Here is a 61687-nt window from a genome sequence, read left to right on the forward strand (position 1 = left end):
TAAGATTTCCGGACCTTTATATGTATTTCTGTTTAATGTAAACATATTTTCATGATGAATGTGCAGTGTGTTTCGGGTGAGAGGTGATCAATTATTGTTGGAGTGGCCTTGTTCGGTGCTCATTTGTTCTTTGCTGCTGCAAGTGTCGGCGGCGGAACGGATGGGTGTAGGACATGGCCACTCTAGTATCGGTTGCCTTTTGCTTGAAACGCCCTGTAGGCCTATACTTTGTACAAAATTATGCTATGTGTGTATGATATGTTATGTCATTTATATCATTGTTAAAATGTTTATGCAAATATATGCCCTATCGGAGGGAAATAAAAAAAAGCTTTATAAAAAAAAAAATCTTAATTTGATATGGAACTTGAAAAGCCCATGTGTATCACCCCCCCCCCGGAAACATTAGGTCTACCACTAGCCACTGGCTAACCCTTTGATGTTACGTAGTAGCTTCCTGTTCGAGATGTGACCAGGATATCACGTTATATTTTGCCATTTAGCAAAAAGGGATTTTCCCCGCAATTGATAGGAATTGTATATTTGTATTGGAAAGAGTGCCGTGTATTCTTGCAAATTATCTCCCTAATAAAATGCCAAGAATCGGAACAAACTGGTCGTATTTTGAAGCCCGGTTTAACTTGGGCCATGGTCTAACTCTGTGCTATAATTATAGACAGCCAAGAATACCATAAGTTTGTTCATTTTGTTTATTTTCAATCAGTGGCGTAACTACGAGGGGGGGGGGGGGCAACGGGGATACGTTCCCCCCCCCCCCCTCGGCTGGCAAAAAACGGGTTGAATAAGGGGGGAAAGAGGGAGAAAGAAAGAGATACGTAGTGGGGAAGAAGAATTTATTGTATATTATCTTATATTATTTATTATTGCATAATTTATTTTTCATTACTTTATGACATATAATTTGCTAAGGGCTTATGTGTTCATCACTCCTGGTGCTCGCATTGTCTGTTTAGTGACATAAATTATCATGTTCAAGGCGATAAAATGGTACTAAAACAGCCCGTTTTCAAGTCAATAAACACCATATTTCCTAACACTTCGAGCTTAATATTTTATGTATAGTGGCATATGCTTTTTTATGACCACGTAAAGTTATTGCATCCTTTTTAGGTATGAATATAAAACATTTCCAGTCCGTGCTTACGTTTGCAGCAGTGGATTGCTGAGATACGTATGCTCATTATGTATTTTCTAAATAAAAGAGTCCTTAAAATGTCAAATTTTCGGGTCTGAAATTCTGAATATCAAACATTTTCAGCTCGCGCTTCGCTCTCGCATCATAGTGGGTAACTGAAATACGTATGGTCTTCATGAATTCCTAAAATTAAAATGTTAAGCTCGCTTCAGGCTCTTAGTGAGATGCGTATCATGTTAATGGCTACAAAAAGTGCTTCATGTGTTTATGTGTATTTCTATAAAAAAAAAATACGCACGCGATTGATACTAGCATTAGATGACTATGGGGAGATATGTATGCTCTTCATGAATTCCGAAAAAAATCCTTAAAATGTTCGTTTGTGGTCAATATACAGTGCGTCCCACAAAAAACGAAACCGAGATTTATCGATAATTTATCATAACTTAATCACAAATACAATAGACAAATGACCTACCATTGTAAAGCTTAGAATATCCTCTTTCATCTGAAAATACTTAGATTATTTCTCATTCACGCATGAGTGAGCAGAAACAATTTGAAGAGGGTATACCAAAAATTCATTTGGCGGGCTGTATCTGGGTTTAAAAAAGAAAACCATATTTTAAAAAAGTTAAATATCTGCTTTTTAATTTGATACCTCAATTTTAGAAAATGGTCAAAAAATAACAAAGTTCTGGTTATTTGAAATAAGGCTTGAATTTCATTAATTTCATAAAATTAAGAGGTTTTACAGGCTAGCGTTCAAACTCACTCGACACTCAGTTTTGTTGACGATCAGCTTTTGTTAACCGTGCGATAGCTTCTGTGGGAAACTGGTGAAAACACGTTTATTTAATAAAATCATGGAAATACAAGCATTGTTTCGAGGGACCATAACTTTCTTACTTCTTGACCATTTTTTGTGATTAAGGTATCAAATAAAAGAGCAGATATTGAACTTTTTAGGCATGTGATTTTCTTTTTGAAATTCAGATACCCCCCGCCAAATGAGTTTTTGGTAACCTTTCTTCAAATTGTTTTTGCTCACTCATGCGTGAATGAGGAATAATCTAAGTAATATAAGATGAAAGAAGAGATTCTAAGCTTTACATTGATAGGTCATTTGTCTATTGTATTTATGATTAAGTTATGATAAATCATCGCAAAATCTCGGTTTCGTTTTTTGTGGGACTATACCAAAAAAAAAATCAGCTCACACTTCAAATATTTCTATCTCCTGTGACTTTGTAGTTATATATATTAAGCACATGTACAGTTTTATGATTATATATCGGGTGCCCCCCATGCCTCTGCTTTTAGGGGCACCCTAATCAGTTATTACAAATTTATATTCAAATAATTCGTGTTTGTATAGTGATTTTTAATTGATTGACTAGAAATGAATTGAAATTGAATTGAAAAAGAGTGTAATTTGCTGACCTTCGAGTCTATTCCTGTGTTGGTTGGACCAGTGAAACCCCAGGGCTGAACCCCAGTCATGGCACACTATGCTTACCTGAAAAAATTCATAATTTTATATAGGTGAACTACTCTCGCTTTATTCTTTTTATTGCCAACAATTGGTGTCATAAACTTTTTCGCAGACGAGTGCTAAAACTTGACCTCATGTTCATTAGTCATAATAGTTTTGGTATATATGTACATATTTTAAATCAAATCATCACAATTAGCAATCATAGTAATTAATTTCCCCGTCACATTTTCTACAGAGAATCTAATACCCTTTTTACACAGGATTTTCTTAGCCCCGGACTATCGCTAACCCCGTACTATCCTTAACCCCGTACTATTTTTTCCCCTTTTTACACATGCCACATTGTTATTGCTAACCCCGGATAAGGAATGCTTGCTTTTCACACACGAAACTCGCTAACCCCGGACTAGTGGTTTTTGTCAATCATTCGTAGTACAAGTACTTCACTCGTACCTTTTTACACACTAGCGATCTTAACCCCGTACTATCGCTCTTAGCACCGCAATTGCTGGGATAACCATGTTTTTTTGCAGGGCCAAATAAGATCCCGTACTAAAGGTGGAGTTAGCCCACTTTGCAAAAATGCTGTGTAAAAAGAAAGTGGGCTAAGCTTAACCCCGTACTATAGGTGGGGCTAAATGGCAATTTAGCCCCACCTATAGTACGGGGTTAAGGAAATTTTAGCGTGTGTAAAAAGGGTATCTAACATCGGCTAGTCGGCTTAAGTGCTAGTGTAGTATCTATAGCAGAAAATATAAAAATAAGAGTTGCATTTCTATTCCATTATAATGCATTTCAGCGTGCAAAGTGTTAACATCGGAAAGGGAACGAAGTCCATGTACATGATGTACGATTAACATTTCGTACTTCCTTCTTTTAAGGAAACTCGTTGCTCGTTTAAATGTCAGTGCAAACACATTCAGTCATTTTCTACTTCAACTGTAATGATCAGAGGAAATTAGATAAATAGTCAAACAAAGATAGTTGTATAAATTTGAAAAAAAAAAAAAAAAAAAAAAAAACATTTGTAATACTAAAGGCGCATGAGGGCGGTGCCAGTGGAGGGGACGGGGATACAAGACAACCTAACGAAAACACATTTTTTTCTCTTTTAATAGCAATGACATACTGTCCCCACAGTCTCCTGCGTTTTTAAAATTTATGAAGACAAAACTGTCCCTCCCCCACCCCTATTTTCTTAAAACCATAGCAGGGTGCTAAATCTTCCCCTTTAAAAAGTCGCATGAAGTACCTTTTCTGGTAGGTTGACAGAATCAAACCAAGCAGATAGATAACGGTAGTGATCAACAAAGCGGTAGGAATGGTTGGCGAGCTTGTTGGAGCGTCCCTGACCAATAAGATCTGGAGCAAGACATCGAGCGACGGGTTCCACGCGAGGTATAATATTCCTCCACAGGTACGAAGACGTCGGGTTACCATGAAGGAATATAACTGCGTGTTTACTGCCGCTGGTTTTTACGGCATCCGAGTCGTAATACGACATCTTCTCACCCAAGACCTCGGCTGTCTGACATTTTCCCCACCACTCGTCGGCCGTTACAAGCGGTGGTACGGTGGACTGAGACCGTGATGAGACAACTCTGGCAACTTTCTGTACTCTAGTAGCCACATTCTTGTATCCAAACACGGTTTGCAGACGACTAACTGCACAACGGACCGCCATCTTGCCGATCAAGAGAAGGAATATTTCTTTCACTGGACCAAGGGTATTGGGACCTTTAGACCTTTCTAATGTGTTCGGTTTTCATACGAGTATAATCATGGGACGTGTACTCATGGACCTGGGAAGCGGGGGTGCTGAAGCACCACCCCCAGAAATTTTCCCGGGGGTGCTGCGTGTATTATTTTCTATAGGCAGCACCCCCACGAAATCAGGTTCCCCCTGTATTTTTTTCAATATGCTATAATGTACATGATTATCACATCCGACAATCGCAAAACATTTACTTAGTCTTTCACATATTCCAATAACATCCCTCCTACAACGCGACTCAATCAAGGCATAGTTTACACACTACTCGATAGCAGGGAGGGACTTTATGGGATATGGGTGTGGTTGGACTTGAAACTTCCAGGTTTTATGTCGAATCAAGTGTGTGTGCGCCCGACCGCCCGTGTTTTGTATAAACAATTCTAATTCAGACAATAGAAATCAAATTTCCCAGTCTTTTTCGCCCTGCCCCATGGCCCTGGGAAGCGGGGGTGCTGGAGGTGAAGAACCCCCAAAATTCGGGGGTGCTGCATGTGTTATTTTTCATAGGCAGCACCCCCTGGAAAGCTAGTGGTAGGTGTGATAAAAGACAGAAATGTAATAAAAATGAACGACGTTTTGTAGATCCCCCCTTCAGAATTTTCTGACACAGTACTTAAAATTGTGTTTAAATTCACCCTTTTTCAGATCGGAATATCACGCATGTTTATTTAGATACGCAGCTTGTTTGGGGGTACTACGGGCAGAAAATAATACATTTTATCAAAATAAAATAAATTTTATGAAAATCTGATAACAAATAGTTAAGTAATTTAATTCTAAGGTTTAGCAATATTTTATGAAAATGGTGATATGCATGTCGTCATGAATATTTAATAGGTGGGTTGACATGGGCGAAAATCTGTCTCCAAAGGTAGGGGGAACCAGGGCCTGAAAAATTTGACAAGCAAAAAAAAAAAGGTTATCACCCTAAATGTAAGGTCACTTTTGCTTTTGCTCACTCATGCGTGAATGAGAAATAATCTAAGTAATTTAAGATGAAAGAGGAGATTCTAAGCTTTACAATGGTAGGCCATTTGTCTATTTTATTTGTGATTAAGTTATGATAAATCATCGATAAATCTCGGTTTCGTATATTTATGGGACGCACTGTATATATATATATATATATATATATATATATATATATATATATATATATATACGCCGGCGTTCAAAGCTGGGGGCCCGGGTTCGATTCCCGGCAGAGACATTTTTTCGGCATCACCAATTTTTCCAAAGGGTAGATAGCTCGGGGGAACCTTGATTTAAGCTACGCCTACCATTGTTCTCTTCATCCATTTCTTTACAATATTTAAATAAAAGAGTTGCCAAAGCTGTTGTACATGTATAACTTTACACATTTGTATACTTTCTCCCATACGTGTACTGTATCAAAGCAATAGCTTTGATCCAGCTGAAGCATGGCGGCTTGTCATTGTTCGAAACCCACCTTCACCCGACAAAGGAAATTATAATTGGTATAGTGTCGAAAATATGTCTATCTGACGGTCAATCGGATCGGGGTCGCCCTAGCCGCTAACTCGTCTCTGTAGTCTAGTGGTTAAGGCACCGGCGTTCAAAGATGGGGGCCCGCGGGTTCGATTCCCGGCAGAGACATTTTTTTCGGCATCACCAATTATATATATATATATATATATATATATGTATATGTATATATATATGTGAGTGTGTGTGTGTGTGTAATTATGGAAAACTCAATTGTGCCCCCCCCCCCACCTTTTAGGAGAGATTTCAGCACCCCCACTGAAAAAATCGTTCCCAGGTCCCTGCGTTTACTAGTATGTTGTCATATCAATACTTGAAGAGTTTTGTTGTAAAATGGGTTAGGTCCACTTTGGACCATTCCGAGGAGAACCATGTTTTTTATTCCCTCTTATTGCAATAATCTTATGAGAAACTAATTGTTATGATGTACTACCCTATCATGTGAACATAAAATTGGGTATAAAAAGAAATCTACCTGTCTTCAATTCTTTTTTTAATGGAAATTTCAACTTTTCTTTGGTATTATCTTATAGAGCTACTAAAAAAACTATACATTGAGACCAAAAAAAAAACAAATTTGATGAAAAATGGACCGAACCCCTTTTGCAAGTGAGCTCTTCATTTACATCTAAAATTCATGTATAATAAAACGATATGTAGTAGTTAAGGTGATCAGAAAAATGGCAATGATATAATATATGACATGAGTATATTTCAATGACAGTACGATAGGGAGAGAACGCATGGGGGCAACTTCCAAATGAGAAATAATATTTTCAATTGTATTTTTCAATTTGTACAAAACGGGGAGTGTAAACATAGAGAGAGGGGGCTACCGGAAAAGGGTGTTTATGTTTAGGTGAGAGGGTGGATGGGGTATAACATTGAATAATTCTATCTCAATTACCCATTCTAGTTAGGGAGGGAACTGCTAATCAAACATCATAATTCGTTTAAAGCATACTTCCAAAACAATTTTCTGCCAGTGGCGGCACCTGGGGAGAAGGGTTGGGAGCATCCCCCCTAAAAAAAAAAAATACTGTAAAAGTATAACAAATGAGTCTATGAGACCACACCAAATTGCCCCCACTTGCTCCAATCCCCTATTTTTATAATCATGGTGCCACCGTGTGCACCAGCAGTTTTCTGCTAAGCGAAACATGCAAAGGCCAAAGGGCAAGAAATGGATGTGGGTGCATGGGAGGGGGCAGCAGTGCCTTCACCCCCTGGATTGCATGCTGACGGCAGCTTTATTACGTTTTTGTACACAGTTTTGGGGGAAAAAGTTGAGGTTTGAATCCCCAGCCCCACCCCTTGTTCAGTAGCCCTAACAGTAACCCCTGTACTAGAGCCCGGGTACTAGTCAAGAGTCTCATCCATCCCATCCCCAGGCCACACCCCTCACCTTCCGGACAGACGCTCTATTTTTGCCTTTAATTTTAAGCTCCAAGATACCTTACAATTTGGACATTGACCTGCATGTAAACAACGAAGTCCGATGCGATGGGGAATTGATCAATTGTTGATTTCGGGGACAGTGCTTGGCTAGACGTATACCCTGGATATCCAGATAAAGACGTGATAGTATATTGCTAAATCATGCTTGGAAAAATGGCGTTCCGTTCTATAGGAAGACTGCAGACCGTCGTTGGCCATTTCAAACTTGGGCAGCAGACGTCGACTAGCGGACAGCTCGTTGCAAGGCCCGCCGCAGCTATGCCGTCGCGCAACCAGTCAACAATACCCCTCGTTACAGCAGATGAGTGGTGGGGAAAGTGCAAGAAAGTCGACGTTTTAGGGGAAAAGATGTCATATTATGATTCGGATCCCCAAAATAGCAACAGCAAGCATGCAGTAGTCTTCCTTCATGGCAACCCGACGTCTTCATATTTGTGGAGAAATGTTATACCTCGCGTGGAACCCATCGCTCGATGTCTTGCTCCAGATCTTATTGGTCAGGGACGTTCGAACAAGCTCGCCAACCATTCCTACCGTTTTGTCGATCACTACCGTTATCTATCTGCTTGGTTTGATTCTGTCAACCTACCAGAAAAGGTATAGAAATGAAAAAAAGCTGCCAGCTGTGATAAGAGATTTGTTATAAATAATAATAAAGACTCCTCATAAAGTCCCTACCATGAATTATAAATCAATTTCATTCACTTGATTCAAGTATATTTTTGCTGTATAACTTAAGAATAGCTTAGATCATATGCAATCACAAACAAAATATGTAGGAATTATATTGGAATTAATACAAGTCGAGGTAAATACTGGTAAACGATAACTTTATGTGACACCTCTCCTCGTATCCAGATGATGATGATGATTCTATATAATAAGAAGCAAAATGGATACATTTAGTAAAGAAATTCCATTTGTCATTTTTTGGGACAGGTTAGCATAGTATGTCATGACTGGGGCTCTGGACTAGGATTCCATTGGTGTAACGAGCACAGAGAAAGAGTTGAAGGTAAGTAAGTTGATCAGTAAAGGGGAGTTCACTTTTAAAATAATTTCATTTAAAAAATTGAGAAAAATATTGAAGGGTGACAAAAATCCAAAGTCATGAATTTGTAAATTTTTTGTAGAATTTTTATTTTCTTTATAAAATCTATTTGGGGACAGATACATTGGACATAACTTTGTACCCTTTGTATATTCATTCATGTTCCATTGATACAATGAATTTGTATGACATGACATATGGAAGCTACTCTCACATGACCTCACAAATCAAAAACTTTAAAAGTTCTGATAGATGCTGGCTCTTATTCTTTGATATATCTTCATTAACACTTCAATATTTTTCTCGAATTTTCTGCTTTTATCAGAACCAACTTAGCTTATTGTGAGGGTGAATTTCCCCTTCAAAATCACTCTGACTGAGAATGACCTTGCTAAGACAAAATCTGAAGTTTCAAAATCTTTGGCCAAGGATGAGTATTGCAGCCCTAAATTTTTGTTTATTGTGATTTTTCTAAATAAGGAAACAAATAATAATTTTGCCATTGTCATCCTTAAGTGCAACAATTTTTTTTTTTTTTTGGGGGGGGTCATACCAAAAGTGATGCTGAGAATTATTGAAATTCAAACCAAAATAATTAAATGGATTTGAATATGTTGGAAAAGGGAATGAAAGTATTTTCTTTCCACCAGGTAGATGTAAACTTTCCTTGATGGAATTTCTCATTTTTAATATATCTAAACTTATTCTGTATATCAACTCTAGATTCTGTTGACATTGTTCATTTACATTGTAAGCATTTCATTGTTTATGGCAATTTTTTTTTCATGATTTTTCTTTGTAGGTCTAGTCCATATGGAGAGTGTGGTGGGCCCTGTCCCGGGATGGGATCTATTCCCAGATATCGCCCGCGACTTCTTCCAGACTCTGCGCTCAGAGGCTGGTGACGACTTGGTGCTGCAAAAGAACTACTTTGTGGAGCTTCTCCTACCCAGGGCTATCATGCGCGAGCTACGTCCCGAGGAGATGGACGCATACCGCGAGCCGTTCAAGAACCCTGGTGAAGATCGGCGCCCCACCCTCACCTGGCCACGACAGATCCCAATCATGGGCGATGGCCCGGATGATGTGATTGAGATTGCTAAAGCGTACAACTCCTGGCTCAGGGAGTCTGCCGATTTGCCCAAGCTCTACATCAGCGCAGTTCCAGGATTCTTTAGCGAAGGGATCAAGAAGGGAACTGCTAAATGGCCAAACCAAAAGACTGTTGAAGCTGAGGGTTTGCATTTTCTTCAAGAGGATTCACCTATCCAGATCGGTGATCATGTCAAAGATTTCTTGTCTAGTATTTACAAGTGAAAGTCCATTCTTGGAAGTTCTAAATTTCTAAAACTATCTTCAAAATATTAATTGCCTGTATTCTGACTTTGCTTTATGATATAAACTTTCATACAATTATGGATCATTCATGTACCACGAGAAATTGGATATTATTTATTCATTTACTGTTTCAAAATTAGAACTTTTATTTCAATGATTCAATCATCTTGATTTGTTTCAGAGTACCTTCAAGTCCATGTGTATAAACTTGGAGACTGATAGGAATTTATTATCTTCTATAATTAGCATATGGTTTACCTTCCTTTGAAAGCCAAGCACTGCAGATACAAGAAACCTGTACATGGTCAGCTTTGCATGACTACATACATTTTTGTATTCATTTTTGCAGCTGATAATCTTTGTCTGTAATTAGAGGATTTCAAAGCAGATTTTCTTTCATAAAATATATGTAATTGTGAATGTGAGTCTTATTGTTCACCTATTAGGATTCTAACACAAAAGACTTTAGAAATATTTTTTTTCCAATATCACCTTGTTAGAATATAAAATCATTTGAGTATATCTTTTATGAATGTGCAGATTATTGTTTGCCCATTCACCATTCCTTTTAATAGCAAAGTTTGGAAAGTCAGAACAGAGAAAGATGTGAATTAGGTTGTAAATCCCACTCTCGGGGCAAGGTGACCAATACTTCCAGAAACACTTTCCAGTTGAAAAAAAAAGTATACAAGCTGACAAAATCCTAAATGAGAGGGGATATAATTATATATTCACTCTCTCTGTTGTTTATATGCATGCGCTATTTGTAATTTGGGGAAGAAATTAAATTACTTCTTTTTTTTCTTTGTAAAAACAAACTTGACTGGATACAAGCAGGATATTGTCTTGTGTTCCATTTTTCAAATGATTTAAATCAGAAACATTTTGTTCTGAAAAAAAAAAACATTTTAACTTGTATCTATTTTGTCCTATTCTATTATTTTGTATAGAAAATATGGATCTATTGAATCAGATTGCCATTAAAATGCTTTTTAAATAAATGTGATTATGTAAATGTGATAATTATGATTAACCTGTGCTTTTTCTTTCCTGTATTGCTTTATTTCTTTTAAGATCAATGATATGGTAACCCCCCCCTTTTTTTTATAGAAAGCCCATCAGCCTTTATCAAAGAAATACAAAACCCCAATTAGCCTAGGATTCCATGTTGTGTAATTTACAACAGTTAATTGATTTAATATTGTACAGTTAGTTTAGAAATAAATAGGTTATTAGCTCTCAGCACTTGACCTTTACCCTTGGAAAATAAACACTTAAAATTTGTATTGAGTTGGTACGCTAAAGATTACTTATCTTTTAATTCGTGTTAGACACAGGAAAAGATTGTATTTTGAAATATATCATGAGATAATTATTCAAAACCGAGAGTATTTGCCAGTGAAGTTGGTGTCCGTTATTGATTTGTATACATGTACCTTCTTGCTTCTAAGCTATTTTATTCTTACTTAATACTTTCCCCACATCTCAAGTGCATAGGGGCATGCAATCTGTGTAATGCACTATAAAAGAATAAAGGCTTATGATTTATTACTGTTTTTATTATCACCATCATCATCATTATAAAATGCACGATTAGATACCTGCACATTAATATAAATGTCAATTAAAAATAATCAAAATAATAACTGATTATTCATAGGTGTTTTGCCATCTACTCGGTATACCCCCAAGATAAGATCAAGGTATGAAAAAAATGAAAATGCATGAATTTTTTGTGCTTATTGTAACGTCAGCATATAATCTTTATTTTGGCACGCTCCAAGCCTTTCATTCAAGCCAACAAACAAGACTCTAGCAACAAGAGGATCAGAATAAATTGAAAAAAACAAAATAAGCCTTAAGTTGAAGATTTCATCATAGTCGGATGTTTTGTACAAGATCAATGAAAGGGGCATCAAGGTCAGTCAACATGGCATCCAAGAGACCATGGTCTTCATTGGATCAAAACTGGACTTCCCATAACTTGTGGTATGATATGGAAGAGTCAATTTGTTAGCAGTTTGGGGATTCCAATTCAATGTTTATTTCTAATTTCAACAACATATTTCATGAAAAAAAATACTCTTGCATTCAAAATGGCATATATCATACAGAAATAGCAGGGCAATTCCATAAAATATGTTATCCTACCCCCTATATCTAGGACCTTAATGAAATTTTCTGTGTCTGATTTCTTGTTCTTTTGACAATCTGTAATGTTCTCAAAGGACTATGACTTGGTCAGTTTATGAAGTGAAGTAAGACTTGAGAAAGATGGGGGTTGGATGTACAAAAAGGTTGATCATTTTATGGAATTGCTCAGCATGGATATAGAATATCAACATTGATACACATCTATACATTGTTTTACAGAAAACACATGTTCTTGAATAGGTACAATAATAAACAGTCTTTCACAAGTTGCTAAGTCACTTTGCAAGTTTTTTCTATCACTATCTCTCTTTTAATCTCTTTTCTTCCCTTATTTTCTACTTCTTTAATATCTATCACTCCATTTTTTCCTCCCTTCCATACCATCTCTTTTTCTCTTCAACTCTCCATTCCTAATCCTTCTTCACTATGTCAATTCAGGGGAGCATTTCACAAAACAAAGTGATTTTCACTTACTTTGTTATAAGCTACTAAAATACTTGCATCTGATTGGCTCAGTTTTTGTACTCAAATGAATTTCATAAGAGACTCTTGATCATATCCAAACAAGTAAAACATTTTGAAAAAAGCCAGGAAGACACTTATTCAAAATATTTAGTATTCATAGTTTAATTCTTTCATTTTCAATAGAATCACATAATCAAGTTGAAATAAATAGAAATACCTACTCTACATTTACATGTACATTGCTCCCAGCAATCAGAAATACAAGATGATAACATTTTTTTCTTTCCAAAATACATGTAGAGGAAAGCTTATTACAAAGACATTTGATGTCATTTACAAAATAAAGACGATACACGTCTAATGTAATACAATTCTCATAACAAATTTGGTATACCTTATCACTGAATTACATGTAGTTATATTCCAGGTACTGTAGATATCTTCATTATCACTTTTTTTAAACTGTCAGTGTTGTTGAATAAAAGAAATGGGAAATCACCCTTTCACCCCACCCATCTAATTTGTGGGTGATCCTAGACTAAATCTCCCAGCAAAAACTTTCCTGAACTATGGCAAGAAAAATAAACTCTGCTTAGGAATAATTTGCATATTAGATATGATTCATTATGAAAACGCATTGGGTGGTAACAGCAGACGTTTACTTGACCTTCAGTTGTCAACTCATTCTTTAATGACAAATTATTACATCCCTGCAGCAAAAAGTAGTCCAATAGATCGATTACCATGCCTTCATACCTCAAAAAGTCATATTCGCTTTAGAGAATAAAGAACAAAAATATTATGATACTCACCAGACATTGCGATACTCAACAAACATTGCAACATCCAAATCATGCGCTTCATACCCCCCCCCCTCCCTTCACTGATGAGGTCACAAATGAACAAGAAAAGAAATCAGTCTGAGACTGCATGTTACTTGAATGATTGACATGAAAAATAAAATTAAAGGATTATACGACAAATGCACCAACAATGTTCAGTAACATGATATGCCTATTTTTTCCCGAGATGGCACAGGCCACAAGTGAGAACAGGAAACACAAACAAAAATATTACACTTAACAAGGAATCCCAAGTGCAGGACCCAGGTTCTAAGGACCAAGGTCCGAAGTCCCCTTGGATAGGAGAGAATCACAGCGAATAGAGCGTGTTGAAGATAATCACCAGAGATGCCAACCTGTTCAAGAACATTTCAGTATTTTAAAGGCTGAAAATCAGTATTTTGGTAAGAAAATCATTATTTTCACAGAAATACCATAGGACAACACATAAACTGAAACTTTAGAAATCAGTAATCTGCATGAAACCACCTGAGTATTCTTTCTCATTTTTCAGTAATAATTACTGAAAACCAGTAATACATGTCAGCTCTGAATCACCTGTGTCTTTATTACACAACACACAAGAGCTTCAGTTTTTCTCTGGCCTGTCCTCATTTGAAACACCGGTAATGCAGTCTGTATTACTCCTGCTTGTCTGGTCTCTTGTCCACAAAGAACTATTGGAAACATAAAGACGAGAAAAAAAAACAAATTATTTCAGACGTACTGTACAATGACAGAGCGTATAAAAATACCACCTGTCCATGTACACCACCAATTCGGTTTCCTTTGAATAATATTCCCCATTGAAACGTATTGTACAACGCCTACTTGGCTTGTTGTACGCGAGCAAATGGGAGGCTGAATGTCAAACATTTGTACCGTTGCAAACACGGCGTACCATCCAAAATGTATCGTTGCACGGTTTAGGAGATGACGTCACAATACGATTTAACCATTGCGCTCAGTAAAAATGAAGGTGCAATACGCATATAGCCTGCTGGCTAAATGCGCAATGCTGCCCAAGGTCATGTGCGCTTGTGGGATTTTGCTTTCTGCTTTCAATATTTTTGCTCCCTTTTCATAGATTACTGGAGGGAAAAACTCTTGTTTTGTTCATATTTTCGCTAGATTCCGAGGCGTTGTACAACACAAATAGCGAATATTCTTATTTGTGCAATGGTGCGAGATTTCGCATTCGGGGAAAGAAAGAAAGACTCTAGAATAGAGCATCTTTCTTTCACCTCATGCGAAATCTCGCACCATCGCACTCATGCCTATTCGCTATTTGTATACTATCAAACAAGCTTTTGTGAACACCTGTATTCTTGATAAAAGCTATGGATGTCTATGGGAAGAATACAAAATTCTCTTCACACTGTTGATAGATGCAAACTAAGGCAGGACCAAAGCATAATAACTCTAATTTTTCAATGTAGGAAAATGAACAGAATATAATATATGATTGTTGCCAATTTGAGGAGCAAAAGCAGATTGATTATTCCCTTGTGGAAGCTGTACGGAATAAAACTCCTCCTAACCCTGTTGATAGAGGCATAGGCAGGACTAGAGCATGATTACTTTTTCAAATAGAAAAAATAAAATTGTTGCCCATTAGAGGATTAAAATACAGAACGATTTTGACGTACCTCATGAAATCTGTTTAGGCCCTACCTCTATGGGTAGAATAAAAATCTCCTTAGGCCTACCCTGTTGCTAGGATTAAAGTTTAATACTCTCCTTTTTCATTGTAGGTTAATCAATAAAAATGCATCTCTGTTGTTAATTTGAGGATCAAGAAATAGGAATTCCCCTCACCCTGTTGATGGAGGCAAATGCAGGACCGAAGCGAGGGGCGATCTGTAGCCTCTGTGAGATCCATCCAGGGAGCTTGGACTGGATGGAGGGTCTGGTATAGCGATGGTCTAAGAGCAGGATGGTGGCATAGTCTCCCTTGTGGCGTATAGCTCGACCTGGAATAGGGATGGGTGATGGTGGCAGTGATTAGGTCTTGCTTTTGCTACAGGGTTCCCAGCTCAAGTTTTCGAGAAAACAAAATTCCCTGATTTTTCCCTGCTGAAGTTTAAAAATTCCCTGATAATTATCTAAACCCATTCCCAGTTTTGCATGTTTACTATTAAGTTGTTGCAGTGAATTACATGTATTTTCAGTATTTACATGTAAAACTAATTAGTACCACCATAACCAGTTATTCAATGGATGTTGTTTTGATATTCAACAAATATAACAGAGTCTGACTGACTCCCTAATTTTTCCCTTATTTGAGGCATTTTCCCCTGATTTGAGGTATTTTTTATTGAATTCCTTGATTTAAACCCATTCCCAGTTTTGCATGTTTACTATTAAGTTGTTGCAGTGAATTACATGTATTTTCAGTATTTACATGTAAAACTAATTGGTACCACCATAACCAGTTATTCAATGGATGTTGTTTTGATATTCAACAAATATAACAGAGTCTGACTGACTCGCTAATTTTTCCCTTATTTGAGGCATTTTCCCCTGATTTGAGGTATTTTTTATTGAATTCCTTGATTTTTCCCTGACTCGAAAAAAGTAAAATAATTTTCCCTGATTTCCCTGATGGGCTGGGAACCCTGTGCTATTGGTATGATAGAGACTTCCATATGTACACACTTTGGTTCATGGTCATGATAAATCTACAATTTTTTTTTCCTTTTGTAGTTGTCCATTTGAATAGCCTACATGTATGTTTTTGAATGTCAAGGTTGTTTTTTTTCTTATTGACACATTAATATTTCTGTACTGCTCCGTGTTGTTTAAAGTATGGGAGTTTGATTTTTATATTAACTATCTAAATTTTCAATCCCCTTTTAAAAATATTTGTTGATATTGCTGTAAGGAGTATTTATTTTTATCTACTTTCTTGCTTAAATGTTCAAATATCCTGTGGGCAGTTCGAAATATTATCACCACTCCTGCCTGAAAGCTCCCCCCCCCCCTATAGACCTATTGCTCAAAGCATCAAGCGGAAGCCCCGCCCCTGGGCCTTGTTAAGGTTAACTTAAAGTCACTTCTTCATAAACCTGTACTATACCCACCTATGGACTGGTTGACAGCTTTCATACAGAGGTTATCATAGTGGACCTGTCCAGCACTCCGACCATTGATTTGAGGCTGTAAAAAGTATTTAAAAATAAATAATATAAGAATTTAAAGTTATGTAAGCTTTTCCATGCAGGTAGCTCTTGTGATATCTGAACTGCAATGTTATCACAACCGATAATCTGTGCTGGTAAGAACCATAAATCACACTTTACTAACCAGCATTAAATAAAGTATCGCAACCACCAATCCACTAGTGCCGATTATTTCCAAATGGTATGAAAATAATTTTTCAAATGTTCACGTTCTGAAAACCAGGGGGCTTTTGTCCCCCTTAATCCCTGCGGAAAGGTGTTTGGCTCTAAAATTTCCACCCCCTAAAACTAACGAACAGGTTTAAATGGCATGTTTCGTTTCCCCAATATAGGAATATTCCTATTTAGAAACAGTTTGCAGGGTGGGTTTTTAACATAAAATTGCAATTCTAGCAGTTGGGAACACTAAAATCCATGATTTCTGAATACCTTTTCAATGTTCTCAAGTTTCAAACACCCATATGTCTGAATCCAGAATTTACATGTACAATGTAGAAGAATGACTCTAAATCTTACCATATTTGCATTGAGGTAGTCCATTTTCTCTTTCAGTTCTGGGGACTTGATGTTAGCATAAGGAAGACCCACCATCACGATGCATCTGAAAAAGTTGAAGAGATTATTTAATGTGTGCAAATCACAACAAAGCTGAATTTTCATCACAATTACCGTGTTGTGCTGTATGAATTTGATTTGCTTTGTAGCAGTGTCCATGCAGTCTTTGCTTTTTTCAGTAATCACTTAGTTCTAGATGACCAATGACGACATCTCTTTCGATTGTGCTTGAATTTGATATTATAAATTATCTTGGATTAAATCTTTAAACAAGTAAGTGACAGAACTAGCCAATCTCACCTTCCTAGATTGTCAGAGAAATTAATGCCCTCGCTCATCTTTCCACCGACCACACAGAATAACATTGCTCCGTTCAGGCCTGATAGTGTACATCCACTACAAGCTTTCTGTAGTATAAATATAAGGGAGAAACGAATACATGTAAATGGAGAGAAAAGAATAAAGGGCATGGACAAAAAAAGAGAGAGATATGTGGACAGAATTGAGAGCAGACAAGGAAAATAAATTAGGAAGAATGAGACAAAAAAATAAACAATATACGGCATTTATGAGGCGCTGATTATCTAGTTGCCTATAATGGCGCACTATATATTATCCTGGCTATAGCTCCTGCTGCTCAAGGCGCTTGGTGCATTCAAGGAATCAATCCTGCCGGGCACCCATCCACCTCACCTGGGTTGAGTGCAACATAATGTGGGTAAATTTCTTGCTGAAGGAAAACACACCATGGCTGGGATTCGAAGCCATGTCCCTCTGATTGGAAGATGAGATTCGTAACCACTAGACCACGACGCCCCCACAAATAATCAAATGATCAAGCAACTAAATAATCAAACAGATTAAAGTAAACAAGTGGAATGCCTCTGGCGGTCTCACCTGCATCACGCGATTCAATATAGCAGCAGTGCTGACTTTGAAAACTACTATAAAATAATTATTCACAAAAAACACCATTCATATGATACAATACTACATGTACGTTCGTTGACATTTGACCTTGATCATGTGACCTAAAACTTGTCAGTGATACTTGACTACCCCTATATCCACATTTTATACACTATATCTCCAAACTTTGAAAGTTATAACAGCAATCTAATAATACCCTCTAAAATGGCCAAAGTTCAATGACGTTTGACCTTGGTCACGTGACCCGAAATTCGCACAAGATGTTCAGTGATACTTGGTTACTCTTATGTCCACATTTTATGAACTAGACCAATACACTTACAGAGATATTATGGTAATTAAACAAATACCCCCCACATGGCCAAAGTTCATTGACCTTAAATGACCTTTGACCTTGGTCATGTGACCTGAAATTCGGACGGGATGTTCAAAGATACTTGATTACTCTTATGTCCAAGTTTCATGAATCAGATCCATAAACTTTCAAAGTTATGATGGTAATTCAACAGATACCCCCATTATGGCCAAAGTTCATTTACCTTTGACCTTGGTCATGTGATGTGAAACTCAAGCATGATGTTCAGTTATACTTGATTAACCTTATGTCCAAGTTTCATGAACTAGGTCCATATATTTTCTAAGTTATGATGACATTTCAAAAACTTAACCTTAGGTTAAGATTTTGATGTTGATCCCCCCATCATGGTCTAAGTTCATTGACCCTAAATGACCTTTGAAATTGGTCATGTGACCTGAAACTCAGGCAGGATGTTCAGTAATACTTGATTAACCTTATGGCCAAGTTTCATGAACTAGGTCCATATACTTTCTAAGTTATGCTGTCATTTCAAAAACTTAATCTTCGGTTAAGATTTGGTGTTGACGCCGACGTCGTAAAAGCCACGCCAATAGTCTCACTCTGCTATGCAGGTGAGACAAAAAGAAAGAAAGGGAGAGAGAAGGCACCCTCCCCCCCAAAAAAATAAATCAGATTGGTCACTCAAATAATTAAACAGGTTTTCAAGCGATTCATAAATCATCCAAGTTCACCTTTCAACATGGTAGAAACATTGCAGCTATAAAAATGTATGTGTATGGAGGGTGACACAACATACATGTGTATGCTCCAGACAATTGCACCGGGCTTTATTTCGTCTAAGATATACAGTTAGGGTTGCAATAGGGATTTGGAGTGGTGCCCAATCACAAGTCATGAATGTGAGTCATGGGACCTTCAACAAGAAGCACAACAATTGATTGTGCTGTTGATATGAGCACTTGGCTGTACAAAATCACGAGATCAAATGCGACAGTTTGTGTAATAGGGCCCTGGTTGTACCTCGATGGTTGCAGAGTACTGTCCCAGGACCTGGTCCACCTGATTAGCCTTCCTTGGTTCCCTGAAGATCTTCTTACGATGGCCTAGCCTGGTGAGGACACCCTGGGATTCCCAGTACTGGTAGATCTGCTTCTCGTAGTCATAGGAAGGGAAGAAACAGACCACGCCCCCTGGTGTGATGTTGGAGATGTTGACCAGGACACGCCCTACTTCATCCATCTGGTGGGTGAGAGAGAGAGACGGGGAGAGGAGAGAGCATAATAGAGAGGAGAATGATAGATTAAGGCTCCGTCACATCGACAGGGTCTCAGGACCCTGGGAATTATTTTTTTCACTAGGGGTGCTGATGTAATTTTGAAAAAAAAAAGGGTTTCATTATTCACTAATAAATGAACATCAGTTTGGTAACATTTTTCAATTTTAGCACACCTTCCATTTGCTGCCTATGGAGAATAATACACACAGCACCCCCGCTTCCCAAGGCCATGCAGGGTCTAAGCTTTGCGTATGACTTGCTAAACACAGGTCATCCACATTGAAAGTATCTTGCACGTATCTCGCACGCGGTTGCCTCCAGGAGTGCATGCAAGTCTGATTTGCCCCGCAGAAAAGTTTTGAACATGCTCAAAACACTTGCGGGTGAGCTGCAGCTGCAGGTGACTGCTCATTACTCATCAGCATGGCTTGCAAGGAAAGACGAGACAGGGTCTAAGCATGTGTTTCTTTGTTAATAATAGAACTGGCAGTTCCTCTCAACTGGGATTTGCATTACAGTTTAATTTGACCCAATAAATCGCAATTCCATCAAAAAATAATATGAATGAATAATAATACTGAGAATGATTCTTTTGTGAGAGAATAAAGGCCCTTTTTGAGCTTAGTTCTATCCACACAGAACAGTAGTTCAAAGCACTTACATTGTTGTATAAACTTTTTGATTACCATGATTCAATTTCAATTTCAATTCATTTGCTCATATAAATCCATACAAAAATACTACTTATACAAAGTATATTCACAAAATAGAAAAACAATAACAACAAATACAAATAAACACTGGATTGAATATGAGAGGGACAGCAAGAAAGGAACAAGCCTTATGATTAACTGACCCTATAACATAATTATACAAAGACTTCAATTACAACGATAAAAAAAAATCACTAAACTACACGTACAACGTAAAGGGGGGATGTGATCACACAAATACATAGGGGCATTTTCACCACAGATGGACACAGAGACAAATTTTTTTTCCGACTCTGGCAGCCATTTTTTATTTCAAAATGGCTGCCAAAGTATGGATACAAATTAGTGTTGAAAATAGTATATTGATACATATTTTGTTTTGACAGATTTTTAAAGAACAGGTTTGATCATGATGTTTTTGCCTGTGATTTAGCTTGCTATTATAACACTTTTTAAAATCCCACAGAAAGAAACACCAGTAATTCATTCATCTGATAAAAAACATTGATGAAGTACATGTATGTGATATGGTATGTAATGTCAGTTACCGAAAACATGAACTTTTTTTTCTCATTTCCTGGAAAAGAGGATATATAATATGAAACTTGGTAGATTTCCTCTCTAGGTAACACCCCTCCCTTCAACACCAAAATTAAAGATTACCAATTAACAATGAAGCCATAGGGTACCATTAAATATATGTAATGTCAGTTACCAAGTGGAAAATGTAATGTCAGTTACCAAGATGTAATGTCAGTTACTATGATAAAACGTTGGTTACCAATATTGAAATGCAAATATGTGGTAAATTTTATGGTGAAGAAATATTGTATACTTGTTATTTAAGTCTTTCACTTTAAAAGTCACACCAGAAGGAGCTTGCTATTGACTTTTAAAAGGTATAGTTCACAAGGAATACTATGTGAAATTATGAAGGAAGTTGCATTCCCATCGTGCAAAAAAATAACCATGAAATTGTTTTGTACATGCACTTACCAAGTACCTAATTGTTTGTATCAGACAATTTTTTGTTTGGTTTTCGGGGGGGGGGGGGGTAGGGGGTACTTTCCCCAACCTATTGCCTAAATCTGGAAAAAAAATTAAGCTTAACATTGTGATGAAGGGGATTTCCAGGGTCCCTTTTTTAGTTTCTAGGATTCTTTTGAGCATTGCCTCGCTAAAAGTAAATTCCTGGTTTTTATACCTGTTAGTAGTGTGGATGTGTGATACAATTTTGTTTTTGGTTTACAAGTATACATGTAGATGAAAAGTGAAATTTGACAGCTCTGATCAATGTTGCATGGATCTACTAAAACTTTTTTTTTTTCTTCAAATTTACAAATAGTTCAGTTTCAGTTTAGAAGCTGGAGTTTATTTTTTGTTGACAGCTTATAAAAGAAATTAGCAAAGAAAATGATTAAACAAATTATGAAGAGAATTGAAATCCGACAGATATGAACAAGCATTGCTTGCACTGACCAGAATAGAAATCAATAAAACTACATGGCTGCATGAGATTCGGGGGAGGGGTACATGTAGCCTAGGGGAGGAGACCCTTATTCATTTTGCCTTTTTTGAGGGGAGGGGGAGGTTGGAGAAGGAAAAGGTTTAAAAAGTCAATATAAAACTGATGAATATATGTAAATGGGTGTATAATCAGAAAAATCCATGTGTACAGTCAATGCAATCTTAAATTACTATAGGAATACATGTAGCTGATATGACCCCACCCCCCCCCCCCCCCAAGTAAGTAAAACATACATTTCTTATCTTTGGATAATTAAAAATGTGAAGTATTATGAAACTTTTATGATTTTAAAAAGCCTTACATATAAGTACCAAGAAAATTATGCCTTTGAAAATCATATAGCACTGGTAAATGTTAATGTGTATTGTCAGTTACCGACAAGTAATGATAAAAATGTTCAAATCAAAGAAAGGAATTAAGAAAAAGAAAAAGTTTTTTCATTGAAATGTTCCTAAAAACGCGGGTATACTTCCACATCAAGCTCACTTTCATGTGAAGCCCTGCACAGAAGATACAATGCAATGATTCCACACATTTGACTTCCATGTGTTATCTCTATGGCAAATTAAGTGTAATGTCAGTTACCGTAATGTCAGTTACCAGCATGGTTGTGGAAAAATTATCATAGTCCCCAAAAGACAAAAACGAATTGTTTAATATTTTGACACATCTTAACCTAGTAACGGAGGTATATTTACATATTCAAATTATTACTCTATCTACTCAGGGACATGAGATATTTCAATTTTAATGAACACCCTGAAATTGCATGTCCTTTTGCGTAATGTCAGTTACCGACACATTTTTGCTTGCTGATGCGTAAAAAAATGTGGTTACATAGGAAAACTTAGTATCAGAGTATACAGCAAGGTTCACTTTATTAACTCTATCAAAAGCAAACTCCCATCATTTGTTGTTTTAGAGATACACACAATGAAAGGTGTGAAAACATTGTGCCGTGTAATGTCAGTTACCGTGAAAATGCCCCTAGGGGTATTGTCTTCGCAGATTCGCACAATTGTACATTAGTCATTTGTATTCCAGCTCATAGCAAGCTGCAAATGCGTGCACTCTTGTTTACGCTGTTTAATATCTCGCTTTCAGACAAATTACTTTTCTGCCATATTACTACATTTGAAATAACAGAGTATTTACACATTTATTTTTAACTTAGTTATTTGAAAATAATATGTAAAAATCCCTCTCTTTTTCCTTCTCTCTCTTCTTGTCATAATATCACTCTACATTCCCTTCAATGCAAACCTAGGCTTTGCCAACATGCCAATCAATTTCAAACGCTCTCTCAAATAAAACAGACTGACAATGTTTATATTGTATACATTCTCATTCCAATTATGGTTAAATATCTCAGTTTTATTGGAATATTTCAAATAAAATTTTTTTTTTGGGGGGGAATGATTCAGCATCTGTAATCTGACAATAAGCAACATACATAATGAAAGCATTGAGAAGTTGAGGAATATAATGCAGCCCATGTATGCCTTTACTTGCATGTCTGATGTGCATAACAGTGAAACTCTACACATACAATATCAAAGAAAAAAGACAATCAACAAGTTATCTTATTTCTATGGCTGTCGTATGACAACAAAAGAAATCACAAAAACACCAATACATCCTCGTGATGTTCCCTCTTCCTGGCAAAGCAGGATGTTGACAATGACCTGGGCAAGTGGGATGTCAGTGTTGAGATGACTCCACTTTCAAGGTGTGCTGACCAGTATGGAATTTAAGTGGAGAGAATGGTGACATAAATGGATCCTTAGATGTCTCTTCCCTTATGAACCTTTTTTTCCTCCATAAACCATATCCTAAGCTTTCCATTATAAATACCGGTATGCAACTAAAAAAAGATTGTAAGATTTATAATAGTTTTGGTTTGAAGATATTTTTTGCTGGTAAATGAGACATTTTATAACTTCGGAAAAAGTTGCAATTTGAAAATAAAACAATATACATTCATGATAATTTTTGTAACAAACAAGAAGTCAAGAAAAAAAAGAACATTTTCTACTTTAAAATTTTGCTACTTGACAATTTTCCTACACAGTATTTTGTATTATGATCAAGCATTGACAAGTAAAAGCAAGGAGACTCAGGAGAGTCCACAACAATCTACCTAAAATGTGTCTCACTGAGATAATTTGGCACAAGAATTTCGTGGCACATAAAGAGTTAATAAACATACATGTTTAACATTGTGACATTGTCTTGTAAAAGTTATCAATACAGTGGGTCTTGCTGAGAATTATCAATCGATCATCAAACCAATAAACACTAGGAAGACATTTTTTAAAGATTTGTGTTGAATCTCACCATTTGAGGTTGGTCTCTATGTTGGTATGTGAAGTCTAATTCTAGTCCCGTGGGTCCTTTGGATAGGGAGATTGGTAGTAAGTGATCAGGAGGAATCACATGACCTAATAAATAGAGAATAGTACAATTGGCATATGGACCAATTTCCATCATATATAATCTTAGGTACTAGAAATTGTATTGGTCCATGGAGGGAGGTTCTCTCTAAACAGCTAAAACAAGCTTCAAGAGAATCTTGTAGAAAAGCATACATGGCCTTAAATGACCTTAGACATTGGCAACTGAATTTTGTCATGACCATCACTCAAAGGTTACCACAGTGCATCTGGGACATAAGTTTGGTTGTTATCTGAACATCTGAAGTTATGTTGCACAAGTCTTGCAGGTAAACTTGTTGACATATGAATGAGTCTTGCAAGTGCTCTTTAATGTATGACCTCAAACTTTTGACCTAGGCAATTAATCTGCAACACTATCAAAACTTGCATATGAGGTACCAATAATTTTATTTATATATGTCTACTAAGTCCCTAAGTCCCGGGGGGGCCACTTCCAGTCACGAGTGGATACCATGCGCGACCATGGGGTCTCGAAAAGCACCCTAAACACGTATTTTCCATATACTGAAAATGCAGTCCTTAACAAGTATTGGCGTGTAAAACCCTACCCTTAACAAGTATTGGAAACAAAACAATACTCTTGGCAAGTATTCCCTGAATTGAACCCCTAAACAAGTACAGCAATATTTCAATTGTCACAGACGTCGGTCGTCGGTTTTACCTTTACCTATTGGGTTTAGTCTAGTACAGCCCCACCTCCCACACCTCATGCAAATCGGTACTCTAAACACCTAGTGTTGACTCTTGGGGCAAAAAGTACATCCTTTATAAAACATTTTAGTCTTAATTGTTTATACCGTCGCAAATTTGACCCTTTCCTAGTGAAAATAGATACCCTTTTTTCATTATTTTAGTGTTTTTGACACCCTTATTACGTTACGTACGTAACGTGCCCTATCTTGTAAACGACATCCTTTTTACGTGTTTTTTTGGTCGCGCATGGTATCCACTCGTCAATGTAAGTGGCCCCCCCCCCGGGCCCTAAGTATCCCCTACATCTATAAAGATGGGCAAGACAAAATAAAATAAAGAAGAAAACCTGTTTCACAGCAGAAAGGAGGCAATAAGAAGCTTACCGCATGAGAATTCTAAGATTCTTTCCGGTTGGACCCCGGCACAGACAAGAAGCTGATGTTTGAATTCTTCTATCGGTTGCATGGTTCCTCCGGCAACAATAATGGCCCTAGCCTCCTTCACGACATCGGTGAAGTGAACGGCAGGGTTGAGAAGTTGGAACCTCAGGCTGCACTGGCTCAGGAGTTCTAGACCGAGTGATAGACAGGGAGGGAGTGACAAGAAAGTGAAACAAGCCAAAGATGAGTGGATTGCAATAAAAAAAATATATATACTACTACTACTGCTACTAATGCTACTACTACTACTACTACTACTACTACTTCTACTACTACCACCACTACTACATGTACTACTAAACTACTACTACTACTACTACTAATACTACTACTACTGCTACTACTACTAGTAGTACTACTACTACTACTACAAATCATAACAATATCAATACTGATATACTAATAATAATAATCATGATAATAATACTTCTACTACTTCTACTGCTAATAATAATGGCACTAAAAATATTTCACACTTGTATAACACAATTCATATTGATATATTCATATCATCTGAAAATGAAAACAATTCATACAGTAATGATGGTGATTCTGATGATAGTGATGAAAGTTTACATAGGATGATGTCATGAATGATGAAAATATGACAATAATGATGGTACTCCTGACAGGGATTTCAACCATAATGATGAGTACGTTTCACAGCAAATATTTGATTATAATGATGACACCAGAGTTGAGAAATGATGACAACGATGGTGAGGATGGTGATGAAGATGATGGCGGTGGTGGAGACATGATAATGATGATGATACCGATGATGATGATGATGAGGGTGATAATCTGAAGAATGTTTCATCAACATTTTTGTCTGACATCTTGTCCAATCTGACAATGTTTTTTTTCATTTAGATTTAGAAGCACAATTCCTATGGTATCTGTTGGATAAAACATACTTTGTCACACAAAACATCAGATGATGATGATATGGGTGAAGTTGTTATGCCAGCAGGTAGAACTCAATATATAATACCTTTTTTGTGCACAACGATTCGTCCATCTTTATTTGCATTGGTTAAGGCTAGTAGGAATCCCTCTATGTGCATTAGTGGAGAAGAAAAAACATGGTTCTCCTCATCAGACTTTTCTGGAAATAAAAACATTGAAAAACAAACAGAATCACTTCCAATTATACAAGCATTAAGAAAAATGATATCATAGACATGATTCTCTTCATCACCTGACTTAAATGCAAAGAGCATTGAAAAACATCAAGTAAATATTCCAAAATGAACATACACACAAAACTACATTCAACTGCTTAAATCTTTAATGTTTGACTTGGGATCAACACCAAAAGTCAAACAAGATTTTCAACCAATGATGTGCGCGTATTTGGGTCTTGTGCTTGATTTTTCTTAAAAGTTGCATTTACATGTACAGTAAGCGCACAATCTCTCTGCGGCGGGCTTCTTTTAATCTAGTAATGTCATACACTGCTATCATTGTGCACATTCATACTGTAGCAGCTAATTGGGCAAGGAATACAACGAAAAAAAAACATGTAAGAATTAAGGATACCATTTAATGATTGTTGAATACCTGGAGTTGTTTGCTTATTTTGAGTTGGAGCCTGTCCTCTTTGGCTAATCTGATGTAGGAACTGCGTCATGCCCGACCCCTTTGGTTTCTCAGCTTGATGAACTTTGACAGAGGACGGCTGATACCGCTCCACAAAGCCATTCAACTATAGAGAGAACAGTTATATACGTAACCATCATCGATCACCATCTTTTACATCAGTCAGAATTTTTCCCTCTTACGAAGGATTAATGACCCTCATGCCATGATGACAGTCCCTCCTTCCACTTCTTTCTGTCTTGAGTAACCTCCTCCTTCAGACCAACCTTACTGCTTTCCTTCTTCACCATATTAAACCACTTCTTAAGGTACTGTCACATCGTTCCGAGCAAGCCTTGCATGTTACATGCAGGTAACTATTTTTGCTACCCGCAGGTCGCCCACATTGACAGTATCTTCCATGCTTCTCATAGGCAGTCTGATTTGCACGCGGATAAGATTCGAACATGCTCTAAACTTTGTTGCGGGTTAGATGCAGGCATTCACCCGTCAAATCACACGCAAGACTTGCACGGAACGATGTGACAGGACCTTAGGCAGTTTTTGAGCTACATTTAAAGATTTGGAGCCAAATTATGAATTTTTGCATTAATTAGCACACTTAATTAATCACAAATAAATTAAAATATTTTTAGTACTTGTAATTAACTTTCCAATGTTGAAGATAACATCATAGGTGACGTGCATGCTCATTTTCGTCGCAATCGCCGATCAACAACCAGGAACTGAGTGGGGGCCTAATTAAAAAATACCCCGCTTTTGGCTGTGCATTTCAAATTGCCCGGACTATATAGGGTTAAGACTTTGTCTTTGTGATTTCAGAGCCATTAATAGCTTTCACATTCTTAGGGCCTGTTTCATAAAGACTTTAATGATATGGGGATCTGCTCATATATGTACTTGACATCTTCAGAAATCCCTTACTTTATAATAATCATAGAAGGGTTTTGAACAAACTTTTGAATTAAGCAAGAGCTTCAAAAAAAAAAAGAAAACAGCATTTAAAGTTCATTACTTTTCTCTAAATTTTTCCTTTTTTTATTAAATTTGACATCAAGGTGGACCATCCACTTTTTATCTGAGAATATGACATAATCGAAATAAGAAATTCAACTCACCTTTCTTGATATTTGACTCTTTTGGCAATACCTTTGCAGCTATGGAATAAATGACGAAACAAAACAAAACATAAATAATTAGGCATCCTGGAAGCTCATTTGTTACATCGTTATTGATTATTCCTTCTAAAGATCCAGCATTAATTCATGATCGTTAGTTTTTGTACATTCAACAATTTATTTATTTTCTTCCAGCAGGTGTAGGTTTTTTAGGTCTTTTTTTTGGGTGAATATCTTTTACTTTGATATCAAGTACATTGTATAATCTCATCCACTACATGTATATTAATGGAGAAATGAATGAAAGTGAATCATAGTTCACGTAATTATAAGAGAATAATAATGTAAGAGAATTAAAATCCTTTAAGAACAGTGATAAAACCAACTTCACATGTCGAAAATTCCCTTTCTTTAAATCTGCAGTTTTACGTTGGGTTCGAACACACTGCTCCCTGATTACAAGGCGACAGTCAGAACCAATACATCACAACTCTTCCATAGTGAAACATGACATTCAAGACTTGTACAAGATAACTAAGCGTGAAAAGATTTGCAATCTGTCTTTCGAAAAGGAATGTTTGCCTTTAGATATACAATGTGTAAATCTTGTAAATGTGACCATCAGAACTTGTACAAGATTAAACCAACCCTAAAAATATTTGAGTTCTGAGTTGTACAAGATTAACCCTAAGAAGACTGGGGGCGGCTGATTTAGCCCCCCCTCGACATTTTTCGCGATAAATCTGCCGTGCGAAATTTTTTGACCGCATCGCTCACTGACTTTTTACTTTCAAGTCTCGCGCAACATTTGATACCAAAATTGTGACCTCCGGGTACACGGTTCCGAAGTTACACAACATTTCGTTAGTGCATGTAGACCCAAAATTGCTCAAAAATGTGAATTTGTGTACAAATCCAATGCAAATAGTGTTTTTAGCCAAATTTATAAAATGTATAATTATTTGTCCTTTAGCTGCTTAAAATCAATTACTTTTATCTTGTTTATGGTCAAAATAAAGTCCCAACAATTTCCATTGAAAAAACATTGAAAAACAAAAAGTTTAAAAACAAGGAAATACATAAGAAATTTAGAAAACAATAAAATACATAAGAAAATAAATGTGATGTTGACATTTGAAAAAAAAAAAATTTGATCAGATGCCTATAAAGAGTAGGTGAAACATAAATTAGCATTTTAGGGGCATTATTTAGTGAATTAGATCAAACTTATGATTTTACGCATAATTTAGCATAATTAATGAGCAATGAGATTTTTCGCAGAATTTAATATTATAGTTTTGTAGATAATGCCATGGGTAATACGCGTGCCAATTTTCATCGCGATCGCGCTATCGACGGCCGAGATCATAAGGGGGGGGGGGCTGAATCAGCCCCCCCTGTCTTCTTAGGCGTCGAAATAGCCCAGTCTATTTAGGGTTAAACAAACCCATAAAATATTTGAGTTACGAGTATTAAAGATGAAATCATTGCCAAACAGAAGTCAGTAGACTCTGATTAAGTCAGCCTTCTATAAGTACAACAATTGCCAAACTCGAGGCATTATTTCAGACCAGGGTCCCGTAACACAAAGGTTAGCGATTGATCAGAAGCTTCATTTTCATGATTGATTGTACATTTCGGTCAATGCAATCAATTGTAGAAAATTGTTCAACGATCATTGCTAAGCTTTGTGTTACGAGCCCCAGGGTCCTATTTCATAAAGACATGTTATAGTTTGAAATACTTACTTTTTCAGCACTTTACCTACTTTTTTTCATCAAACTGAAACATTCCAGTAGCTACATAAGGAGTTATTGCAAAGTTGTTATTATAACAAGTTTTATGAGAAGGGCCCAAGAATATATTAAACATGTGTTGTTCCAAGAGATTTGACTTGCGCAAGAGTCACCTGTATATGATAATGTGTACAGAAGCTTAGTGAAACATGACCTTCAAGACTTGTACAAGTCAACCAACCTTGAAGAGATTGATGTTATCCATCTGGGTCTCAAAGAGAAAGTTATTGATGGTGAAGAGGGAGGTGGAGCCGGATCCGCTCATCTTTTGGGAGTCTGGAGACGAGTCTACTCTCCCTCCAAGCCTGCGGACCCAGCTGGAGAGGATCTGAAGGAGCTGCTTGATGTACATCAGGTTCTTGGCCAGGAGCCGGCTCCTGAAGAGATAGGATAGGAAGGTGATTCTGTTCAATTTAAGGTGAATTCTTATCCAAGGTGTATCGTACAGTAGGTGCTTGATATAGGCACATTACTTTATTGATAGTCTTGAAGCAAACATTAAGAAAACTTGTTCACTATACATTAACAGCACTGTGAACTACATGTTTAAAGGAAATCATTACAAAATATCAACCTGGCTTACACAGTTCTAATGAATTGAATATCATTTGGGAGAGACAGTATAGCCTTTGTTTTGTGCCAGGTGAATGTTTCATAAAGCTGTTTGTAATGTTACACTTGACTTCACCATGGACCAATGAAGAGATGGATGATTACCGCGAGCATTTCTTTGGTCCAATGATAGTCACCGTCGCCTGGTTATGCGCATCTTAATGAGAACATACAGGTGTTGTAACAATAGCAATTACCATGACTACCAAGGCGTATCTGATCACCCAAAGACGGAACAGTTTCCCGGTCTTGATTTTTGTTGGCTGATACCCTGTTTCAGCATGTGCCTTTCAGTCAATATGCTTCATATTTGGAGCAGCAAACTTGAGAAGCAGACAGTTTTTATGATATAAAATATGATATTATTCGATCCGCTAACTACTGCTCACACATAAGGACCTCAATAACATTGAGAGATACACGATCTATACATGTTATGTACCACATATATCTGGAATATTATGGAGAAACTTGGGAAAATTAAATTTTAAATGGTAAACAATCAAAATATTGCCTCTATATTAAAATATGCAGACATTTCCCAAAATAAAACACATGGAACTAAGATTACCAAAGGTAAACAAGAACTGCACATCGATTTTCCATGATTTAAGTGATTTGTTATCTATTGCGCATATAATTTGTGAAATATAAATGTCCAGTCACGAACTGCTTCAGTCCCTTCTCACGGTGACGATCATAGGACCAAAGAAGACTAGTATGCAGAGAATGTTATTCAGATGACAATTACAGTCATCTTATAGTGAATTCATTATCTAAGCGATGAATGTCCATCTCTTCATAGGTCCATGACTTCACACACGACTGGAACATGTTCTTATATAGGGATATATTATTTGGCACAAGAAAAGGCCATCAGTCGTGCATATATGTTTTCGTAACTTATGAACAGCTTTATGAAACACCCACCAGGGGCCTGTAACACAGAGTTAAGCAATCATCATAGAACATTTTTCCACGATTGATTGCATTGACTACAATGTACAATCAAACGTGAAAATCAAGCGTACGATCAATCGCTAACCTTCTTGTAACGGGACCCTAGCTGCAAATTTTACCAGTCATGGATTAAGAATCATGAGGAAATGCATATTTTAAGACCTTCGTGTGGTCATTGAAGAGTACTACCAAATGGTTCAATGATCGTGACTTATTTCTTATTTTTTTCCTCGAGATGAGACGACACGCTGCAGTTTTGATATGCAAGTTTAAGCACTTCAATTGGTATCACCCATTTTGCAAAACAATTTAAAAATACATGCACAAAGAGCCCCCTTTAAGAAAAGTGAAATAAGAAAAAATATATACTTACTTAAACTTCTGCATGTATTGACTCAATTGTGAATGAGCTCGGCAAAGCTATAATGGGGGAGAGTAAGGAAATGAGAGAAAAGTAGACATTGAAATGAAATTCAAATTAATGTTAGAAGACTGCATGTATCTGCTACCGTTCTCCCCCCCCCCAAAAAAAAAAAACCCACTTTCTCTCTCCCATTCTCTCTCCGTCTCTCACATCTTCAATCAATCTGTAGCTAATCTATCCATCTCTTTCTCCACTCTCTCTACCTCAACTTTCTACACAAAATGTTGCTGATCTATGTTGCTAAATTTTCAGGCAGAGTTTTCTTTGACCATGTCTGAAAACAAGTAATGACAATAATACTAATACCTGGATACAAAGCTCTGCTATTGTTACCCAGGCTTTAGCTGTGCTGCCATAAAGGCACTCGAGCATTCAAGGAATTTCTTCCTTCCAGGTACCCATTCACCTCACCTGCATTGAGTGTATCACAATGTGGGTAAATTTCTTGCTGAAGTAAGAACATGCCATGGATGGCAATCGAACCCACATCCCTCACATTGAAAGGCGAGAGTCGTAACCACTAGAACATGATGCCCCCACATGTCATCTCATAACGTTTCTGATTCTGCATGCATCATTTTTTAATGTGCTCTTTGTTTGCTGAACATGTAGGCATGTACATGTACTATATCAAGAATTACGACATTGATGGATTTCCAGAATTGATAGGATCTATCACGAGTCTTTGTGAGACAGGTCCCTGGACTCACCTGTGCCCCTGTAACTTCTATACTATGGACATTGCAGATAGTTTCTATCAAGTTGTGGGCTTCATCGACAATAACAACATTGCCTTTGAGGTTGATACGGCATGCCTTTCTTGTTGACTTGTGCAAGAGGATGTTGTAAGGCAGGACAACCAACTGTTCAAATATTAATGGCCAAAAATGGGCAATTACAAAATAAGCAAAGCAATGCAGTTATCAATAGATTAGATAATAAAAAAGTAGACTTTATAGTAAGGATCCGAGGCAAGTGGCTAACATATTGGCTTTGAGTGTTTAACTCAATTTGTATCAATTCAGTTAAAACAAGAGTTTTGTTCGGGGGGGGGGGGGAAGGGGAATTTGTTCAAGGTCACCATTGATACCTTCTCAACAAAGAAAAGTTAGTAAATGACGGGACGTAATGTCCTAGCAATTAATTTCATAGGACTGATATCAACATGAAATCAAGTTATGCATCATATATTCCACCTGTCGATCAAATTGTAAAATCTACTCTTCGGATGAAATTGCCATGATAAAATTATTTTGAGAGAATTCATGAAATGTAAATTAAAGCTGTCAACATAGAGGAATCCATAGTTTGAAAAATCAGTTTCACAACCATCTAAAACTCTTTGTAGTTCACCTGAAAGAGTAATTCTTCTGCTTTATACTGACAAACTTTGAAGTTGTCAAGAATTATAAAAGCCAAGATACAATAGTTTCTCTGACATCACTTTTACAGACTGCATAGAAGTTTCAATGAGAATACACAGTATACTCATCTCATGCTTGAATGAACCCCTACTTCTTCACACACTGTTTGGTCAATTAATTCCTTCAACATTCATTCAAGTACTAGAGTGGGATATTATTAATCAAATTTGTCAAGTTACATGATTATCTTTTAAAACCTAGGATGGGCCTTTTCAACCTCAGTACAAACTTCAAAATTAATTTTGGGTGACTTAATGTTGGTGTTGGGGTGACAGGTCACAAATTTTAAAATCAAATATTGCACTACATTAAATACATCATGTCAGAATTCCTAGATGACTAGAATTTTACACACCTGAGCACTTGGGACGGCGTAACGAGTACCATAGTAGGGACAGGCCTTCAATTCCTTCCCGACCTCCACCAACCTTTCCATATCCATGACCTCGATGGCCACCCTGTCCTTGTAGAGACTTAGCGGACCTTGGCTGAAGTGAGGGCAGGCTTTGGACTGCTTGGAGCGTTTACGTTTGGGTTGGGTGGCATCGGCATCCTTTTTGCCTGCAGCGGGGATGGCAATGAAAATAAAATAGATTAAAGAAAACTGTTTGTTCCATGATACAACCATGCAAATAAAAAGTAAGTCACTCTTTTGCGCTAATCATGATAGATTTATTAAAATAGTCGGCCAGTGTACTCAACAGCACTCTTTAACCACTGAGGAGGAAGCGCGATAGCTGTCTGTAGAGCAGGGGTTTTGGATTCCGGTGAGCCGGGATCGATTCCCACTTGGTGCGCTAGTGTCATTTGGTAAGGCATTTAACTCTTTGCCCTCCACGGACAGAATTATTCCTGCGCCATATTAATTTCAAGGTGCAACCTTAAGAAGGTTTTGCATTGACTATGCTAATTCAGCTCACAATAACTTTTGATTGGTTTATTGTAAAGAAAAGATTTGTGTGTATACAGTACATTTCGATGTACACATCACTATTGTGTATGGACAATAGACTTAATGCACTCTGTGTGTATTGTGAATGAAATGTAACTCTAGTCGAACAAAGTGGGCAAAGAGTTAAATTTCATTATCAGGTCCCTCGGAAAGGGCGGTAGTGCCCTTTGGTAAGGCAATTATATCCTCATTACCAGGTCCCTCGGAAGGGGCGCTAGTGTTCTTTGGTAAGGCTTTTAAATCCTCATTACCAGGTCCCTCGGAAAGGGTGCTTGTGTCCTTTGGTTAGGCATTCAAATCTTCATTACCAGGTCCCTCGTAGAGGACCTTAAGCTGTTGGTCTTCTGGTTGCTTGCTTACAAGCATTCATGCTTCCTTAATAGTAATCAGGTAAAAAAAATCACCACCATTTTACCACCACTGTGCAAAAAGCAAAATGACAAACCATCCTCATCTAACAATTATGGCCAGTCAAAATAACTAGTCATGAGTACCAGACATTAGCAAATTTTCCTGTTGGTTAGCTAAAGTAAATGACTAGTCAAGTAATTGATTTCAGCTAATCATTTGATTAGGATCCATGCCATCATTTTCTGCTTGGCTATAAACAGAGCTGCCAACCACACTTGACAAAAAATCCTATTATTTCACCCAAAAAATCCTATTTTTAGACAAAAAATCCTATTCATACCCGTCGTGTACTTTCCTACTATACATCTCATTATTTTGTTGTGCTCACTGTAATTTGACCTTGGTCATGTGACGTGAAACTCATGCAGGATGTTCAGTGATACTTGATTAAACTTATGTATAAGTTTCATGAACTAGGTCCATATATTTTCTAAGTTATGATGACATTTCAAAAACTTAACCTTAGGTTAAGATTTTGATGTTGATTCCCCCAACATGGTCTAAGTTCATTGACCCTAAATGACCTTTGACCTTAGTCATGTGACATGAAACTCAGGCAGGATGTTCAGTAATACTTGATTAACCTTATGGCCAAGTTTCATGAACTAGGTCCATATACTTTCTAAGTTATGCTGTCATTTCAAAAACTTAACCTCAGGTTAAGATTTGGTGTTGACGCCGCCGCCGCCGTCGTCGCCACCGCCGTCGGAAAAGCGGCGCCTATAGTCTCACTCTGCTATGCAGGTGAGACAAAAAGGAAAAAACTGTCTGCTTATTTTTTGCTAGAAAAGACACAGCTTCGAAAGAAACCAAGTATCAACATACATACAAATGCACATATGGGACTGTGATGTACTCACCTATGTGTTTTTATGTGTATTAATACATTTGGAAATCTTTTGAGTCAAATTTTTTTAGTCAAAATTTTGAGTCAAAAGAGAGGTCATAATTCCTGTTTTTAATGCTTGCAAATAGATTTTCAAAGTTCTGTGGAAGATATCTTAGCAGCAACATTTCGTATCGTAGCTCCCCGAGTCTGAATAGGCTGATAGCGCACAGATAGCTACATGTAGCTGCAGTGGTTTCATGCAAAGCTCACGCACGCCAGCCGGCCGGCTGGATAATAGCTACTGTATGCTAGAGCGGTAAGCCTATGTACTGTCATGTGTGTGTGTATTTGTGTGTAGATCAACAAAAAGGGCGCATGACGAATTGGTTGCAATTTGAACTGTATAAAGTTGATAAATGGTGCAAAAATCGGGAGAAAAATTGCGCTACTTTGAAAATTATTGGTGGCCCGATTCGGGCCACCAAAACTTAACATTTTTCAATAATGATTGCCCGAGGTGGATTTCTGTTATGTCGAGCCTTACCATAGCTATATTTTCAAAAAATCGTATTTTATTTGTAAAAATCCTAGTGTCGTATTTTAAGTGAAAAATCGTACGGAATACGACAAAATCGTACTATTTGGCAGCTCTGTATAAAGCTGAATTTGAGTTCCGGTATGGAAATCAAATTTTGATAGGAAATGGTTGGAAGCAATCCTAAAGCGTTTATCATAAGAAAGAATGCTTATTAAGAACAACAAAGTTGAATTGAAATAATCCAGGCTTGCTTAAAATTACATCCATTTGATCACCACATGCTTTTCCTCGTGTAGCTAACGCATGAAACAATATGTGGGACTGCACTATAAACAGAAGGGCATTTTTCAGAAAATTTAATTTGCTCAATATTCTGTAATTACACATTTTCCTGAAAAATCTTTTGGTAGATATCATTTATTTTTATTTTTTATAATTCTACGAACGTTTCATTTTCGGTCATTACAAGTAGCAGACCATTATACCTGATTTTTTCTTGGACTGCATCTCCAGACAGCGATCGTTGATGAGCGTCATGGAGCTAAGCTTCTTCACAGCTTCGTTGATGCACAGATTCTGTCTTGACCCTAAGGTCACGACCTTGACGTCATCGTGGTAAGGGCTCTTCTGAACCTCATGGACAAACTGGCTCAGCTGAGAGTGCGTTCTGCTGCAGTAGAAAATCTGTAAACACAATTACAGCCTGTCTTTAGCTTCGGTACATATCCAAATTCTGAGTATCACTATGCAATTCATTACTAGAATATATGAAATGAAAATTTGTTTTGCAAGATAATTTAGCAATTTTACACGAAAATTTATTTTGATCGGGTAAGAGAAAACAGTAATTTTGTCTTCAAAAGTAAAAATTGAAAATATTAGCTTATCTGAAACAACAATTATTCTCCTTCATAATGTCAAAATTTCAAGTTATAAAGTGAAATAGAAAACAAGCTACAAGATATTTTTTGACACAGGTTTTTGAGGACTGCTTGGAATTTTCACTCAGATTGCAAAATGTGCACATTTCATGCTTGAGTGAATCCTGAACTTTAAATGTTGTTTTTTCCTCTTTTTTTTTTGAAGCTCATGGTTAATAGTTTCTTCAGCATTCAAGTACTCGTGTGGGTTATTCTTAATTAATCAAATTTGACAGGTTATATCATTCTGAAGCTTAGGATAATTTTTGGTTCAAACTCGATAGAAATCTCAATGTATTTTGGACAACTTATTGTTGGTTTTGGAGAGGCAAGTCACAATTTGATGAACAAGCCTAGCAACAAAATATATCTCAAAATAATTTCATTATTAAATCCATATTTAACATAAAATCTGCAAAAAAGAGTGGTTTGAGGTCTGTTAAACAGTTCACCTTCGTCATCTCTTCAGGCTCCTCGTTCTCATCTTTATTTTCATCTTCTGATTCAGTATTATCAGCGTCACTCTGGTAGTCAGCCACCAAATGATCATCGACATCGTCCTCTTCCCCAGGGGATGCTTCCTTGATGCCTTGATGTGCAGGATCTTGTCCATTTGAGTCTTTGTCTGGTCCCAAGGAGTCATCAGTGGTTGATAATCTCTAATATAATTCATTAATGGAAGAGGAAGGAGGGAGTGTCATGGCATGAGAGTAAGTTAACGTTTGTAAAAGGGAAAATGCTGACTCCAATAAATGATGATGATAAATGATGACTGGTGGAAGAAAATCAAATATCAAACTTTGACTTTGAGAAATGTTCAGATTTGGGACATTGTCAATAAGTGTTAATCTATTATGAATACATTTGATTTCAGGTTTCTTCAAAACATGAAAGTGAACTGGAATTTTGTCAAATCTGAGTTTCGACACTGTACATGTACATTGGTCTTACAATGTACATTATTATTTGAAGCGTGACATTCAAACGGGCCATATCCACTGAAGGGAAGGGGGAAGGAAGGGATTAAGAGTCTTACCTTGCGTTTAAATGAAGCTCGTTGACGAAGATCACTCTTTAATTTATCCAGTTTGGCCTCCCTTTTCAGCTTCTTTTCTCTCTCTTCCTATTAAAGATTGGTTGGAAAACAATGCAGACAACTGTATTTCATTTTTATATTTTAGCCATCCACCAGCCTCTGCCAAAAAAAATCTTAGGCGGTCATACATCAAAAAACAATCTGTAATGACTCACCTCTAGTTCTAGCACAATTATACATTTTCAATTGTGACTTGTACAGATATATACACAGACATTGTACAAATCTATTTATCTTTCAAAATGGAACCAAATATCTTGAATTTATTCAATTTTATGCATGAAACCACTAGTATTGTGATAAAAAAAGTAATAAAACTTCATTGAATTGCTATTATTTGGTGCTTTTTTTATAAAAAGGGTACAGTACAAAATCTGCAAGACGAATGGAAATTATAAATGCCAGGATAGATTTACCCTCCAATCTTTGGGATAATTTTCCTCTGACCACACATCTTTTCTTGCTGAACTTACATTTTGTTTAAATCTGCATAATAACCTCTCATCGGCTTGTGACATCAAGGCCTAGTCGTACAAAGAGTTGCGATTGATTATCCGATCAACCACAACTATGTAAAGCCGGCAATCCCAACATTTAAAATGCACACGTCTGTCCAAAATGTTTTCAAACTATTATCTATATTCATGCATGCATGATTTTTTTGACAATTCAGTATGGTCCTCGATGTTTATAAAGGCACATAGTGCAAATTTGCATGAAAATTTTTAACACAGATGGATTTTCACAGTAAAGTTTGATTGGATCAATCACATATTATTACAAGAAGGGACCCTGAAGAGTGTTTTATCAACATTTGTCATCCGACAAGATGTCAGATAGGACAACATAATATTGTCTAAGTAGCACAGTTACGATGCTATCGAATAAAACATGCTTCATCTAATAATACACCTGACAAGTCCTCCAATAAACTGCCCCCTGTGCTGTATGTGTGTCACTGTTTCATTAAATAAGAAAAAAATAAAGCAAATAATGCAAATACTACCATGAGCTTGGTTGTTTTCTCCATCTGCTCTCGCTTCGAATCAAACTCCATCACCCAGTCAGGGGCTCCAGATGACTGCTTTCTATTGCTGCTTTGGAGAGGGTGTGGGAGAAGGAAGAAAGCCAGCAAAGCAGGAGAAATAGAGCTGTAATTATACATGTACACTGTACTTGTTTCTCATGAACATTGCTGAATGGTCTACAAACATGTTGTCTACTCCCATTAGATCTTATGCACAGATGGTCTAATCCCACTTTGCCTACAGCCAGATGTCTGGAGTCAAAGCTTGTCCAACCTTTTTGTCTAATTGCTACTTGGTCTATTTACCAGTTTCACCTGTTTCCCATTGATGCTACATGCATAACCACTTGGTCTAACACCAGTTAGGCTAAGATGGTTTATGAACCAAATTTTCATTTGAAAAAGTAAAAATGGTAGACAAAGTCGAAATTAGACCAACTGGGTATTAGACTAAAATTGAAATAAGTTGAAGTAGGTTTTAGATCAAGCGAGTACCGAGTGCAGTTTAGACAAAGTGATGACTCTTAATCCATGACTATCTACATGTTAAACACCATGATTGCCTGGCTAACCCTGCTCTTTTGCAGGGTAGGAGAGTTCTGTAAGTACTATTGGTGGGGTTGGCACACTTTGCAAAAATGTTGTGAGCACAGGAAAAGGACTAAACTTCATCCCAAACAAAAGATCATGGGGCTCATCTATAGTATGGGCTTAAGGTGACATGACATTTGGTCCGTTCGTCATATTATCTCAGAGGGCATAGGGTTAGAGTAAGGATTGTAATAAGAGGTTTTTTTGTACAGAATAATGTAAAGATAAGGATTGGAGTTTATTTAATGTTGAAAGTTAGATTTTATGTGCAGATTTTCCATGGGAGCAATTGTCGCCGGAGCAAATGTCATGAAACCGGGCTTAAGGAAAGTGACAAAAAGGTAGTTATATCTCGATAGATGTGCTATTTAAATCCCTATTATCATCGTTTTTGTTGTTATTATATTCAAAGGGGGGTGTATTCACCTTTCTTCAGGCGTTTCAATCTCCTGCTGTTCCATCAATTCTTCCAGCTCCCTCTGTTTTTGTTTCTCATGATCCATCAGCCATTTCAGCGCTCCACAAATAAGGCTCAGTGACTTTCCCTATAAAAGGTACATAGAACACAAGGGTGTGGCCACAAATGGAAATAACTGAAAATTCAAAAATACACAAAAAAAGCTGGAAAAAATCAGCTGAACCCTACTGAGTATTTTTTTACTCTACTTTATAATTGGTTATGTTACTTATCAGAAAACTTTTATTCCTGATGCCATTAGACTGTGGAATATTCTCCCTGCCATGACAGTTAACTGCACTTCAGTAGCCAGCTCAAGGCTGAGGTGCAGAAAATCCTATTGCGCTAAGACTGCGCTGATTCTTTTTAACCGCACGTAGAATAGATCTTCCACAGCACTGTACTTTAACGGATGATGATGATTTATGAATTATAAAATGGAAAGCTGTCTTTTATAAAGATGCCAATTTGAGAGTCTTTATCTCATTTTTTAAACATCCACAACTGTCGTATTCTTTGTTTGATTTCTTTAATAAAAAAAGAAAAGATAGTTTTTGTTTATTTTTTATTACTTTTCTGCTTTCATACATGTACAAGTCAACTTATAGCCAAAATTGGATTCCCCTCTAACAAATAAGGACCAATTTCAGCTTACGGTTCCTGTAGGGCTTTCGAAGATACCAATCTTGCCACCATCCAGGGCCTCATACAGGTGCTTCATGAAGTCCTCTTGTATTGAGTAAGGTGGAAAAGGAAACGGAAAGGCAATACCACCTTCCCTGCCATCCTGCCCTTCCCCTTCTTGGGCAGGATTCACTTCTTGGGCAAACTTCAGTTCTGGTGCAGACTTTATTTCTGGATGTGATGATTCATCCATCATCTGTTAGTATCAAACAATATCAGCTAGATGATAGATCTGTGTCAGAAAATAAAATAGCGAGTGTTAATACTTGGAATTGAATAGTGACAGGGGAGCCCCCCTGGAAAATAATAAGAATTTGTAAGAAACTGACAAACACATTCAATTAGTTTACTTAAAGTGTTGATACAAACCAGAATTTAGCACATCTCGCATAGCAGTTCTTTCTTTGTTAAAGTGAGAAAATGTAATTTTACGTCACTATTTTCACTAGTAGATCTAGATAGTTTAATTCATCAAAAACAACTGATCTTAAACTTTGTAAAAATTTATTTTTATAAAAGACTAGTTAGGTCTAGAACTAGGACTAGGTCTACCTAAGTTCAAGTTTTGATTCGTTCAATTTAAGAGACCTACTACCACTTCCAGTTTACATCAAATTTACCCAATTCTAAACAACTGATTTTACGGACGCATGCATCCGTAACGTTGGCAAAGAACAATGAGAAACAAGATGGCGGCGTAAACATCGAGCATGTCTCCCCCGTCTTTTCATAACATTTTTTTCATTTTTTTAATGAATTCTTAAAAAAAAATGAAATCGATAGCGTAGAAATGTCGGAAATGAAGTATCCCATTTACATGATTTAGGGCTAGATCTTTTAGAAGTAGAAATCTCGGGGGCGAAAGTTTGAGGTTTTTTGGCATTACACGCATAATGTATGAATGGGATGGAATCCCTGGCTCCGTGGAGAGTAAGCATACGTTAGTAAATGGTTTTTACTCTAGATAGTCTAGGAGCCTCCTGAGTCCTGGCTAATCTAGACTAGAAGTTATGTCTTAGCTTAGTCTAGAACTAGATCTCTACTAGAGTCTAGACTCTGGACCTATTTATCGGTCTGGCACCCTGCATCATGTCCTGTCGCCCTTACTGCATCTGTAAAAAGCTGACCCTACACAGTACACACTAACCCAGGGAGCTCTGGCCCCAAAGCACTTACCTTGATTATATATATGGATGAAGGTCTATCGTGACACAGAATCCTGACATCGAGGCACAAACTGGACCCTCAGAAAAAGGAAAGTTCTGTCTCGTTCATTCTCCTTCTTTCAAAATTGAAATCAACATGGCTGATCGATACCGAGAACGAACGCGACATTGAGGTCTAACTAGTAACTTCTCTTTTTTTTGAGGGTCCAGTTTGTGCCTTGATGTCAGGATTCTGTGTCACAATAGACCTTCATCCATATAATCGAGGTACATGTAAGTGCATAATTTATTTTTCCCCCTTTTATTTGGGGTACTATTGCAACCCCATTTTGAAGAGTACCCACGTCTGCCTAGTATTACACGGACGAGTCCTGGGGCTCCAGCCCGCTTCGCAAGCGCCGGAGCTCCCTGGGTTACCTACATGTACACACCACTCAAGGGTTCATTACCGGGCAAGTCCAAGAATTCGCGCGCGTTACGTATGGGACATTTCAGAGGCTTTAATGACCTGAAAAATAGTGTTAAATGACTTTTGATTAGATTAAATACCCTCATGATGGTAGACATTTAGGAGAAGAATAATCATGCAAAAAATGGTGACATATGACCTTGACCTTTTAGAGAGAAAAGATGTGCCGTTACGTATGGGAGACAGAAAAAAAAACATTTTTTTCAAGTTGAGAATTCTCTGAAAGTGTTTCATTTGACAACTTGTAACTTAGTGTGACAGAAGTCACAATACTCTAGTATATCTAAGGCAAGTTTCATGTCATAAGCCAAATCCCTCTAATTACAGACTCTAATTAAACAAATTAATGACATGTTACGTATGGGACATTTTGTCCCCATAGAGAACGTACACAATTTTCCCCATAATTAAAAAAATTGAATATAAAATATGGAAATAACAAAAGAGTTTCTTTCATTTAAAATGTTCTATTGAGACATATTTGATATGCCTGAAAAGGAAATTAGCCATTTCAACATTTTTTTTTCTTGTTTTTCATGGTTTCATGAATTTCTTTAATATGTATTTCTATTGTTTTTCATTTTTTTCATATTTTTCAATTTTCACAATTTTTTCACTTCAATTATTTTCATTATTCAGTATTCATAACAAATCAGTCTTTAAAAAGTAAAGAAAAGGTAAATAATCACTTTTTAGAGCACTCTTGAAATTTGTTTTTCTCCATTCACTTTGTACACAAATCTCCCCATTGATATTATGTGTAAATGTCCCATACATAACATGTTGTCCCATACGTAACATTTTTTAAATTAACTTTTAATTAAAAAGTAAACTCTATTTTTCAAACTTTTTGTGATTTAACATTTTCATACTTAATAAATTAGAACTTCCCAGAGATGCAACAATACAAGTATTGTATTATGAGAAATAACTTTAAAAAACATCCTCACAATGTTACTTATGGGACATTCCATCCTTGGACAAGACCTAATTTGCATAATTAATTAGATGACACCACTTTTTTCCCCCCAAAGTAATAAGATGTTAGGGGGTCCATGTCCCACCTATGACTAAATCTCAGAAATTTTGTTATTATTTTCTATGAGTTTTTGAAATTGTCCCATACGTAACTCCCATTTTACCAATTATGCAAATTAAATGCCCCAAATTAGCATAAATATGCATATTATCACATTTTTCCTAATGAAATTTTAAAATTCAACATTTGGGCTTTCTTACCCCACCAAAGATAACTTCTTATAAATTAAGGATGAAATTTTGCCTTCTAGGGTGACCTTTTTTTGGACTTGCCCTACCATCTTGCCTGTGGGGAATCTACAGGTAGGACTATGGTCAGTGGCGTACCGTGGGTCACGGCATTGGGGGGGCACCAGAAAATTTTTGAGTCACTTAGTGAGCGCGCTCAGTTGCCAGGTTTACTGACCTAATAGAGACATTTTAAGGACAGTGCCATAAAACAAATATGTATCCCACTGATCAAATAATGCGAGCGCGAAGCGCGAGCTGAAAATTTTTGATATTCAGACCTAAAAAGGGACATTATAAGCAAATTTTTGTTATGATGATACGTACCTTTCTCGCTAAACAAACAATGAGAGCGCGAAGCGCGAGCTGAAATTTTTGTATATATTAACCCCAAACAGGGACATTTTAAGGACTATATTTTAGGAATCCATTAGGAGTATACATATCTCACCAATCACCATAGTCATCTTATTCGAGTACCAAGCGCTTGCTGATTTTGTACATCTAAACACATGAAGCAATTGCACTCATTGTAATCATGATTATCATCTGCATCTCCCTAATCGAGTATTGCAAGGACTTTAGAAGGGAAAATTAAAAAAATTCAGACCTGAAGAGGGGCATTTTAAGGCTTGTTTGTAGGATTGCGCGAAGACCATACGTATTTTACTATCCAAATTATGCGAGTGCAAAGCGCGAGCTGAAAATTTTTGGTATTCAGATCAGAAAAAGGGACATTTTAAGGACTGATTTTAGGAATTCATGAAGAGCAGACACATCTCACCAATCTACTGATGCAAACATAAGCACGGACAGGAAATGTTTAATATTAAGACCTTATAATGGGGCGATCACTTTAAGTAGTCATGAAAAAGAAGCATAATTATGTCACTATATAAAACAATAATAACTCGAAGTGCGAGAAATATATTTGGCTTATATTGACTTGAAAACGGGAGGTTTGAGTACAACAGGATTATATATCTCGTTAAACAGACAATGCGAGCACCAGGAACAATGAAGACATACATGTAGGCCCTGAGCAAATTATGTTTCATATAAAGTAATGAAAAAAAAATGTTTCTTATGTAATATAACATTAAACATAACTATAATATAACATTTAAATGAACAATAATTTCTTCTTTCCCACTACGTTTCTCTTCCTTTCTCGTTCTTTTTCTCCTTTTCCCCCGTTTTTTTTTTTGGCCAGCCGATTGGGGGGGCACGTGCCCCCCCCCCCCCATGCCCCCCTGTAGTTACGCCACTGACTATCATGGTATGCCAATGCCAATGCCAATACACAGCACACACTTTAAAAAATCATTAAAATCACCAAAAATACTAATTTCCATACAGTTGCAATTTAGTAACTTGGGAGTAATTTTGTATTCACCAGAGCGCTCGAAAACTTGAAGTTTGGGCATATTTTTTGTACGCCCTCTATTGTTGGAAAGTAATATGGCAAGACAATTGTCATTTTTCAATACTGAGGTTTTAGCGGGTTTTTTTTTTTTTTTTACCTGACTGCTAAGAAAACACGAATGCCTGTGAGCAAGCAACCAGGGGACCAACGGCTTAAGGTCCTCTCCGAGGGACCTGGTAATGAGGATTAATGCCTCTGCAAAGGGCACTAGCGCACCACTTGGGAATCGAACCCGGGTCACCGGAATCCGAAACCCCCGCTCTACCGGATGAGCTATCGCGCCTCCCTATCTCTATTTTTAATTAAGAAAAAAATAATTTAAAGAATCAAATTTACTTAAGAGCCAAGTTTAAAATATATATAAGTTTAATATATTATGATGAATAGCTGTAATGGAAACTGACAGTGTCAAAGAATCAAGCATTTGTCCCAAAGAAAATGAGAAAATATGCCAAACATTGCCAACCTTATTTCACCACACAGGCCGAGTAGTAACACTAACCTTGTTCACTGAATGAGTGGTTATATCATAACCTTGTTCATTGAATGAGTGACACTAACCAGTCGAAGCGCTCGTCCAAAATTGGGATTGTCCCAAAAAACAAGGATATCCTCATAAACACAAGACAAATCATGTCTTGATAAATTGAGAATGTCCTTGTTTATGGGGACGTTTTTTTTTCACTTCCCCCTACGGGACAAAGACAGCAATGAATTACGGGAATTGAGAGTGCTAAAAAAAAAAGATTCAGTCACTCAGTGCATGACCTCAATTCCCTCCAGTTCACCGTCTATTTTTCATGAATTACTGACTACTGTCTTCCAATAATCTTGTTATGAAACCTGATATGTTTAGAATTCTACATTGACTAGCACACTTGATTGGTGTTGGCACTTGACAGGTGAATGAACTTTCCTAGATTTCTTGTGTGAAGACTGAAGGAATCCTTATAAACCCACCTATGGGTACATTACCGCCGCCGTGCACAGGATAACCGCTGGCACGGCACTTGCAATAAGTTTTTTATTCTTATTTAAAAATTTGAAATTTATCTACATTTTACATGAAGTAAGCTTTGGATATGAAACTTACCGAACGATATGAAGCCAATTTCAATTCCTCTCTGTCTTTCTGGTACTTTATATCGATGATTTTTCTTGATGTCGAAGCAGGCATGGCCCCGATTAGCTGGTTCTCTCTATACGCACAGAGAGGGCGCGCGATATTATTAAATAAACTTGCTTGTTTACGTCGTTTACGTCAGATCAGCTGTACTGCTGGCTGCGTTCTAGGCGCTCCGCATTTTTTTCACTGTTCAGCGTTATTTTATGATGTAGCGCCATCAGCGATTATACGTGACATGCAACCTGTTGATTTTTGGTACAATTTCCTATTATGCGCCGGCGACTTGAATCTAGACTGTTCGATAGGAAAAATTCGCATTTCGATTGTTGTTTGCGTAATTTCCACCGCAGTATTAAGGATCGGACGGAGTAACTGGCTGAGATTTGGAGGTAAGCGTTTAAAATCCATTTTTATAGATAAGTTCGTGCTGATTTTCAAAATTAGATTACATTAATAAGATTAAGATTACTAAATTTAGTATATTGTGAAGATTTAGGCGTGTTTCATATTCTCACATTCGTGTGATGAATGAAAACGTCAAAATTAGACATTATGAAATGACATGCGTTGTGCGAGGTTAGTAATAGTATACTAACCTCGCATGTTGTGTGAGTGTTATAAACCGAGACAGTCCCTGTAATTTGTAAACTGGGACTGAGTCTGACTCTGAGACTGAGTCTGAGTGGGACGATCCCAATTTTCTGACCAGCGCCTCAAGGAGTCAAGGCTCAGCTCTACTTTACTAGTACTGCTAACAAAGTAACAGAAAAAAAGGTTATAATAACCTTGTTCATACTTCAATAGAAGACAAATCTAAAGTCTAAGCTCTAATGACAACGTTATGCCTATGCCTGGCCGGGGAGAGATGCATGGGTGGGGGCATCCCATTTACCGGCACCTGCAACTCTTACGCACACATATCCAATGGTATTGTCACAATTCTGTGATCCAGTAATTCCAATTGCACAGGAGCTAAATCCCCAAATATCATTATCATTTTCAGACCGTCCTATACCATGTATACCTATTCCTTGCAAATTTGTTCGTCCTCACGTTATAGGGCTAGACACGAATAAAAACAGTGCTACTGGAATGATAAGTCTGTAACTGCAAGAAAATAAAGGTAGAAGAAAAAAGGGTGAACACAACTACTTGCCTTCCAAAAGTAAACTGCGGGTCGACTCGTCCAGTTGCTCTTGCCGGCGCGGCAGGACGTGTGGCCTCCCGTGCAGCGGGATCGCATGATGCAGAGCATGCACTAGCTAGTGCATGCCCCGGCGGCTCCGGCTGGCCTTCCAATTCCAACGTTGGGTCGGTCCAGCTGTTCCGTATTTCCCGCGACTCTAACTTCCGGGTAAGAATATTCCATTCGGCTAAAATGAAAGTAGATATAGTGCGATGATAATAATTTCTTTTTGAAAATATTCTCAATTTTTTTTCCATCTTTTTCAACTTGAATAAGCTTAATGATTAAGGAATTTCTACACTGAGAAAGAAAAAACATCAAAATTTGATTATTCTCAAAGCTTTGAACTTTTTAACAACAAATAGTTTACCTTCATGAAATGGCACGGTCGAAGATTGACCTTTCAACTTCATCTAATTACGCATGCGCTGCAGTATTTTAATGTTTGATTCTGCTCAATCAACGTCGTCGGAGCTATGACATTTTGAAAACTACGTTTTCGAATTTTCATATTATTTCGTTAATCCTGGACTGAATCTGTGATCAAGATGAGTCATTCGGCTGCAAATATGTACCAAACCACTAGTTATGTAGAAGACTACTTGGATTGCATCGAGTCGCTTCCAAATGATCTGCAAAGGAGCGTGTCTCAAATCCGTGAGATCGACAATACGTATCAGAGTAAGTGCTATTTCACACCAACGGGAATGTAAGCTGCGCGTCCCCCGGCCTATCGGCTAGCAAGACAAGGCATTCCGCTGATTAACCTCAAATCGCCGCTCCAGATGAAGTCGTCAATCTTGTCCCAACCCTGGATGCATTGTTTGGCTCTCATTGTCAGTTATTGTCTTTTTTGTAGGGAAGATAACACCAAAAAATTATCCATATATGTCAAAATGAAATATATTATCTACGACTACGTGGAATGTTTCTTGGGCACTTGGCTTGGGGTTAATTTGTATGACTATCTATGATGACGTATCTACAGTACTATCTAGATAGTAGATCTTGTTCATGAATGAGTGGTGTCTCAGTGTCTTTGACACATGTGACTGTGAGGCTGAAAATATGTGTTCTTCTGATGAAACAATTAAGTGATGCCGACAGCACCACACCATACATGTTACTTAAGTTATCCAACCCTTGGGTAAAACTAAAAGTTACTTTATGCTTAGCCTAACTTAGCTCTGAATAGGGACTAGCTAGGCTAGCCCTCGGCTCGAGTTATTCTTTTCCTTTTATTTAATTTGTGGCTTTCTTGTCTCGTCATTTAATGGACAAATTCATTCATGATCCTGATGCCCAGCCATGGCCATGGTAAAATGTGACTAGAAAATATTTCATGTTTCTTGGGGTTTTTGTCTCACCTGCATAGCAGTGTGAGACTATAGGCGCCGCTTTTCCGACCGCGGCGGCGGCGGCGTCAACACCAAATCTAAACCTAATGAGGTTAAGTTTTTGAAATGACAGCATAACTTAGAAAGTATATGGACCTAGTTCATGAAACTTGGCCATAAGGTTAATCAAGTATTACTGAACATCCTGCCTGAGTTTCATGTCACATGACCAAGTTCAAAGGTCATTTAGGGTCAATGAACTGAGACCATGTTGGGGGAATCGACATCAAAATCTTAACCTAAGGTTAAGTTTTTGAAATGTCATCATAACTTAGAAAATATATAGACCTAGTTCATGAAACTTAGACATAAGGTTAATTAAGTATCACTGAACATCCTGCATGAGTTTCACGTCACATGACCAAGGTCAAAGGTCATTTAGGGTCAATGAACTTTGGCCGAATTGGTGATATCTGTTGAATTACCATCATAACTTTGAAAGTTTATGGATCTGATTCATGAAACTTGGACATAAGAGTAATCAAGTATCACTGAACATCCTGTGCGAGTTTCAGGTCACATGATCAAGGCCAAAGGTCATGTAAGGTCGATGAACTTTGGCCATGTTGGGGGTACTTGTTGAATTACCATCATATCTCTGTAAGTGTATTGGTCTAGTTCATAAAACATGGACATAAGAGTAACCAAGTATCACTGAACATCTTGTGCAAGTTATAGTAGTTTTCAAAGTCAGCACTGCTGCTATATTGAATCGCGTGATGCAGGTGAGACCGCCAGAGGCATTCCACTTGTTTTATATTGAAATTTAATATTGGGAAGCTGAAAGTATGTGTAGTTGCTGATGTGACAGCACCACAACTCTCATGATAAATTCCTTTATTCTTTGATAATGATATAATTTTATCGGCATTTTGGTACGGTAACAAAAATATACAGTTGTTACAGTAGTTAAATTTATTCCCATTTGCAACGTTTCATACCTAGGCAAAAAAACTAATTTGGTGGCTTAAAAAATTTGATTAAATAACCAGGAAGGCAAGTTGGGTTATATTTTCAGGGAATTTCTGCTTAAGTTATGTTTACTTAATAATGGGATAAAAATAGAACTGATGGTTGGGATGATATTATTTTATTACTGTGAAGGTTTAAATTGTCCTATGTCAGATAAAAGGTACCCATTATTCAATTGGAGCCATGCACTGATGTAAGAAGCTGACTAACACCAATATTAACACGAAAAGAAGGCCTAGATCTACACCAAACTTGAAAGAACTTAAAAGCATGAAGCACTTGTAATTATTTTGTTTTTTTCATCTTCAGGTGTTTTGAGAGAAATCAAGCAGCTCTATGAGACACTGGTGACCAAGGATCTGGACAATCACAACAAACGGCGAACCCTCATCCACCTCCATCGATGTCTCATCCAGAGTCAGGAGCTTGGAGACGAGAAGCTCCAGTTTGCATCTCAGATATCGGAGATCGTTGAGAACCGCCTCCGCCAGATGAACATGAATCGCACCCATCTCGAGATCATGGAGAAGCCTGAGCATCCTCCTGACCCCCCTCCAAAGACGAAGAAGGCTGCCCCAGTGGTCATAGAGCAGGAAGCGCCTGCGGAGAAAGCAAGCAAGCGTTTGAGACGGGGCCGCAACAGTGATGTCAAGGAGAAAGACAACCACAGGGTGCCGCAGCAGAACGACAACAACCCCAAGGCCAAGAAGAAGAAGCGTAATAAGACTAAGGAGAGGGACATCTTGCCCATCGATCCTCCCATCGACCCCAACGAACCCACGTACTGTCTTTGCCAGCAAGTCTCTTATGGAGATATGGTTGGATGTGACAATAAAGACTGTCCGTATGAATGGTTTCATTTTGGATGCGTTGGACTCTCATCAAAACCCAAAGGCAAGTGGTACTGTCCAAAATGCTTGCCGGAAGTCAAGAAAAAATGATCGCCACAGACTAAATTTTTAGAGCCTATTTTACTTTTCAAGCATTTTATTTAATATGTTAGCATCTCGCACAACATGCTACATGTAGATATTTGTATAAATATTGTATATAAACTGCATCGAGAGATGAACAATGTACTCGAGGCAATTATTATTTTGTATTTGTAATGACTTATAAAAGCCATGAATCATGCCCAGAAAACTCCTCATTCCTAGAGGTAAATGGATGTCCTAGCCTACTTGGGTGATTGCAGTACATGTATGTACAAAATACACAATTTGAAAAAATGATTTTACTGAGCGTGGGAAGGGGGGGGGTACTCTTCAGTCTTCACTACTGCGAAACTCAAGCTGCGATACTCCACATTAAAAAGAAACGGCTTGATTGCAAACCTTTTTTTATTCAGTTAATACCAGGAGTCCTGTTATTCTCCTTCCTCTCAGGTGCAATACACCGTGTGAACGCCCTACTTCTTGATGAATAGTGTATTGAAGCTTAGTTTCTATGTACAATGGCTTGCTGATTTGATCAATGATATCATCAGTCATGCAAAGTGAAATCATAAAGCTGAACATTCTCTGTAAACAAGGAAATTCATCTTTCATTATATACATGTACTCTGTCTTTGGTTATGCAATACTGTGGTTTGTTGTATAGACTTGGATGGGCGTCCATCAAAGTTGGAAATTTCCTGGAAAATTTACATGTAAGCATTTCTTGCCCAAGTGGGAATTCCTGGGAAAAACTTAGAAATGGCAGGGAAATATGGATGTACATGTACAGGGAGGTACTGTGCTTGAGAAACACATGGACAATTCCTGAAAATATTCAGGAAGTAAGTATCTTAGTATTTCCCTGCCCTTATAACTATATTTATTTCCCATTTTTCTATTAAAAAAAAAATGATTGAGGCAGTTACCTGTATTTCCCATTCCGGCGAGCTCTGGGGAGCGTTTCATCAATATTTTCATCCGACAAGTTGTCAGATCTGACATCTATCCATGATTTTGATTGGCTGAGAGGCACTGTTCCTATGGTGAATGTCGGATAAAATGGGACTTGTCGGATAAAACGTCCGACAAGTCCTTTCATGAAACGCCCCCCTGGTGTCCATGAATAAAATTTGGGCTCAAGAGCACAACATAGAAAAAGTTAAAATTATGCAATTTCAGTATTGTCCATATATATTACTAATTGCTTTCTTTAACAAGGCAATGCTTCATAGCAGGTTATTCTTTCAGGACAATGAATTATGTGAAGGCTATTTGATCGGCTCTTATCCTTTCAATCAGTTGGCAGCATTTCTAATTTCTATTTCTCTTTATTGCTACATTTTCTTGAAAAAAATTATAGAGATTGATCTGGAGAAAATCCTGACAAGATAATGTCAGGATTTTAGTAATTTATTGTAATTCTATTTGTTTTATTATGTTGCCATTGAAAACAAGATATTTATACATTGAATTGAACATGGTATTCGAATTGATACTAGAATACAGGCCAAATTCAAAATAAGAGTCTGCTGTTAAAAGGTCACAGCTCATGTATTAAAATTGGTTTCAAGACAATAGTTTTAAGATGTTGGGCATGATTTTTATTTCTGATGTGTAATAATAATAGCTACTCCCATAGCGCTTTACAGCGTATTATTACCCCGGTCATCGGATCCTTGCATGCCGCATACAATGTATGCACCTTCTCCACTCTCTGGGGAGCATTCCAACAAGAATTCCAAGAATCGATTGCTAGGCATACTGATACTACGTAGGCTTTCGCATCCTACAGGGTACCTTTAGCACCTGGGTCAAGAGTGGCAATGTGCGGATTAACGCCTTGCCAAAGGACTCTAGACCGCAGTGGGATTCGAACACGCCACCCTCTGTTTTCAAGGCGAGAGTCAGAACCACTACATGTACACCACGGCTCTTTCATGATGTGTACTGTAGTTAGATGCTATTTACAATGTAATGCAGGAAGGGTCTTTTAAAATCTCCATTCCAGAACAAAGAATTGCAAAATTATTGTGAAGCAGGGACACCCTACATGTCATCCTGTCGGGTCATCAAGTTTCTAGTTCTCAAAGTCCCCATTCCCATTTACTTCATGAAACAAGTTTAGTGGCAACCGGTTTAACTGGTAATGGGAACGCTCAAAGTGGTCTTGGAAGCGACTTTGGGTGAAATAAAAAAAAATTGCTCTAATTAACTAAATAAGGCCCCCAAAATGTAATGTTTTGGTTCACAGACTCTTTATAGGATTCTGATCAAATGTGCTTAAAAAAAAAAAATATCACAATTATTTTCTTAGTTATTTTGTTGTTTTCTTAATTTCTTATGTATTTCCTTGGATTTAAACTTTTTCTTTTTAATGTTTTTTTTTTTATTGTTGGAAATCTTCAGGGACTTTATTCTGACAATAGATTGATAAAAAGAAAATAAAGAAATTAATTGAGTTTGATCAATTATAGCAGAAATGATGGCACGGTTATGAATTTGGGCTAAAAATACTATTTGCATTTGATTTCCACAACAAATATACATTTTTGAGCTATTTTGGGTCTGCATTCACTTACGAAATGTTGCGTAATTTCAGAACTGTACCCAGAGGTCGCAAATTTGTTCTAAAAAATTACGCAGCGATTTATTTTGAAAATCGCTGAATCGGCCTCCCCCAGTCTTATTTATGGTTAAAGCTCATATGATGATGTTGATATGGAGTATGTCAATAAAGTATACTTTTAATGTAAACAATACTTGATCTACATTCGATCAATTTCTGTTAAGATACTGCTATTTTTATGGATGAAAACTCTTTTGTATCAAGTAAATGTAAACATATTTTTTTAAATGATAACTGGGTCCAGCTTTGAAGAGGATCAGAGAGGAGTAACAAAGGTGATACAAGAGAGAGAGAGAGAGGGGGGGGGCAGACATTGTGACAAAGTAAAGTTGTGAGAGAGGGAAAGAGAAGTGTGTTAGGATGGGTGTGTGTGTGAGAGAGAGATAGATAGATAGATAAAACGTGTGAGAGTGAGAGAGCATGTGTGGTGTGTGAGGGGCTGGGTGGAGGGAGAAGAAGAGTAAGAATTTGAAGGAGCTCATGGGCTTTCCAGTCTAAGAAGAGAGAGGATGGGACACCATTTATTTAAAGGACAAGTCCACCCCAACAAAAAGTTGATTTGAATAAAAAGACAAAAATCCAACAAGCATAACACTGAAAATTTCATCAAGCATAACACTGAAAATTTCATCAAATCGGATGTAAAATAAGAGAGTTATGATATTTTTAAATTTCGCTTAATTTCACAAAACAGTCATTAGGAGACTGATGATGTCATCCACTCACTATTTCTTTTGTATTTTATTATATGAAATAATAGAATTTTCTCCTAATTGTCAAGTGAAACAACAATTAATTCCTTCCTGAACATGTGTAATTACCATTGCTGTTGTCAAATCTGTAAAAAATTAAATATTGTATAATTCGAACAATAAATAAAACAAAAGAAATAGTGAGTGTTATTGAATGCTGCCATGTCTGATTTATATACCATGTTAATTCCTCTGATGTTGTATTGTTATTGCATTATGTTCATATGTGAAATATGTAAAATAAAGGCAACCAATCATGATCAATCAATCTCAACCTCAAGTCGGTCAGTCAGAGCGTCCCCCCCCCGGGGGGGGGGGGGTACTCGACCAAAAAAGTGGGAGGTATGTGCCGCGGGCGAGACAAAAAACGGGGGCTCTGGATCGATCGGGCTTATTGTAAAAAGGAGGGTCCTCGGAACGGACTTCGGAACTACAAATGTTTGTGAAAACGGTGGTATATATAAGGTTTTTGGGAACGGGCATACGTACATAAAGCTAGCCCGGCGGCGCGGCACGGACGCCAGGCGGGCTCGCGCAGAGCTAGAAGTGATGGTAGAACAGCGCTCTGCGGCCGCTTTTAACCAAAATTGCAGCTCATCAATACGGCCGGAACGGCGTAACCAAAATATGCGAAGCTTTGGAGCGGATTTCTTTCTTCTTTTTTTCTCGATAAGAAGAAAATGCTATGCTTTGGAGCGGCTTTCTTTGTTCATTTTCTCAATAAGATGAAAATGCTATGCCTTGGAACGGAAATTTGAGTGTAAAAATGAGGTCCCCTCCGCGGTACATACCCATATCGCATTATATACTGAGTGCCCCCCCCCCGGGGCGTAGCCTCATCTTCCGTCCCTTGGACCTTGTACTATCCTTTCCAAGCACTGTATGTTAATGTTGTTCCCCATATTGCAGTATACATCATTCCTATTTTGGGAATCATCTTTATTTGTGCAAAAAGAAATGTGCATTGTATAACCAGTGACGACAGTGTGGTCCTTTGTGAGGGGTTGGGGTTGAATGGGTACCAACTTTTAATGTGTTGGTTTTTTTTTTTTTATAGAAGTCTATGGGCCCCTCTTTAAGTAGTGTTGAGGCAAGAGAAAGTCAATCGGTTGATAGTCAGTAATATTAATGTTTTAAAATCATATTTCGTTTTTTACTATAGGAACCTTAGGGCCTAGATTATATCTAGATATTTTGGATGATCGAATATCATAGGGGTAATGACTAGGTTGCATATGTTGGTAAAGCGGGGGTTCGGAAGTACAGTGACCAGAGTTCATTTCCCACTTGGTGCTGTATATGGCCTTTGGGAACTGAAGGCATTTTCCCTCATTGCCATGTCCCTCGGAGAGGACCCAAACCTTCAGTCCTCCGGTTACTTGCTTACAAGCATTCATGCTTTCTTGGCAATCATGTAAAATTCACATCACCAGGGAGCGGTTAGAACGGCGCAACCATGGTATAGTAGACTTGTTAACTGCAAAAAAAGGGGTGAACGCTGCATTTTTGAGTACAAATGTCCCACTTGGCACAAATGTTCCTTGAGTCAAAAGAAAAGGATTCATCCAAAGAGACACGCTGTATCTATGCAAATAAGCAAGTAATTTGCATAAATTTGCATATTATGTCGATATAGTAAAAACAAGTATTTCAGAATATATTTTAAACCAGAACTGCCCTTAAATTGGAAATAAAGACTTAGGGTAAGAAAGGGAAGAAAATTGTCATAAAATAATTGGGACATCCTTGTTTATTATTACCTAATTTACATAAATTATGCAAATTATAATTTAAAACAGAGTATTTTTTCATGAATCCTGAACTGTTTTATAAATAACAGCAATTAATACACAATGTCAACATTCTACATGAAAGAGAATATATTAGCGAAAACATCGATATGCTTCATGACAGTATTAGTGTCTTAATTTGCTTAGAAAGAGGGCAAATATGTCCAAATGTATGACGTGATATTGCGCTAAAACGAGACCAAAAACAACCTCTATGTCACAGTCACACTCACGAATCGGACAATAAAGCGATTAATGGTATGTCATTCGAGATAACACAATCTCAACACAATAGCTTCCATCGGCTTCTCGTATCGCTTTTGTTGGTGTGTCTGCCACACCGTAATCTATGGTATATACTGGCAAAATGCATTTCGGTATCGGTAAAACACTATTAATTTAGTTTTATTTGTTTCTAATTTGTTTCTCTTGGAAAATTTACAGGAGACATTGCTTTGCAGGTTACTGCTTTAATGAAGCTCTGGCACATGAATCATGACGAATGTACCCCACCTCAATCCATATTTTAACTTTGTTAAAATATATATCTTTTGGAGACCCCAAAGTGGCAAAACTGCATTCCCCGCGGCATTCCCGCTACTTTACAAAACCAATTTGACTTGTATTATCGACTTGGAAAAGACAGATGTATGAGACATCAGTTAACATGTTTCCAGAAGATAGTTTTTTTTTATTTAAGCCTACGTCCATGGGAGCCCTCCGAATTTACCCCATCCCCTCTCTGTATTTCGACACTAAATAAAAAAAATATATCGTGTTTTAAAGCCACCGGCAAGGCAAATTGCGTTTTTGGTATAATAAAGCAACTTTTATATCTATATTTCATATTTATCTATATTAATATTATTATTATCATTAATATTATTATTATTATTATTGTTATTATTATTATTGTTGTTGTTGTTTTGCAGTTTGTAATAATGCTCTAGCACAGTAAAGGCTATAACCCAACAGGAGCATGCCTAGGATACCCTTTCCCCTTTTGGTTTTATGTATTCAAAATAGTTTATTGTCTTTAGAACTCATATCTTGGAATAGATTGAGGTGAAAATACTCTACAATTGACATGTAGAAGAGCTGTGGTACATTGAAGAAAAGCCACACGTAAGCTCTAAAATACCCCTTTATTGATTCCACTCTATGTTAAATTTAAATATTTTTAGAGTCCATTCGGAAGAAAGATACATTTCTACTACACACAGTAAAGCCTCTTTACTTTCTCCTCTTGAAAAAAAAAACATAGAAGGCATTGTTTTATATCGCATAAAATAAGTTCGTGGAAAAGGGCACTTATTAAAGGCAGCATCTACATTATATAGAGGAGGCCCTGGTACTTGGAAGCGGGGGCTGAAGCACCCGCAATATTTTTCTGAAGGGGGGGGGGGGGGCTGTGCTGCGTGTGTTATTCTCCATAGACAGCACCCCCTGGAATTCCGGCAGATGTGACAAAACGAAAAAAAGAAACGTTACCAAAAAAAAACCCCTTAATTTTGTAGTGCAATCTATTTTGTTTATTTGCTTGTTAAATTTCTTAATGTTAATTTGAAAAGCAAAAAAGTTTCAATGTAAAATTTTGGTCCGAAGAAATTTAACAAGCTTCAGCCCCCTCTTCCCAGTACCAGGGCCTCCTCTATATTATGTAGATGCTGCCTTTAATAAGTGCCCTTTTCCAGATGAGGGTTTCATTTAGACGATATTCTAAATATATATTGTCGAAACAACATAAACGGTTGGGCAACTTCGACAGGCCGCCGTCACGTACACGAACTTATTTTAAGAGATATAAAACAATGCCTTCTATGTTTTTTTTTTTTTCAAGAGGAGAATGCAAAGAATATAAAGATATAGATATAAAAGTTGCTTTATTATACCAAAAAACGCAAACGCAACGCCGATGGTTTTAAAACACGATATTTTTTATTTAAAGTCGAAATACGGAGAGGGGATGGGGTAAATTCGAAGGGCTCCCGTGGGCGTAGGCTTAAATAAACCAAAAAAAAAACTTTCTTCAGGAAACATGTTGACTGATGTCTCATACATCTGTCTTTTCCAAGTCGATTATACAAGTCAAACTGGTTTTGTGGCGGGAATGCAGGGGGATGCAGTTTTGCCACCTCGGGGTCTCCAAAAAATATGTATTTTAATAAAGTTAAAATATGGATTGAGGTAGTATACATTCGTCATGATTCATGTGCCAGAGTTTCATTAAAGCAGTAACCTGCAAAGCAATGTCTCCTGTAAATTAGAAACAAATAAAACAAAATTAATAGTGTTTTACCGATACCGAAATGCATTTTGTCCGTATGTATCATAGATTACGGTGTGGCAGACACACCAACAAAAGCGATACGAGAAGCCGATGGAAGCTATTGTGTTGAGATTGTGTTATCTCGAATGACATACCATTGATCGCTTTATTGTCCGATTCGTGAGTGTGACTGTGACATAGAGATTGTTTTGGTCTCGTTTTAGCGCAATATCACGTCATACATTTTGACATATTTGCCCTCTTTCTAAGCAAATTAAGACACTAATACTGTCATGAAGCATATCGATGTTTTCGCTAATATATTCTCTTTCATGTAGAATGTTGACATTGTGTATTAGTTGCTGTTTTTTAAAAGCAGTTCAGGATTCATGAAAAAATACTCTGTTTTAAATTATAATTTGCATAATTTATGTAAATTAGGTAATAATAAACAAGGATATCCCAATTATTTTATGACAATTTTCTTCCCTTTTTTACCGTAAGTCTTTATTTCCAATTTTAGGGCAGTTCTGGTTAAATATTTATTCTGAAATACTTGTTTTTACTATATCGACATAATATGCAAATTTATGCAAATTACTTGCTTATTTGCATAGAGACAGCGTGTCTCTTTGGATGAATCTTTTTCTTTTGACTCAAGGAACATTTGTGCCAAGTGGGACATTTGTACTAAAAAATGCAGCGTTCAACCTCTTAACAAGTCTACTAGTACATTCTTAAACTCAACAGCAGGCATGGGTAGTGTCGGGGGGGGGGGGGTGTACGGGCCGGGGACAGCTCCCCCTCTCAGATTTCAAATTTGTACATCGGCCTATGAGAGAGGGTCGTCTCCCCCTAACATGTTAATTAATTTCAAGAATTCTCCCCGTATAATGGAAAATATAGAAGGTAATAATATAGATGCTGCGGATTTAGTTTTTTGCTTGGATATTAATATTGGAAATTCGAGTGATATGTTCTCCGTCAGCACGCCCCCCCCCCTCCTCATGACGCCTATACAATGACATGAACTTTGTGATATCGCTAAAATTTCCCTTTCTCAAAAGCAAGAGACAATATTGACTTTATTTCAGTGTCAATTTGATTATGCATTTCAAGGGTGACGACATACGGGCAGCACATCGACAACCATATTCCTGCTTTCTCTGAACATGCTGAAGGAGATACTGTATACGTTTAATATCTAGTCTCTAATCACTATTCACGGAATTCATATGTAGAAAACAAAATTATCGAACCATTCCGAGTTTCCTCTGCGGCAATTAAAAGTTAGGAGCATATTTCCAGTGTTTGGGCAGATTTGAAAGGACAAAATAGGAAGATGAGGAAGAAAATTATGCCAGCCAGAGTGAAAGCCTTTCTGTTGCTAGTCGCTGTATGCTTTTTCATGCTCTTATAGGCTTCACAGCGGCTTTGGAAAACGGTGCTCCGATTTCTGCATGTGGCTATGTCATTCCACAGCACATAGGTCCTGCTGACACCATCATTCTTTCACAAAACCTTGGCAGTAGTCTTTACAGCTTCGCAGTTGAAGGCACGGAGTACCATCCAGCTGGTGACCTCCAAGGTAGGAAGCGGTCGTCATCAGCGTTGTACAGTTGTTTGCCTAAGAACGTCGATCACCGACTCATCTGCATTGACGGACAAACGACTTCAAACAAAGTCGAATTTTCATTTAATTTATTAAACGTTATTTAGTCTTCGTTGTTCTTTTGAGAAAAATTACCATTAGTAGTTTGTCTCTTTAAAGTAATGCCCTATCATTCGTTGCGCTTGTTTGTACTCCTAAAAATTGAAGACCTCTGTAATTTCATCAAAATCATTCCAGCTCCGCGCCTTTGTCATGTCATGGCTGAATATTTAATAGACTTGTTTTTTATATTAGGGCAAGAAATGTATATAATAATAATACATATGCTTGTATGACAATGAACAACTATGATATAATTGCACGCATTTTCATTAATCATTATTTTCAAAATCCTTCTCATGAAGGATTAGGTTTAGTTAAACCTTTTCCTGATGAGCTTGAATTATTTTCTTTACTGTGTTACGCTAGTTGATTTTATTTACTCGTTTTGATCCAATGTTATAGGTCAGTAATTACTTATTTCGTTGAACAGGTGTAGTAAATTGCAATACGGGAATGTGGTCTCTTTTATGGTGGCTAAGCAAAGCAGGAGTAAGAAGACTATTAGTTATGGAAAAAGCAATAAATTTGCAATATACATATTCAAGCATCGTGTTGTTGTAAGTCATTTGCTGCACAAGATCTGAAATAGTTATGAATGAAATATATATACAGTGCGTATCAAAAAAAAGTTTACACTTAGAAAAAATCCTGTAAAATTATACATTTGTAATATCCTGAAGATTTTTCCACATTTTAACATTGGTACAGATCCATTTAAGCAAATGGCGAAATAACTGTCGAAAAATATTTCCGCTTGAGTGAGCACCACTTACTTTTGAAAAGTTAGTGAAAAATGATTTGCGCAGAATTTTGAAATAGTTATGCGAATAATAGTAGACCTTAATCATGAAGAACACGCTGAATTTAGCTAGTAAAATTGATTTGAAGATATCTTTTACCTTTTTAACTTGTTTCCTTGCCCAAAACACTTTGAAGAGTGCATTGCGCCCCACCCCACCCCCCCCACACACCGAGGCCATCGTGACGATATTTGCTTTACACTGAGCTGTGATTTACATGAAATGGCTTAGGCTTGATTTTCATTTTGTTATTCATTGTCAAGCTTGGAAAGGGTGTGGAGAAACAAGTATTAAATAAAAAATGAAATGTAAACCCACTTTAAAATATAAAAACTTAGTCAAAAAATGCTGGAGGTGTCTGATATAAACTTTTGTTCAGATTTAGTTATGTCCTCATATCCAGCTGGCACAAAAAGGGTAAAAGTTGTGCTTACTAAGTGTTGTAATTTCAATTTGGGTGGCAAAATTGTTACAAAATGCTTGAATGTATCTGTTTTATTTCAATTGACTAAAAGTGCAAGGGAAATGTTTGAGAAATGTTTCGCAGGGTAAATTTGATTTCGCCATTTCCCCTTGACACAGCGTGAAAACGAGCATTTCTGCGCAAACAGATTTCTGCGAGCTTTACAAAAATGGACAGAGCTCACTCAAGTGTAACATTCTGTCAAAACTTTTACTTTGGCATTGGATAGATGAGACCCAAACCTAAGATTATATGTGAAAGAATTACCCACATGTTGTATACTTTTTAATTTCCAGGGCTTTTTCAAAGTGTAAACTTTTTTTATATACGCACTGTATAGCATTGCGAAATTCACCTGACTGTACTTCCACTATTACGTAGTAACTAGCTATGACCTAAATATTTGATTCAAGGAGCGTGGAAATACGACGAAAAATGTGAACAGTCAGCAATCGACATGATAAAAATTGTTGTTTACGTCTAAATTTATATAAGTAAATCTTGGAGATTGTTATTTTCTGGGTCATAGCCCACAGTAAATGTTACTTACAAGGA

At 37.1% G+C, this 61687-nt stretch overlaps 3 protein-coding genes across 4 annotated transcripts; 2 read left to right on the forward strand and 1 right to left on the reverse strand.

Moving 5' to 3' along the window:
• Window positions 1-7276: 7276 nt before the first annotated feature.
• Window positions 7277-11360, forward strand: LOC129260150 (coelenterazine h 2-monooxygenase-like). Its single transcript, XM_054898190.2, has 3 exons — window positions 7277-7989; window positions 8332-8407; window positions 9246-11360. The coding sequence occupies exons 1-3, from the start codon at window positions 7534-7536 to the stop codon at window positions 9758-9760; spliced, it is 1047 nt and encodes a 348-aa protein (XP_054754165.2). The 5' UTR covers window positions 7277-7533; the 3' UTR covers window positions 9761-11360.
• A 1184-nt stretch (window positions 11361-12544) lies between these two features.
• LOC129261168 (ATP-dependent DNA helicase DDX11-like) lies at window positions 12545-47601 on the reverse strand. 2 transcript variants are annotated; one of them, XM_054899226.2, is made up of 22 exons: window positions 47385-47601; window positions 40747-41007; window positions 40061-40179; window positions 39023-39110; window positions 37957-38043; window positions 37373-37579; window positions 36486-36684; window positions 33626-33831; window positions 32557-32709; window positions 31796-31842; window positions 30032-30227; window positions 28055-28093; window positions 26898-27042; window positions 26329-26442; window positions 25278-25463; window positions 24083-24186; window positions 19249-19467; window positions 17280-17386; window positions 16941-17025; window positions 16326-16401; window positions 15061-15215; window positions 12545-13919 (listed from the first exon to the last, which is right to left on the reverse strand). In XM_054899226.2, the coding sequence occupies exons 2-22, from the start codon at window positions 40969-40971 to the stop codon at window positions 13884-13886; spliced, it is 2793 nt and encodes a 930-aa protein (XP_054755201.2). In that variant the 5' UTR covers window positions 40972-41007; window positions 47385-47601; the 3' UTR covers window positions 12545-13883. The 2 variants fall into 2 exon arrangements, with proteins under 2 accessions (XP_054755201.2, XP_063955183.1); XM_064099113.1 differs by having other exon boundaries at window positions 39023-39113; window positions 47385-47587.
• A 238-nt stretch (window positions 47602-47839) lies between these two features.
• Window positions 47840-53475, forward strand: LOC129261167 (inhibitor of growth protein 1-like). The gene is made up of 2 exons (XM_054899225.2): window positions 47840-48095; window positions 50093-53475. The coding sequence occupies exons 1-2, from the start codon at window positions 47963-47965 to the stop codon at window positions 50722-50724; spliced, it is 765 nt and encodes a 254-aa protein (XP_054755200.1). The 5' UTR covers window positions 47840-47962; the 3' UTR covers window positions 50725-53475.
• Window positions 53476-61687: the final 8212 nt, after the last annotated feature.

Source organism: Lytechinus pictus, chromosome 5 (assembly GCF_037042905.1).
Source record: "Lytechinus pictus isolate F3 Inbred chromosome 5, Lp3.0, whole genome shotgun sequence".
Classification (NCBI taxonomy): domain Eukaryota; kingdom Metazoa; phylum Echinodermata; class Echinoidea; order Temnopleuroida; family Toxopneustidae; genus Lytechinus; species Lytechinus pictus.

Bases quoted from the DNA above. Each gene is read 5' to 3' on its own strand.
- LOC129260150 (XM_054898190.2), top strand. From the start codon at position 7,534: ATGCTTGGAAAAATGGCGTTCCGTTCTATAGGAAGACTGCAGACCGTC. The intron at 7,990-8,331 runs GTATAGAAATGA...TTTTTGGGACAG, and splicing joins CTGTCAACCTACCAGAAAAG to GTTAGCATAGTATGTCATGA. The intron at 8,408-9,245 runs GTAAGTAAGTTG...TTTTCTTTGTAG, and splicing joins GCACAGAGAAAGAGTTGAAG to GTCTAGTCCATATGGAGAGT.
- LOC129261168 (XM_064099113.1), bottom strand. From the start codon at position 40,971: ATGATGGATGAATCATCACATCCAGAAATAAAGTCTGCACCAGAACTG. The intron at 24,187-25,277 runs GTAAGCTTCTTA...TCTATTTATTAG, and splicing joins AATCTTAGAATTCTCATGCG to GTCATGTGATTCCTCCTGAT. The intron at 17,387-19,248 runs GTACAACCAGGG...TTTATACTACAG, and splicing joins AGTACTCTGCAACCATCGAG to AAAGCTTGTAGTGGATGTAC.
- LOC129261167 (XM_054899225.2), top strand. From the start codon at position 47,963: ATGAGTCATTCGGCTGCAAATATGTACCAAACCACTAGTTATGTAGAA. The intron at 48,096-50,092 runs GTAAGTGCTATT...TTTCATCTTCAG, and splicing joins GATCGACAATACGTATCAGA to GTGTTTTGAGAGAAATCAAG.